Genomic DNA, 72,089 nt, shown 5'->3' with positions numbered 1-72,089 from the left:
AGCCGAAGAGACGTCCCGACAAAGAGCCCAACACACGTCCCGACGTAGAGCCCAACACACGTCCCGATGTAGAGCCCAACACACGTCCCGAAGTAGAGCTGAAAGTAAGCTAAATCCTGATGTCGAGCCCAACACACATCACCACGTAGAGCTGAAAGTAAGCTAAATCCTCATGTAGAGCCCAACACACATCCCGACGTAGAGCCCAACACAAGTCCCGACGTAGAGCTGAAAGGAAGCTAAATCTTGATGTAGAGCCCAACACACGTCCCGACGTAGAGCCCAACACACGTCCCGACGTAGAGCCCAACACACGTCCGGACATAGAGCCCAACACACGTCCCGACGTAGAGCCCAACACATGTCCCGACGTAGAGGTGAAAGTAAGCTAAACACTGATGTAGAGCCCAACACACGTCCCGACGTAGAGCCCAACACACGTCCCGACGTAGAGCTCAATATAAGCTAAACCTGATGTAGAGCCCAACACACGTCCCGACATAGAGCCCAACACACGTCCCGACGTAGAGCCCAACACACGTCCCGACGTAGAGCTGAAAACAAGCTAAATCCTGATGTCGAGCCCAACACACTTCCCGACGTAGAGCTGAAAGTAAGCTAAATCCTGATGTCGAGCCCAACACACTTCCCGACGTAGAGCTGAAAGTAAGCTAAATCCTGATGTAGAGCCCAACACACGTCCCGACGTACAGCTGAAAGTCAGCTAACTACAGACGTAGAACCCAACACACGTCCCGACGTAGGGCCCAACGCACGTCCCGACGTAGAGCCCAACGCACGTCCCGACGTAGAGCCCAACGCACGTCCCGACGTAGAGCCCAACGCACGTCCCGACGTAGAGCCGAAAGTAAGCTAAGTCCTGATGTAGAGCCCAACACACGTCCCGACGTAGAGCCCAACACACGTCCCGACGTAGAGCCCAACACACGTCCCGACGTAGAGCCCAATGCATGTCCCGACGTAGAGCCCAACACACGTCCCGACGTAGAGCTAAAAGTAAGCTAAATCCTGATGTAGAGCCCAACACACGTCCCGACGTAGAGCCCAACACACGTCCCGATGAAGAGCCCAACACACGTCCCGACATAGAGCTGAAAGTAAGCTAAATCCTGACGTAGAGACCAACACACGTCCCGACGCAGAGCCCAACACATGTCACGACGTAGAGCCCAACAGATGTCCCGACGTAGAGCCCGACAGACGTCCCGACGTAGAGCCCAACCCACGTCCCGACGCAGGGCCCGACACACGTCCCGACGTAGAGCCCAACCCACGTCCCGACGTAGAGCCCAACCCACGTCTCGACGTAGAGCCCATCACACGTCCCGACGTAGAGCCAACCGACGTCCCGACGTAGAGCCCAACACACGTCCCGACATAGAGCCCAACACACGTCCCGGGCCAGACTCCAACACAAGTCGCGACGTAGAGCCCAAAACACGTCCCGACGTAGAGCCCAGCACACGTCCCGACCTAGAGACCAGCACACGTCCCGACGTAGACACAAACTCACGTCCCGACGTAGAGCTGAAAGTAAGGTAAACCCTGATGTAGAGCCCAACATACGTCTCGACGTAGAGCCCAACACACGTCCCGACATAGAGCTGAAAGTAAGCTACATCCCGACGTAGAGCCGAATAGATGTCCCGACGAAGAGCCCAACACACGTCCCGACGTAGAGCCCAACACACGTCCTGAAGTAGAGCTGAAAGTAAGCTAAATCCTGATGTCGAGCCCAACACACGTCCCGACGTAGAGCCCAACACACGTCCCGACGTAGAGCCCAACACACGTCCCGACGTAGAGCCCAACACACGTCCGGACGTAGAGCCCAACACACGTCCCGACGTAGAGCCCAACACACGTCCCGACGTAGAGCTCAGTATAAGCTAAACCTGATGTAGAGCCCAACACACGTCCCGACGTAGAGCCCAACACACGTCCCGACGTAGAGCTGAAAACAAGCTAAATCCTGATGTCGAGCCCAACACACTTCCCGACGTAGAGGTGAAAGTAAGCTAAATCCTGATGTAGAGCCCAACACACGTCCCGACGTACAGCTGAAAGTCAGCTAACTACAGACGTAGAGCCCAACACACGTCTCGATGTAGAGCTGAACGTTAGCTAACTACAGACGTAGAACCCAACACACGTCCCGACGTAGGGCCCAACGCACGTCCCGACGTAGAGCCCAACGCACGTCCCGACGTAGAGCTGAAAGTAAGCTAAATCCTGATGTAGAGCCCAACACACGTCCCGACGTACAGCTGAAAGTCAGCTAACTACAGACGTAGAGCCCAACACACGTCTCGATGTAGAGCTGAACGTTAGCTAACTACAGACGTAGAACCCAACACACGTCCCGACGTAGAGCCCAACGCACGTCCCGACGTAGAGCCCAACGCACGTCCCGACGTAGAGCCGAAAGTAAGCTAAGTCCTGATGTAGAGCCCAACACACGTCCCGACGTAGAGCCCAACGCACGTCCCGACGTAGAGCCCAACGCACGTCCCGACGTAGAGCCGAAAGTAAGCTAAGTCCTGATGTAGAGCCCAACACACGTCCCGACGTAGAGCCCAACACACGTCCCGACGTAGAGCCCAACACACGTCCCGACGTAGAGCCCAACGCATGTCCCGACGTAGAGCCCAACACACGTCCCGACGTAGAGCTAAAAGTAAGCTAAATCCTGATGTAGAGCCCAACACACGTCCCGACGTAGAGCCCAACACACGTCCCGATGAAGAGCCCAACACACGTCCCGACATAGAGCTGAAAGTAAGCTAAATCCTGACGTAGAGACCAACACACGTCCCGACGCAGAGCCCAACACATGTCACGAAGTAGAGCCCAACAGATGTCCCGACGTAGAGCCCGACAGACGTCCCGACGTAGAGCCCAACCCACGTCCCGACGTAGGGCCCGACAGACGTCCCGACGTAGAGCCCAACCCACGTCCCGACGTAGAGCCCAACCCACGTCCCGACGTAGAGCCCATCACACGTCCCGATGTAGAGCCAACCGACGTCCCGACGTAGAGCCCAACACACGTCCCGACGTAGAGCCCAACACACGTCCCGACGTAGACACAAACTCACGTCCCGACGTATAGCTGAAAGTAAGATAAACCCTGATGTAGAGCCCAACATACATCTCGACGTAGAGCCCAACACACGTCGCGACGTAGAGCCCAACACACGTCCGGACATAGAGCCCAACACACGTCCCGACATAGAGCCCAACACACGTCCCGACATAGAGCTGAAAGTAAGCTACATCCCGACGTAGAGCCGAACAGATATCCCGACGAAGAGCCCAACACAAGTCCCGACGTAGAGCCCAACAGATGTCCCGAAGAAGAGCCCAACACACGTCCCGACGTAGAGCCCAACACACGTCCCGAAGTAGAGGTGAAAGTAAGCTAAACACTGATGTAGAGCCCAACACACGTCCCGACGTAGAGCCCAACACACGTCCGGACGTAGAGCCCAACACACGTCCCGACGTAGAGCCCAACACATGTCCCGACGTAGAGGTGAAAGTAAGCTAAACACTGATGTAGAGCCCAACACACGTCCCGACGTAGAGCCCAACACACGTCCCGACGTAGAGCTCAATATAAGCTAAACCTGATGTAGAGCCCAACACACGTCCCGACGTAGAGCCCAACCCACGTCCCGACGTAGAGCCCATCACACGTCCCGACGTAGAGCCACCCGACGTCCCGACGTAGAGCCCAACACACGTCCCGACGTAGAGCCCAACACACGTCCCGACGTAGACACAAACTCACGTCCCGACGTAGAGCTGAAAGTAAGATAAACCCTGATGTAGAGCCCAACATACGTCTCGACGTAGAGCCCAACACACGTCGCGACGTAGAGCCCAACACACGTCCGGACATAGAGCCCAACACACGTCCCGACATAGAGCCCAACACACGTCCCGACATAGAGCTGAAAGGAAGCTACATCCCGACGTAGAGCCGAACAGATGTCCCGACGAAGAGCCCAACACACGTCCCGACGTAGAGCCCAACACACGTCCCGAAGTAGAGCTGAAAGTAAGCTAAATCCTGATGTCGAGCCCAACACACGTCCCGACGTAGAGCCCAACACACGTCCGGACGTAGAGCCCAACACACGTCCCGACGTAGAGCCCAACACATGTCCCGACGTAGAGGTGAAAGTAAGCTAAACACTGAAGTAGAGCCCAACACACGTCCCGACGTAGAGCCCAACACACGTCCCGACGTAGAGCTCAATATAAGCTAAACCTGATGTAGAGCCCAACACACGTCCCGACGTAGAGCCCAACACACGTCCCGACGTAGAGCCCAACACACGTCCCGACGTAGAGCTGAAAACAAGCTAAATCCTGATGTCGAGCCCAACACACTTCCCGACGTAGAGCTGAAAGTAAGCTAAATCCTGATGTAGAGCCCAACACACGTCCCGACGTACAGCTGAAAGTCAGCTAACTACAGACGTAGAGCCCAACACACGTCTCGATGTAGAGCTGAACGTTAGCTAACTACAGACGTAGAACCCAACACACGTCCCGACGAAGGGCCCAACGCACGTCCCGACGTAGAGCCCAACGCACGTCCCGACGTAGAGCTGAAAGTAAGCTAAATCCTGATGTAGAGCCCAACACACGTCCCGACGTACAGCTGAAAGTCAGCTAACTACAGACGTAGAGCCCAACACACGTCTCGATGTAGAGCTGAACGTTAGCTAATTACAGACGTAGAACCCAACACACGTCCCGACGTAGATCCCAACGCACGTCCCGACGTAGAGCCCAATGCACGTCCCGACGTAGAGCCCAACGCACGTCCCGACGTAGAGCCGAAAGTAAGCTAAGTCCTGATGTAGAGCCCAACACACGTCCCGACGTAGAGCCCAACACAGGTCCCGACGTAGAGCCCAACACACGTCCCGACATGCAGCCCAACACGCGTCCCGACGTGGAGCCCAACACACGTCCCGACGTAGAGCCCAACACAGGTCCCCACGTAGAGCTGAAAGTACGCTAAATCCTGATGTCGAGCCCAAGACACGTCCCCTCGTAGAGCTGAAAGTAAGATAAATCCTGATCTAGTGCCCAAAACACGTCGCGACGCAGAGCCCAACACACGTCGCGACGTAGAGCCCAACACACGTCCCGACGTAGAGCTGAAAGTAACTAAATCCCGACGTAGAGCCCAACACACGTCCCGACATGCAGCCCAACACGCGTCCCGACGTGGAGCCCAACACACGTCCCGACGTAGAGCCCAACACACGTCCCCACGTAGAGCTGAAAGTACGCTAAATCCTGATGTCGAGCCCAACACACGTCCCCTCGTAGAGCTGAAAGTAAAATAAATCCTGATCTAGAGCCCAACACACGTCCCGACGTAGAGCCCAACACACGTCCCGAGGAAGACTCCAACACACGTCGCGATGTAGAGCCCAGCACACGTCCCGCGGTAGAGCCCAGCACACGTCCCGACGTAGAGCTGAAAGTAAGCTAAATCCTGACGTAGAGCCCAACGCACGTCCCGACATAGAGCCCAACGCACGTCCCGACGTAGAGCTGAAAGTAAGGTAAACCCTGATGTAGAGCCCAACACACGTCCCGACGTAGAGCCCAACGCACGTCCCGACGTAGAGCCCAACGCACGTCCCGACGTAGAGCTGAAAGTAAGCTAAATGCCGACTTAGAGGCCAACGCACGTCCCGACGTAGAGCTGAAAGTAAGCTAAATCCCGACGTAGAGCCCAACGCACGTCCCGACGTAGAGCCCAACTCACGTCCCGACGTAGAGCCCAACGCACGTCCCGACGTAGAGCTGAAAGTTAGCTAACTACAGACGTAGAGCCCAACGCACGTCCCGACGTAGAGCTGAAAGTTAGCTAACTACAGACGTAGAGCCCAACGCACGTCCCGACGTAGAGCCCAACGCACGTCCCGACGTAGAGCCCAACGCACGTCCCGACGTAGAGCCCAACACACGTCCCGACGCAGAGCCCAACACACGTCCCGACGCAGAGTCCAACGCACGTCGTGACGTAGAGCCCAACACAAGTCCCGACGTAGAGCCCAACACACGTCCCGACGTAGAGCTGAAAGTAACTAAATCCCGACGTAGAGCCCAACACACGTCCCGACGCAGAGCCCAACACACGTCCCGACATGCAGCCCAACACGTGTCCCGACGTGGAGCCCAACACACGTCCCGACGTAGAGCCCAACACACGTCCCGACATGCAGCCCAACACGCGTCCCGACGTGGAGCCCAACACACGTCCCGACGTAGAGCCCAACACAGGTCCCCACGTAGAGCTGAAAGTACGCTAAATCCTGATGTCGAGCCCAGGACACGTCCCCTCGTAGAGCTGAAAGTAAGATAAATCCTGATCTAGTACCCAAAACACGTCCCGACGTAGAGCCCAACACACGTCCCGACGCAGAGCCCAACACAAGTCGCGACGCAGAGCCCAACACACGTCGCGACGTACAGCCCAACACACGTCGCGACGTAGAGTCCAACACACGTCGCGACGTAGAGGCCAACACACTTCCCGACGTAGAGCTGAAAGTAACTAAAACCCGACGTAGAGCCCAACACACGTCCCGACATGCAGCCCAACACGCGTCCCGACGTGGAGCCCAACACACGTCCCGACGTAGAGCCCAACACACGTCCCGACATAGAGCTGAAAGTACGCTAAATCCTGATGTCGAGCCTAACACACGTCCCCTCGTAGAGCTGAAAGTAAAATAAATCCTGATCTAGAGCCCAACGCACGTCCCGACGTAGAGCTGAAAGTAAGCTAAATCCCGACGTAGAGCCCAACGCACGTACCGACGTAGAGCCCAACGCGCGTCCCGACGTAGAGCTGAAAGTTAGCTAACTACAGACGTAGAGCCCAACGCGCGTCCCGACGTAGAGCCCAACGCGTGTCCCGACGTAGAGGCCAACGCACGTCCCGACGTAGAGGCCAACGCACGTCCCGACGTAGAGCTGAAAGTAAGCTAAATCCCGACGTAGAGGCCAACGCACGTCCCGATGTAGAGCCCAACGCACGTCCTGACGTAGAGCTGAAAGTAACCTAAATCCCGACGTAGAGCCCAACGCACGTCCCGACGTAGAGCCCAACGCACGTCCCGACGTAGCGCCCAACGCACGTCCCGACGTAGAGCTGAAAGGTAGCTAACTACAGACGTAGAGCCCAACGCACGTCCCGACGTAGAGCAGAAAGTTAGCTAACTACAGACGTAGAGCCCAACGCACGTCCCGACGTAGAGCCCAACGCACGTCCCGACGTAGAGCTGAAAGTAAGCTAAATGCCGACTTAGAGGCCAACGCACGTCCCGACGTAGAGCTGAAAGTAAGCTAAATCCCGACGTAGAGCCCAACGCACGTCCCGACGTAGAGCCCAACTCACGTCCCGACGTAGAGCCCAACGCACGTCCCGACGTAGAGCTGAAAGTTAGCTAACTACAGACGTAGAGCCCAACGCACGTCCCGACGTAGAGCCCAACGCAGGTCCCGACGTAGAGCTGAAAGTTACCTATCTACAGACGTAGAGCCCAACGCACGTCCCGACGTAGAGCCCAACGCACGTCCCGACGTAGAGCCCAACGCACGTCCCGACGTAGAGCTGAAAGTAAGCTAAATCCCGACGTAGAGCCCAACGCGCGTCCCGACGTAGAGCTGAAAGTAAGCTAAATCCCGACGTAGAGGCCAACGCACGTCCCGACGTAGAGGCCAACACACGTCCCGACGTAGAGCTGAAAGTAAGCTAAATCCCGACGTAGAGGCCAACGCACGTCCCAATGTAGAGGCCAACGCACGTCCCGACGTAGAGCTGAAAGTAAGCTAAATCCCGACGTAGAGCCCAACGCACGTCCCGACGTAGAGCCCAACGCACGTCCCGACATAGAGCCCAACGCACGTCCCGACGTAGAGCTGAAAGTAAGCTAAATCCCGACGTAGCGCCCAACGCATTTCCCGAAGTACCGCCCAACGCACGTCCCGACGTAGCGCCCAACGCACGTCCCGACGTAGCGCCCAATGCACGTCCCGACGTAGAGCTGAAAGTAAGCTAAATCCCGACGTAGAGGCCAACGCACGTCCCGACGTAGAGCCCAACTCACGTCCCGACGTAGAGCCCAACGCACGTCCCGACGTAGAGCTGAAAGTTAGCTAACTACAGACGTAGAGCCCAACGCACCTCCCGACGTAGAGCCCAACGCACGTCCCGACGTAGAGCTGAAAGTTACCTATCTACAGACGTAGAGCCCAACGCACGTCCCAACGTAGAGCCCAACGCACGTCCCGACGTAGAGCCCAACGCACGTCCCGACGTAGAGCTGAAAGTAAGCTAAATCCCGACGTAGAGCCCAACGCGCGTCCCGACGTAGAGCTGAAAGTAAGCTAAATCCCGACGTAGAGGCCAACGCACGTCCCGACGTAGAGGCCAACGCACGTCCCGACGTAGAGCTGAAAGTAAGCTAAATCCCGACGTAGAGGCCAACGCACGTCCCAATGTAGAGGCCAACGCACGTCCCGACGTAGAGCTGAAAGTAAGCTAAATCCCGACGTAGCGCCAAACGCATTTCCCGAAGTACCGCCCAACGCACGTCCCGACGTAGCGCCCAACGCACGTCCCGACGTAGCGCCCAATGCACGTCCCGACGTAGAGCTGAAAGTAAGCTAAATCCCGACGTAGAGGCCAACGCACGTCCCGACGTAGAGGCCAACGCACGTCCCGACGTAGAGGCCAACGCACGTCTCGACGTAGAGCTGAAAGTAAGCTAAATCCCGACGTAGAGCCCAACGCACGTCCCGACGTAGAGCCCAACGGACGTCCCGACGTAGAGCCCAACGCACGTCCCGACGTAGAGCTGAAAGTTAGCTAACTACAGACGTAGAGCCCAACGCACGTCCCGACGTAGAGCAGAAAGTTAGCTAACTACAGACGTAGAGCCCAACGCATGTCCCGACGTGGAGCCCAACGCACGTTCCGACGTAGAGCCCAACGCACGTCCCGACGTAGAGCTGAAAGTAAGCTAAATCCCGACGTAGAGCCCAACGCACGTCCCGACGTAGAGCCCAACGCACGTCCCGACGTAGAGCCCAACGCACGTCCCGACATAGAGCCCAATGCACGTCCCGACGTAGAGCTGAAAGTTAGCTAACTACAGACGTAGAGCCCAACGCACGTCCCGACGTACAGCCCAACGCACGTCCCGACGTAGAGCTGAAAGTAAGCTAAATCCCGACGTAGAGCCCAACGCACGTCCTGACGTAGAGCCCAACGCACGTCCCGACGTAGAGCCCAACGCACGTCCCGACGTAGAGCTGAAAGTAAGCTAAATCCCGACGTAGAGCCCAACGCACGTCCCGATGTAGAGCCCAACGCACGTCCCGACATAGAGCCCACCGCACGTCCCGACGTAGAGCTGAAAGTTAGCTAACTACAGACGAAGAGCCCAACGCGCGTCCCGACGTAGATCCCAACACACGTCCCGACATGCAGCCCAACACGTGTCCCGACGTGGAGCCCAACACACGTCCCGATGTAGAGCCCAACACACGTCCCGACATGCAGCCCAACACGCGTCGCGACGTAGAGCCCAACGCGTGTCCCGACGTAGAGCCCAATGCACGTCCCGACGTAGAGGCCAACGCACGTCCCGACGTAGAGCTGAAAGTAAGCTAAATCCCGACGTAGAGGCCAACGCACGTCCCGACGTAGCGCCCAACGCACGTCCCGACGTAGAGACCAACGCACGTCCCGACGTAGAGCTGAAAGTAAGATAAATCCCGACGTAGAGCCCAAATCGTGTCCCGACGTAGAGCCCAACGCACGTCCTGACGTAGAGCGAAAGTAAGCTAAATCCCGACGTAGAGCCCAACGCACGTCCCGACGTAGAGGCCAACGCACGTCCCGACGTAGCGCCCAACGCACTTCCCGACGTAGAGGCCAACGCACGTCCCGACGTAGAGCTGAAAGTAACCTAAATCCCGACGTAGAGCCCAACGCACGTCCCGACGTAGAGCCCAACGCACGTCCCGACGTAGAGCCCAACGCACGTCCCGACGTAGCGCCCAACGCACCTCCCGACGTAGAGCTGAAAGTTAGCTAACTACAGACGTAGAGCCCAACGCACGTCCTGACGTAGAGCAGAAAGTTAGCTAACTACAGACGTGGAGCCCAACGCACGTCCCGACGTAGAACCCAACGCACGTCCCGACGTAGAGCCCAACGCACGTCCCGACGTACAGCCCAACGCACGTCCCGACGTAGAGCCCAACGCACGTCCCGACGTAGAGCTGAAAGGTAAATGCCGACGTAGAGGCCAACGCACGTCCCGACGTAGAGCTGAAAGTAAGCTAAATCCCGACGTAGAGCCCAATGCACGTCCCGACGTGGAGCCCAACTCACGTCCCGATGTAGAGCCCAACGCACGTCCCGACGTAGAGGTGAAAGTTAGCTAACTACAGACGTAGAGCCCAACGCACGTCCCGACGTAGAGCCCAACGCACGTCCCGACGTAGAGCTGAAAGCTAAATGCCGACGTAGAGGCCAACGCACGTCCGACGTAGAGCTGAAAGTAAGCTAAATCCCGACGTAGAGCCCAAAGCACGTCCCGACGTAGAGCCCAACGCACGTCCCGACGTAGAGCCCAACGCACGTCCCGACGTAGAGCAGAAAGTTAGCTAACTACAGACGTAGAGCCCAACGCACGTCCCGACGTAGAGCCCAACGCACGTCCCGACGTAGAGCTGAAAGTAAGCTAAATCCCGACGTAGAGCCCAACGCACGTCCCGACGTAGAGCCCAACGCACGTCCCGACGTAGAGCCCAACGCACGTCCCGACATAGAGCCCAACGCACGTCCCGACGTAGAGCTGAAAGTAACCTAAATCCCGACGTAGAGCCCAACGCGTGTCCCAACGTAGAGCCCAACGCACGTCCTGACGTAGAGCCCAACGCAGGTCCCGATGTAGAGCTGAAAGTAAGCTAAATCCCGACGTAGAGCCCAACGCACGTCCCGACGTAGAGGCCAACGCACGTCCCGACGTAGAGGCCAACGCACGTCCCGACGTAGCGCCCAACGCACGTCCCGACGTAGAGGCCAACGCACGTCCCGACGTAGAGCTGAAAGTTAGCTAACTACAGACGAAGAGCCCAACGCGTGTCCCGACGTAGAGCTGAAAGTTAGCTAACTACAGACGTGGAGCCCAACGCACGTCCCGACGTAGAACCCAACGCACGTCCCGACATAGAGCCCAACGCACGTCCCGACGTAGAGCCCAACGCACGTCCCGACGTAGAGCTGAAAGTAAGCTAAATCCCGACGTAGAGCCCAACGCACGTCCCGACGTAGAGCCCAACGCACGTCCCGACGTAGCGCCCAACGCACGTCCCGACATAGAGCCCAACGCACGTCCCGACGTAGAGGTGAAAGTTAGCTAACTACAGACGTAGAGCCCAACGCACGTCCCGACGTAGAGCTAAAATTAAGCTAAATCCCGACGTAGAGCCCAACGCACGTCCCGACGTAGAGCCCAACGCACGTCCCAACGTAGCGCCCAACGCACGTCCCGACATAGAGCCCAAAGCACGTCCCGACCTAGAGGTGAAATTTAGCTAACTACAGACGTAGAGCCCAACGCACGTCCCGACGTAGAGCTAAAATTAAGTTAAATCCCGACGTAGAGCCCAACGCACGTCCCGACGTAGAGCCCAACGCACGTCCCGACGTAGAGCTGAAAGTAAGCTAAATCCCGACGTAGAGCCCAACGCACGTACCGACGTAGAGCCCAACGCACGTGCCGACGTAGAGCTGAAAGTTAGCTAACTACAGACGTAGAGCACAATTCACGTCCCGACGTAGAGCTGAAAGTTAGCTAACTACAGACGTAGAGCCCAACGCACGTCCCGACGTAGAGCCCAACGCGTGTCCCGACGTAGAGCCCAACGCACGTCCCGACGTAGAGGCCAACGCACGTCCCGACGTAGAGCTGAAAGTAAGCTAAATCCCGACGTAGAGGCCAACGCACGTCGCGACGTAGAGGCCAACGCAAGTCCCGACGTAGCGCCCAACGCACGTCCCGGCGTAGAGGCCAACGCACGTCCTGACGTAGAGCTGAAAGTGACCTAAATCCCGACGTAGAGCCCAACGCACGTCCCGACGTAGAGCCCAACGCACGTCCCGACGTAGCGCCCAACGCACGTCCCGACGTAGAGCTGAAAGTTAGCTAACTACAGACGTAGAGCCCAACGCACGTCCCGACGTAGAGCAGAAAGTTAGCTAACTACAGACGTAGAGCCCAACGCACGTCCCGACGTAGAACCCAACGCACGTCCCGACGTAGAGCTGAAAGTAAGCTAAATGCCGACTTAGAGGCCAACGCACGTCCCGACGTAGAGCTGAAAGTAAGCTAAATCCCGACGTAGAGCCCAACGCACGTCCCGACGTAGAGCCCAACTCACGTCCCGACGTAGAGCCCAACGCACGTCCCGACGTAGAGCTGAAAGTAAGCTAAATCCCGACGTAGAGCCCAACGCACGTCCCGACGTAGAGCCCAACGCACGTCCCGACGTAGAGCTGAAAGTTAGCTAACTACAGACGTAGAGCCCAACGCACGTCCCGACGTAGAGCCCAACGCACGTCCCGACGTAGAGCCCAACGCACGTCCCGACGTAGAGCTGAAAGTAAGCTAAATCCCGACGTAGAGCCCAACGCGCGTCCCGACGTAGAGCTGAAAGTAAGCTAAATCCCGACGTAGAGGCCAACGCACGTCCCGACGTAGAGGCCAACGCACGTCCCGACGTAGAGCTGAAAGTAAGCTAAATCCCGACGTAGAGGCCAACGCACGTCCCAATGTAGAGGCCAACGCACGTCCCGACGTAGAGCTGAAAGTAAGCTAAATCCCGACGTAGAGCCCAACGCACGTCCCGACGTAGAGCCCAACGCACGTCCCGACATAGAGGCCAACGCACGTCCCGACGTAGAGCTGAAAGTAAGCTAAATCCCGACGTAACGCCCAACGCATTTCCCGAAGTACCGCCCAACGCACGTCCCGACGTAGCGCCCAACGCACGTCCCGACGTAGCGCCCAATGCACGTCCCGACGTAGAGCTGAAAGTAAGCTAAATCCCGACGTAGAGCCCAACGCATGTCCCGACGTAGAGCCCAACGCACGTCCCGACGTAGCGCCCAACGCACGTCCCGACGTAGAGCTGAAAGTTAGCTAACTACAGACGTAGAGCCCAACGCACGTCCCGATGTAGAGCTGAAAGTTAGCTAACTACAGACGTAGAGCCCAACGCACGTCCCGACGTAGAGCTGAAAGTAAGCTAAATCCCGACGTAGAGGCCAACGCACGTCCCGACGTAGAGGCCAACGCACGTCCCGATGTAGAGGCCAACGCACGTCCCGACGTAGAGGCCAACGCACGTCTCGACGTAGAGCTGAAAGTAAGCTAAATCCCGACGTAGAGCCCAACGCACGTCCCGACGTAGAGCCCAACGGACGTCCCGACGTAGAGCCCAACGCACGTCCCGACGTAGAGCTGAAAGTTAGCTAACTACAGACGTAGAGCCCAACGCACGTCCCGACGTAGAGCAGAAAGTTAGCTAACTACAGACGTAGAGCCCAACGCACGTCCCGACGTGGAGCCCAACGCACGTTCCGACGTAGAGCCCAACGCACGTCCCGACGTAGAGCCCAACGCACGTCCCGACGTAGAACCCAACGCACGTCCCGACGTAGAGCCCAACGCACGTCCCGACGTACAGCCCAACGCACGTCCCGACGTAGAGCCCAACGCACGTCCCGACGTAGAGCTGAAAGGTAAATGCCGACGTAGAGGCCAACGCACGTCCCGACGTAGAGCTGAAAGTAAGCTAAATCCCGACGTAGAGCCCAATGCACGTCCCGACGTGGAGCCCAACTCACGTCCCGATGTAGAGCCCAACGCACGTCCCGACGTAGAGGTGAAAGTTAGCTAACTACAGACGTAGAGCCCAACGCACGTCCCGACGTAGAGCCCAACGCACGTCCCGACGTAGAGCTGAAAGCTAAATGCCGACGTAGAGGCCAACGCACGTCCGACGTAGAGCTGAAAGTAAGCTAAATCCCGACGTAGAGCCCAACGCACGTCCCGACGTAGAGCCCAACGCACGTCCCGACGTAGAGCCCAACGCACGTCCCGACGTAGAGCAGAAAGTTAGCTAACTACAGACGTAGAGCCCAACGCACGTCCCGACGTAGAGCCCAACGCACGTCCCGACGTAGAGCTGAAAGTAAGCTAAATCCCGACGTAGAGCCCAACGCACGTCCCGACGTAGAGCCCAACGCACGTCCCGACGTAGAGCCCAACGCACGTCCCGACATAGAGCCCAACGCACGTCCCGACGTAGAGCTGAAAGTAACCTAAATCCCGACGTAGAGCCCAACGCGTGTCCCAACGTAGAGCCCAACGCACGTCCTGACGTAGAGCCCAACGCAGGTCCCGATGTAGAGCTGAAAGTAAGCTAAATCCCGACGTAGAGCCCAACGCACGTCCCGACGTAGAGGCCAACGCACGTCCCGACGTAGAGGCCAACGCACGTCCCGACGTAGCGCCCAACGCACGTCCCGACGTAGAGGCCAACGCACGTCCCGACGTAGAGCTGAAAGTTAGCTAACTACAGACGAAGAGCCCAACGCGTGTCCCGACGTAGAGCTGAAAGTTAGCTAACTACAGACGTGGAGCCCAACGCACGTCCCGACGTAGAACCCAACGCACGTCCCGACATAGAGCCCAACGCACGTCCCGACGTAGAGCCCAACGCACGTCCCGACGTAGAGCTGAAAGTAAGCTAAATCCCGACGTAGAGCCCAACGCACGTCCCGACGTAGAGCTGAAAGTTAGCTAACTACAGACGAAGAGCCCAACGCGTGTCCCGACGTAGAGCTGAAAGTTAGCTAACTACAGACGTGGAGCCCAACGCACGTCCCGACGTAGAACCCAACGCACGTCCCGACATAGAGCCCAACGCACGTCCCGACGTAGAGCCCAACGCACGTCCCGACGTAGAGCTGAAAGTAAGCTAAATCCCGACGTAGAGCCCAACGCACGTCCCGACGTAGAGCCCAACGCACGTCCCGACGTAGCGCCCAACGCACGTCCCGACATAGAGCCCAACGCACGTCCCGACGTAGAGGTGAAAGTTAGCTAACTACGGACGTAGAGCCCAACGCACGTCCCGACGTAGAGCTAAAATTAAGCTAAATCCCGACGTAGAGCCCAACGCACGTCCCGACGTAGAGCCCAACGCACGTCCCGACGTAGCGCCCAACGCACGTCCCGACATAGAGCCCAACGCACGTCCCGACGTAGAGCTGAAAGTTAGCTAACTACAGACGTAGAGCCCAACGCACGTCCCGACGTAGAGCTAAAATTAAGTTAAATCCCGACGTAGAGCCCAAAGCACGTCCCGACGTAGAGCCCAACGCACGTCCCGACGTAGAGCTGAAAGTAAGCTAAATCCCGACGTAGAGCCCAACGCACGTACCGACGTAGAGCCCAACGCACGTGCCGACGTAGAGCTGAAAGTTAGCTAACTACAGACGTAGAGCACAATTCACGTCCCGACGTAGAGCTGAAAGTTAGCTAACTACAGACGTAGAGCCCAACGCACGTCCCGACGTAGAGCCCAACGCGTGTCCCGACGTAGAGCCCAACGCACGTCCCGACGTAGAGGCCAACGCACGTCCCGACGTAGAGCTGAAAGTAAGCTAAATCCCGACGTAGAGGCCAACGCACGTCGCGACATAGAGGCCAACGCACGTCCCGACGTAGCGCCCAACGCACGTCCCGGCGTAGAGGCCAACGCACGTCCTGACGTAGAGCTGAAAGTGACCTAAATCCCGACGTAGAGCCCAACGCACGTCCCGACGTAGAGCCCAACGCACGTCCCGACGTAGCGCCCAACGCACGTCCCGACGTAGAGCTGAAAGTTAGCTAACTACAGACGTAGAGCCCAACGCACGTCCCGACGTAGAGCAGAAAGTTAGCTAACTACAGACGTAGAACCCAACGCACGTCCCGACGTAGAACCCAACGCACGTCCCGACGTAGAGCTGAAAGTAAGCTAAATGCCGACTTAGAGGCCAACGCACGTCCCGACGTAGAGCTGAAAGTAAGCTAAATCCCGACGTAGAGCCCAACGCACGTCCCGACGTAGAGCCCAACTCACGTCCCGACGTAGAGCCCAACGCACGTCCCGACGTAGAGCTGAAAGTAAGCTAAATCCCGACGTAGAGCCCAACGCACGTCCCGACGTAGAGCCCAACGCACGTCCCGACGTAGAGCTGAAAGTTAGCTAACTACAGACGTAGAGCCCAACGCACGTCCCGACGTAGAGCCCAACGCACGTCCCGACGTAGAGCCCAACGCACGTCCCGACGTAGAGCTGAAAGTAAGCTAAATCCCGACGTAGAGCCCAACGCGCGTCCCGACGTAGAGCTGAAAGTAAGCTAAATCCCGACGTAGAGGCCAACGCACGTCCCGACGTAGAGGCCAACGCACGTCCCGACGTAGAGCTGAAAGTAAGCTAAATCCCGACGTAGAGGCCAACGCACGTCCCAATGTAGAGGCCAACGCACGTCCCGACGTAGAGCTGAAAGTAAGCTAAATCCCGACGTAGAGCCCAACGCACGTCCCGACGTAGAGCCCAACGCACGTCCCGACATAGAGCCCAACGCACGTCCCGACGTAGAGCTGAAAGTAAGCTAAATCCCGACGTAGCGCCCAACGCATTTCCCGAAGTACCGCCCAACGCACGTCCCGACGTAGCGCCCAACGCACGTCCCGACGTAGCGCCCAATGCACGTCCCGACGTAGAGCTGAAAGTAAGCTAAATCCCGACGTAGAGGCCAACGCACGTCCCGACGTAGAGGCCAACGCACGTCCCGACGTAGAGCTGAAAGTAAGCTAAATCCCGACATAGAGCCCAACGCATGTCCCGACGTAGAGCCCAACGCACGTCCCGACGTAGCGCCCAACGCACGTCCCGACGTAGAGCTGAAAGTTAGCTAACTACAGACGTAGAGCCCAACGCACGTCCCGATGTAGAGCTGAAAGTTAGCTAACTACAGACGTAGAGCCCAACGCACGTCCCGACGTAGAGCCCAACGCACGTCCCGACGTAGAGCTGAAAGTAAGCTAAATCCCGACGTAGAGGCCAACGCACGTCCCGACGTAGAGGCCAACGCACGTCCCGATGTAGAGGCCAACGCACGTCCCGACGTAGAGGCCAACGCACGTCTCGACGTAGAGCTGAAAGTAAGCTAAATCCCGACGTAGAGCCCAACGCACGTCCCGACGTAGAGCCCAACGGACGTCCCGACGTAGAGCCCAACGCACGTCCCGACGTAGTGCTGAAAGTTAGCTAACTACAGACGTAGAGCCCAACGCACGTCCCGACGTAGAGCAGAAAGTTAGCTAACTACAGACGTAGAGCCCAACGCACGTCCCGACGTGGAGCCCAACGCACGTTCCGACGTAGAGCCCAACGCACGTCCCGACGTAGAGCTAAAATTAAGCTAAATCCCGACGTAGAGCCCAACGCACGTCCCGACGTAGAGCCCAACGCACGTCCCGACGTAGCGCCCAACGCACGTCCCGACATAGAGCCCAACGCACGTCCCGACGTAGAGCTGAAAGTTAGCTAACTACAGACGTAGAGCCCAACGCACGTCCCGACGTAGAGCTAAAATTAAGTTAAATCCCGACGTAGAGCCCAACGCACGTCCCGACGTAGAGCTGAAAGTAAGCTAAATCCCGACGTAGAGCCCAACGCACGTACCGACGTAGAGCCCAACGCACGTGCCGACGTAGAGCTGAAAGTTAGCTAACTACAGACGTAGAGCACAATTCACGTCCCGACGTAGAGCTGAAAGTTAGCTAACTACAGACGTAGAGCCCAACGCACGTCCCGACGTAGAGCCCAACGCGTGTCCCGACGTAGAGCCCAACGCACGTCCCGACGTAGAGGCCAACGCACGTCCCGACGTAGAGCTGAAAGTAAGCTAAATCCCGACGTAGAGGCCAACGCACGTCGCGACGTAGAGGCCAACGCACGTCCCGACGTAGCGCCCAACGCACGTCCCGGCGTAGAGGCCAACGCACGTCCTGACGTAGAGCTGAAAGTGACCTAAATCCCGACGTAGAGCCCAACGCACGTCCCGACGTAGAGCCCAACGCACGTCCCGACGTAGCGCCCAACGCACGTCCCGACGTAGAGCTGAAAGTTAGCTAACTACAGACGTAGAGCCCAACGCACGTCCCGACGTAGAGCAGAAAGTTAGCTAACTACAGACGTAGAGCCCAACGCACGTCCCGACGTAGAACCCAACGCACGTCCCGACGTAGAGCTGAAAGTAAGCTAAATGCCGACTTAGAGGCCAACGCACGTCCCGACGTAGAGCTGAAAGTAAGCTAAATCCCGACGTAGAGCCCAACGCACGTCCCGACGTAGAGCCCAACTCACGTCCCGACGTAGAGCCCAACGCACGTCCCGACGTAGAGCTGAAAGTAAGCTAAATCCCGACGTAGAGCCCAACGCACGTCCCGACGTAGAGCCCAACGCACGTCCCGACGTAGAGCCCAACGCACGTCCCGACGTAGAGCTGAAAGTTAGCTAACTACAGACGTAGAGCCCAACGCACGTCCCGACGTAGAGCCCAACGCACGTCCCGACGTAGAGCCCAACGCACGTCCCGACGTAGAGCTGAAAGTAAGCTAAATCCCGACGTAGAGCCCAACGCGCGTCCCGACGTAGAGCTGAAAGTAAGCTAAATCCCGACGTAGAGGCCAACGCACGTCCCGACGTAGAGGCCAACGCACGTCCCGACGTAGAGCTGAAAGTAAGCTAAATCCCGACGTAGAGGCCAACGCACGTCCCGACGTAGAGGCCAACGCACGTCCCGACGTAGAGCTGAAAGTAAGCTAAATCCCGACGTAGAGCCCAACGCACGTCCCGACGTAGAGCCCAACGCACGTCCCGACGTAGAGCCCAACTCACGTCCCGACGTAGCGCCCAACGCACGTCCCGACGTAGCGCCCAATGCACGTCCCGACGTAGAGCTGAAAGTAAGCTAAATCCCGACGTAGAGGCCAACGCACGTCCCGACGTAGAGGCCAACGCACGTCCCGACGTAGAGCTGAAAGTAAGCTAAATCCCGACGTAGAGCCCAACGCATGTCCCGACGTAGAGCCCAACGCACGTCCCGACGTAGCGCCCAACGCACGTCCCGACGTAGAGCTGAAAGTTAGCTAACTACAGACGTAGAGCCCAACGCACGTCCCGATGTAGAGCTGAAAGTTAGCTAACTACAGACGTAGAGCCCAACGCACGTCCCGACGTAGAGCCCAACGCACGTCCCGACGTAGAGCTGAAAGTAAGCTAAATCCCGACGTAGAGGCCAACGCACGTCCCGACGTAGAGGCCAACGCACGTCCCGATGTAGAGGCCAACGCACGTCCCGACGTAGAGGCCAACGCACGTCTCGACGTAGAGCTGAAAGTAAGCTAAATCCCGACGTAGAGCCCAACGCACGTCCCGACGTAGAGCCCAACGGACGTCCCGACGTAGAGCCCAACGCACGTCCCGACGTAGTGCTGAAAGTTAGCTAACTACAGACGTAGAGCCCAACGCACGTCCCGACGTAGAGCAGAAAGTTAGCTAACTACAGACGTAGAGCCCAACGCACGTCCCGACGTGGAGCCCAACGCACGTTCCGACGTAGAGCCCAACGCACGTCCCGACGTAGAGCTGAAAGTAAGCTAAATCCCGACGTAGAGGCCAACGCACGTCCCGACGTAGAGGCCAACGCACGTCCCGACGTAGAGGCCAACGCACGTCCCTACGTAGAGCTGAAAGTAAGCTAAATCCCGACGTAGAGCCCAACGCACGTCCCGACGTAGAGCCCAACGCACGTCCCGACGTAGAGCCCAACGCACGTTCCGACGTAGCGCCCAACGCACGTCCCGACGTAGAGCTGAAAGTTAGCTAACTACAGATGTAGAGCCCAACGCACGTCCCGACGTAGAACTGAAAGTTAGCTAACTACAGACGTAGAGCCCAACGCACGTCCCAACGTAGAGTTGAAAGTTAGCTAACTACAGACGTAGAGCCCAACGCACGTCCCGACGTAGAGCCCAACGCACGTCCCGACGTAGACCTGAAAGTTAGCTAAATCCCGACGTAGAGCCCAACGCACGTCCCGACGTAGAGCCCAACGCACGTCCCGACGTAGAGACTAACGCACGTCCCGACGTAGAGCTGAAAGTAAGCTAAATCCCGACGTAGAGCTCAACGCACGTCCCGACGTAGAACCCAACGCACATCCCGACGTAGAGCCCAACGCACATCCCAACGTAGAGCCCAATGCACGTCCCGACGTAGAGCTGAAAGTTAGCTAACTACAGACGAAGAGCCCAACGCGCGTCCCGACGTAGAGCTGAAAGTTAGCTAACTACAGACGTAGAGCCCAACGCGCGTCCCGACGTAGAGCCCAACGCGTGTCCCGACGTAGAGCCCAACGCACGTCCCGACGTAGAGCCCAACGCACGTCCCGACGTAGAGCTGAAAGTAAGCTAAATCCCGACGTAGAGCCCAACGCACGTCCCGACGTAGAGCCCAACGCACGTCCCGATGTAGAGGCCAACGCACGTCCCGACGTAGAGGCCAACGCACGTCTCGACGTAGAGCTGAAATTAAGCTAAATCCCGAGGTAGAGCCCAACGCACGTCCCGACTTAGAGCCCAACGCACGTCCCGACGTAGAGCCCAACGCACGTCCCGACGTAGCGCCCAACGCACGTCCCGACGTAGCGCTGAAAGTTACCTAACTACAGACGTAGAGCCCAACGCACGTCCCGACGTAGAGCTAAAATTAAGCTAAATCCCGACGTAGACCCCAACGCACGTCCCGACGTAGAGCCCAACGCACGTCCCGACGTAGCGCCCAACGCACGTCCCGACATAGAGCCCAACGCACGTCCCGACGTAGAGCTGAAAGTTAGCTAACTACAGACGTAGAGCCCAACGCACGTCCCGACGTAGAGCTAAAATTAAGTTAAATCCCGACGTAGAGCCCAACGCACGTCCCGACGTAGAGCCCAACGCACGTCCCGACGTAGAGCTGAAAGTAAGCTAAATCCCGACGTAGAGCCCAACGCACGTACCGACGTAGAGCCCAACGCACGTGCCGACGTAGAGCTGAAAGTTAGCTAACTACAGACGTAGAGCACAATTCACGTCCCGACGTAGAGCTGAAAGTTAGCTAACTACAGACGTAGAGCCCAACGCACGTCCCGACGTAGAGCCCAACGCGTGTCCCGACGTAGAGCCCAACGCACGTCCCGACGTAGAGGCCAACGCACGTCCCGACGTAGAGCTGAAAGTAAGCTAAATCCCGACGTAGAGGCCAACGCACGTCGCGACGTAGAGGCCAACGCACGTCCCGACGTAGCGCCCAACGCACGTCCCGGCGTAGAGGCCAACGCACGTCCTGACGTAGAGCTGAAAGTGACCTAAATCCCGACGTAGAGCCCAACGCACGTCCCGACGTAGAGCCCAACGCACGTCCCGACGTAGCGCCCAACGCACGTCCCGACGTAGAGCTGAAAGTTAGCTAACTACAGACGTAGAGCCCAACGCACGTCCCGACGTAGAGCAGAAAGTTAGCTAACTACAGACGTAGAGCCCAACGCACGTCCCGACGTAGAACCCAACGCACGTCCCGACGTAGAGCTGAAAGTAAGCTAAATGCCGACTTAGAGGCCAACGCACGTCCCGACGTAGAGCTGAAAGTAAGCTAAATCCCGACGTAGAGCCCAACGCACGTCCCGACGTAGAGCCCAACTCACGTCCCGACGTAGAGCCCAACGCACGTCCCGACGTAGAGCTGAAAGTAAGCTAAATCCCGACGTAGAGCCCAACGCACGTCCCGACGTAGAGCCCAACGCACGTCCCGACGTAGAGCTGAAAGTTAGCTAACTACAGACGTAGAGCCCAACGCACGTCCCGACGTAGAGCCCAACGCACGTCCCGACGTAGAGCCCAACGCACGTCCCGACGTAGAGCTGAAAGTAAGCTAAATCCCGACGTAGAGCCCAACGCGCGTCCCGACGTAGAGCTGAAAGTAAGCTAAATCCCGACGTAGAGGCCAACGCACGTCCCGACGTAGAGGCCAACGCACGTCCCGACGTAGAGCTGAAAGTAAGCTAAATCCCGACGTAGAGGCCAACGCACGTCCCAATGTAGAGGCCAACGCACGTCCCGACGTAGAGCTGAAAGTAAGCTAAATCCCGACGTAGAGCCCAACGCACGTCCCGACGTAGAGCCCAACGCACGTCCCGACATAGAGCCCAACGCACGTCCCGACGTAGAGCTGAAAGTAAGCTAAATCCCGACGTAGCGCCCAACGCATTTCCCGAAGTACCGCCCAACGCACGTCCCGACGTAGCGCCCAACGCACGTCCCGACGTAGCGCCCAATGCACGTCCCGACGTAGAGCTGAAAGTAAGCTAAATCCCGACGTAGAGGCCAACGCACGTCCCGACGTAGAGGCCAACGCACGTCCCGACGTAGAGCTGAAAGTAAGCTAAATCCCGACGTAGAGCCCAACGCATGTCCCGACGTAGAGCCCAACGCACGTCCCGACGTAGCGCCCAACGCACGTCCCGACGTAGAGCTGAAAGTTAGCTAACTACAGACGTAGAGCCCAACGCACGTCCCGATGTAGAGCTGAAAGTTAGCTAACTACAGACGTAGAGCCCAACGCACGTCCCGACGTAGAGCCCAACGCACGTCCCGACGTAGAGCTGAAAGTAAGCTAAATCCCGACGTAGAGGCCAACGCACGTCCCGACGTAGAGGCCAACGCACGTCCCGATGTAGAGGCCAACGCACGTCCCGACGTAGAGGCCAACGCACGTCTCGACGTAGAGCTGAAAGTAAGCTAAATCCCGACGTAGAGCCCAACGCACGTCCCGACGTAGAGCCCAACGGACGTCCCGACGTAGAGCCCAACGCACGTCCCGACGTAGTGCTGAAAGTTAGCTAACTACAGACGTAGAGCCCAACGCACGTCCCGACGTAGAGCAGAAAGTTAGCTAACTACAGACGTAGAGCCCAACGCACGTCCCGACGTGGAGCCCAACGCACGTTCCGACGTAGAGCCCAACGCACGTCCCGACGTAGAGCTGAAAGTAAGCTAAATCCCGACGTAGAGGCCAACGCACGTCCCGACGTAGAGGCCAACGCACGTCCCGACGTAGAGGCCAACGCACGTCCCGACGTAGAGCTGAAAGTAAGCTAAATCCCGACGTAGAGCCCAACGCACGTCCCGACGTAGAGCCCAACGCACGTCCCGACGTAGAGCCCAACGCACGTTCCGACGTAGCGCCCAACGCACGTCCCGACGTAGAGCTGAAAGTTAGCTAACTACAGATGTAGAGCCCAACGCACGTCCCGACGTAGAACTGAAAGTTAGCTAACTACAGACGTAGAGCCCAACGCACGTCCCAACGTAGAGTTGAAAGTTAGCTAACTACAGACGTAGAGCCCAACGCACGTCCCGACGTAGAGCCCAACGCACGTCCCGACGTAGACCTGAAAGTTAGCTAAATCCCGACGTAGAGCCCAACGCACGTCCCGACGTAGAGCCCAACGCACGTCCCGACGTAGAGACTAACGCACGTCCCGACGTAGAGCTGAAAGTAAGCTAAATCCCGACGTAGAGCTCAACGCACGTCCCGACGTAGAACCCAACGCACATCCCGACGTAGAGCCCAACGCACATCCCAACGTAGAGCCCAATGCACGTCCCGACGTAGAGCTGAAAGTTAGCTAACTACAGACGAAGAGCCCAACGCGCGTCCCGACGTAGAGCTGAAAGTTAGCTAACTACAGACGTAGAGCCCAACGCGCGTCCCGACGTAGAGCCCAACGCGTGTCCCGACGTAGAGCCCAACGCACGTCCCGACGTAGAGCCCAACGCACGTCCCGACGTAGAGCTGAAAGTAAGCTAAATCCCGACGTAGAGCCCAACGCACGTCCCGACGTAGAGCCCAACGCACGTCCCGATGTAGAGGCCAACGCACGTCCCGACGTAGAGGCCAACGCACGTCTCGACGTAGAGCTGAAATTAAGCTAAATCCCGAGGTAGAGCCCAACGCACGTCCCGACTTAGAGCCCAACGCACGTCCCGACGTAGAGCCCAACGCACGTCCCGACGTAGCGCCCAACGCACGTCCCGACGTAGAGCTGAAAGTTACCTAACTACAGACGTAGAGCCCAACGCACGTCCCGACGTAGAGCTGAAAGTTAGCTAACTACAGACGTAGAGCCCAACGCACGTCCCGACGTAGAGCCCAACGCACGTCCCGACGTAGAGCCCAACGCACGTCCCGACGTGGAGCTGAAAGTAAGCTAAATCCTGATGTAGAGCCCAACGCACGTCCCGACGTAGAGCCCAACGCACGTCCCGACATAGCGCCCAACGCACGTCCCGACGTAGAGCTGAAAGTTAGCTAACTACAGACGTAGAGCCCAACGCACGTCCCGACGTAGAGCCCAACGCACGTCCCGACGTAGCGCCCAATGCACGTCCCGACGTAGAGCTGAAAGTAAGCTAAATCCCGACGTAGAGCCCATCGCACGTCCCGACGTAGAGCCCAACGCACGTCCCGACGCAGAGCTGAAAGATAGGTAACTACAGACGAAGAGCCCAACGCGCGTCCCGACGTAGAGCTGAAAGTAACCTAAATCCCGACGTAGAGGCCAACGCACGTCCTGACGTAGAGCATAACGCACGTCCCGACGTAGAGCCCAACGCATGTCCCGACGTAGAGCCCAACGCACGTCCCGACGTAAAGCTGAAAGCTAAATTCCGACGTAGAGGCCAACGCACGTCCCGACGTAGAGCTGAAAGTAAGCTAAATCCCGACGTAGAGCCCAACGCACGTCCCGACGTGGAGCCCAACTCACGTCCCGACGTAGAGCCCAACGCACGTCCCGACCTAGAGGTGAAAGTTAGCTAACTACAGACGTAGAGCCCAACGCACGTCCTGACGTAGAGCCCAACGCACGTCCCGACGTAGAGCTGAAAGTAAGCTAAATCCCGACGTAGAGCCCAACGCACGTCCCGACGTAGAGCTGAAAGTAAGCTAAATCCCGACGTAGAGGCCAACGCACGTCCCGATGTAGAGGCCAACGCACGTCCCGACGTAGAGCTGAAAGTAAGCTAAATCCCGACGTAGAGGCCAACGCACGTCCCGACGTAGAGCTGAAAGTAAGCTAAATCCCAACGTAGAGCCCAACGCACGTCCCGACGTAGAGCCCAACGCACGTCCCGACATAGAGCCCAACGCACGTCCCGACGTAGAGCCCAACGCACGTCCCGACATAGCGCCCAACGCACGTCCCGAAGTAGAGCTGAAAGTTAGCTAACTACAGACGTAGAGCCCAACGCACGTCCCGACGTAGAACCCAACGCACGTCCCGACGTAGAACCCAACGCACGTCCCGACGTAGAGCCCAACGCACGTCCCGACGTAGAGCCCAACGCACGTCCCGACGTAGAGCTGAAAGTAAGCTAAATCCCGACGTAGAGCCCAACGCACGTCCCGACGTAGAGCCCAACGCACGTCCCGACGTAGAGCTGAAAGTTAGCTAACTACAGACGAAGAGCCCAACGCGCGTCCCGACGTAGAGCTGAAAGTTAGCTAACTACAGACGTAGAGCCCAACGCACGTCCCGACGTAGAGCCCAACGCACGTCCCGACATAGAGCCCAATGCACGTCCCGACGTAGAGCTGAAAGTTACCTAACTACAGACGTAGAGCCCAACGCACGTCCCGACGTACAGCCCAACGCACGTCCCGACGTAGAGCTGAAAGTAAGCTAAATCCCGACGTAGAGCCCAACGCACGTCCTGACGTAGAGCCCAACGCACGTCCCGACGTAGAGCCCAACGCACGTCCCGACGTAGAGCTGAAAGTAAGCTAAATCCCGACGTAGAGCCCAACGCACGTCCCGATGTAGAGCCCAACGCACGTCCCGACGTAGAGCCCAACGCACGTCCCGACGTAGAGCTGAAAGTAAGCTAAATCCCGACGTAGAGCCCAACGCACGTCCCGACATAGAGCCCAACGCACGTCCCGATGTAGAGGCCAACGCACGTCCCGACGTAGAGCCCAACGCACGTCCCGACGTAGAGCTGAAATTAAGCTAAATCCCGAGGTAGAGCCCAACGCACGTCCCGACTTAGAGCCCAAAGCACGTCCCGACGTAGAGCCCAACGCACGTCCCGACGTAGCGCCCAACGCACGTCCCGACGTAGAGCTGAAAGTTACCTAACTACAGACGTAGAGCCCAACGCACGTCCCGACGTAGAGCCCAACGCACGTCCCGAGGTAGAGCCCAACCCACGTCCCGACGTAGAGCTGAAAGTAAGCTAAATCCTGATGTAGAGCCCAACGCACGTCCCGACGTAGAGCCCAACGCACGTCCCGACATAGCGCCCAACGTACGTCCCGACGTAGAGCTGAAAGTTAGCTAACTACAGACGTAGAGCCCAACGCACGTCCCGACGTAGAACCCAACGCACGTCCCGACGTAGAGCCCAACGCACGTCCCGACGTAGCGCCCAATGCACGTCCCGACGTAGAGCTGAAAGTAAGCTAAATCCCGACGTAGATCCCAACGCACGTCCCGACGTAGAGCCCAACGCACGTCCCGACGTAGAGCTGAAAGATAGGTAACTACAGACGAAGAGCCCAACGCGCGTCCCGACGTAGAGCTGAAAGTAACCTAAATCCCGACGTAGAGCCCAACGCAAGTCCTGACGTAGAGCATAACGCACGTCCCGACGTAGAGCCCAACGCACGTCCCGACGTAGAGCCCAACGCACGTCCCGAGGTAGAGCTGAAAGCTAAATGCCGACGTAGAGGCCAACGCACGTCCCGACGTAGAGCTGAAAGTAATCTAAATCCCGACGTAGAGCCCAACGCACGTCCCGACGTAGAGCCCAACGCACGTCCCGACGTAGAGCCCAACGCACGTCCCGACGTACCGCCCAACGCACGTCCCGACGTAGAGCTGAAAGTTACCTATCTACAGAAATAGAGCCCAACGCACGTCCCGACGTAGAGCAGAAAGTTAGCTAACTACAGACGTAGAGCCCAACGCACGTCCCGACGTAGAACCCAACGCACGTCCCGACGTAGAGCCCAACGCACGTCCCGACGTAGAGCCCAACGCAAGTCCCGACGTAGAGCTGAAAGCTAAATGCCGACGTAGAGGCCAACGCACGTCCCGACGTAGAGCTGAAAGTAAGCTAAATCCCGACGTAGAGCCCAACGCACGTCCCGACGTGGAGCCCAACTCACGTCCCGACGTAGAGCCCAACGCACGTCCCGACGTAGAGCTGAAAGTTAGCTAACTACAGACGTAGAGCCCAACGCACGTCCCGACGTAGAGCCCAACGCACGTCCCGACGTAGAGCTGAAAGTAAGCTAAATCCCGACGTAGAGCCCAACGCACGATCCGACGTAGAGCTGAAAGTAAGCTAAATCCCGACGTAGAGGCCAACGCACGTCCCGATGTAGAGGCCAACGCACGTCCCGACGTAGAGCTGAAAGTAAGATAAATCCCGACGTAGAGGCCAACGCACGTCCCGACGCAGAGGCCAACGCACGTCCCGACGTAGAGCTGAAAGTAAGCTAAATCCCGACGTAGAGCCCAACGCACGTCCCGACGTAGAGCCCAACGCACGTCCCGACGTAGAGCTGAAAGTAAGGTAAATCATGACGTAGCGCCCAACGCACGTCCCGAAGTAGCGCCCAACGCACGTCCCGACGTAGCGCCCAACGCACGTCTCGATGTAGAGCTGAAAGTAAGCTAAATCCCGACGTAGAGCCCAACGCACGTCCCGACGTAGAGCCCAACGCACGTCCCGACGTAGAGCCCAACGCACGTTCCGACGTAGCGCCCAACGCACGTCCCGACGTAGAGCTGAAAGTTAGCTAACTACAGACGTAGAGCCCAACGCACGTCCCAACGTAGAGTTGAAAGTTAGCTAACTACAGACGTAGAGCCCAACGCACGTCCCGACGTAGAGCCCAACGCACGTCCCGACGTAGACCTGAAAGTAAGCTAAATCCCGACGTAGAGCCCAACGCACGTCCCGACGTAGAGCCCAACGCAAGTCCCGACGTAGAGCCTAACGCACGTCCCGACGTAGAGCTGAAAGTAAGCTAAATCCCGACGTAGAGCTCAACGCACGTCCCGACGTAGAACCCAACGCACGTCTCGACGTAGAGCCCAACGCATGTCCCAACGTAGAGCCCAACGCACGTCCCGACGTAGAGCTGAAAGTTAGCTAACTACAGACGAAGAGCCCAACGCGCGTCCCGACGCAGAGCTGAAAGTTAGCTAACTACAGACGTAGAGCCCAACGCGCGTCCCGACGTAGAGCCCAACGCGTGTCCCGACGCAGAGCCCAACGCACGTCCCGACGTAGAGCCCAACGCGTGTCCCGACGCAGAGCCCAACGCACGTCCCGACGTAGAGCCCAACGCACGTCCCGACGTAGAGCCCAACGCACGTCCCGATGTAGAGGCCAACGCACGTCCCGACGTAGAGGCCAACGCACGTCTCGACGTAGAGCTGAAAGTAAGCTAAATCCCGAGGTAGAGCCCAACGCACGTCCCGACTTAGAGCCCAACGCACGTCCCGACGTAGAGCCCAACGCACGTCCCGACGTAGCGCCCAACGCACGTCCCGACGTAGAGCTGAAAGTTACCTAACTACAGACGTAGAGCCCAACGCACGTCCCGACGTAGAGCAGAAAGTTAGCTAACTACAGACGTAGAGCCCAACGCACATCCCGACGTAGAGCCCAATGGACGTCCCGACGTAGAGCCCAACGCACGTCCCGACGTAGAGCTGAAAGTAAGCTAAATCCTGACGTAGAGCCCAACGCACGTCCCGACGTAGAGCCCAACGCACGTCCCGATATAGCGCCCAACGCACGTCCCGACGTAGAGCTGAAAGTTAGCTAACTACAGACGTAGAGCCCAACGCACGTCCCGACGTAGAGCAGAAAGTTAGCTAACTACAGACGTAGAGCCCAACGCACGTCCCGACGTAGAACCCAACGCACGTCCCGACGTAGATCCCAACGCACGTCCCGACGTAGCGCCCAATGCACGTCCCGACGTAGAGCTGAAAGTAAGCTAAATCCCGACGTAGAGCCCAACGCACGTCCCGACGTAGAGCACAACGCGCGTCCCGACGTAGAGCTGAAAGTTAGCTAACTACAGACGTAGAGCCCAACGCACGTCCCGACGTAGAACCCAACGCACGTCCCGACGTAGCGCCCAACGCACGTCCCGACGTAGAGCTGAAAGTTAGCTAACTACAGACGTAGAGCCCAACGCACGTCCCGACGTAGAGCCCAACGCACGTCCCGACGTAGAGCCCAACGCACGTCCCGACGTAGAGCTGAAAGCTAAATGCCGACGTAGAGGGCAACGGACGTCCCGACGTAGAGCTGAAAGTAAGCTAAATCCCGACGTAGAGCCCAACGCACGTCCCGACGTGGAGCCCAACTCACGTCCCGACGTAGAGCCCAACGCACGTCCCGACGTAGAGCTGAAAGTAAGCTAAATCCCGACGTAGAGTCCAACGCACGATCCGACGTAGAGCTGAAAGTAAGCTAAATCCCGACGTAGAGGCCAACGCACGTCCCGATGTAGAGGCCAACGCACATCCCGACGTAGAGCTGAAAGTAAGATAAATCCCGACGTAGAGGCCAACGCACGTCCCGACGTAGAGGCCAACGCACGTCCCGACGTAGAGCTGAAAGTAAGCTAAATCCCGACGTAGAGCCCAACGCACGTCCCGACGTAGAGCCCAACGCACGTCCCGACGTAGAGCCCAACGCACGTCCCGACGTAGAGCTGAAAGTAAGCTAAATCCCGACGTAGCGCCCAACGCACGTCCCGAAGTAGCGCCCAACGCACGTCCCGACGTAGCGCCCAACGCACGTCCCGACGTAGAGCTGAAAGTAAGCTAAATCCCGACGTAGAGGCCAACGCACGTCCCGACGTAGAGGCCAACGCACGTCCCGACGTAGAGGCTACGCACGTCCCGACGTAGAGGCCAACGCACGTCCCGACGTAGAGCTGAAAGTAAGCTAAATCCCGACGTAGAGCCCAACGCACGTCCCGACGTAGAGTCCAACGCACGTCCCGGTGTAGAGCCCAACGCACGTCCCGACGTAGAGCCCAACGCACGTTCCGACGTAGCGCCCAACGCACGTCCCGACGTAGAGCTGAAAGTTAGCTAACTACAGATGTAGAGCCCAACGCACGTCCCGACGTAGAGCTGAAAGTTAGCTAACTACAGACGTAGAGCCCAACGCACGTCCCGACGCAGAGCCCAACGCACGTCCCGACGTAGACCTGAAAGTAAGCTAAATCCCGACGTAGAGCCCAACGCACGTCCCGACGTAGAGCCCAACGCACGTCCCGACGTAGAGCCTAACGCGCGTCCCGACGTAGAGCTGAAAGTAAGCTAAATCCCGACGTAGAGCTCAACGCACGTCCCGACGTAGAACCCAACACACGTCCCGACGTAGAGCCCAACGCACGTCCCGACGTAGCGCCCAACGCACGTCCCGACGTAGAGCTGAAAGTTACCTAACTACAGACGTAGAGCCCAACGCACGTCCCGATGTAGAGCAGGAAGTTAGCTAACTACAGACGTAGAGCCCAACGCACGTCCCGACGTAGAGCTGAAAGTAAGCTAAATCCCGACGTAGAGCCCAACGCACGTCCCGACGTAGAGCCCAACGCACGTCCCGACATAGCGCCCAACGCACGTCCCGACGTAGAGCTGAAAGTTAGCTAACTACAGACGTAGAGCCCAACACACGTCCCGACGTAGAGCAGAAAGTTAGCTAACTACAGACGTAGAGCCCAACGCACGTCCCGACGTAGAACCCAACGCACGTCCCGACGTAGAGCCCAACGCACGTCCCGACGTAGCGCCCAATGCACGTCCCGACGTAGAGCTGAAAGTAAGCTAAATCCCGACGTAGAGCCCAACGCACGTCCCGACGTAGAGCCCAACGCACGTCGCGACGTAGAGCCCAACGCACGTCCCGACGTAGAGCTGAAAGTTAGCTAACTACAGACGAAGAGCCCAACGCGCGTCCCGACGTAGAGCTGAAAGTTAGCTAACTACAGACGTAGAGCCCAACGCGCGTCGCGACGTAGAGCCCAACGCGTGTCCCGACGTAGAGGCCAACGCACGTCCCGACGTAGAGCTGAAAGTAAGCTAAATCCCGACGTAGAGCCCAACGCACGTTCCGACGTAGCGCCCAACGCACGTCCCGACGTAGAGCTGAAAGTTAGCTAACTACAGACGTAGAGCCCAACGCACGTCCCAACGTAGAGTTGAAAGTTAGCTAACTACAGACGTAGAGCCCAACGCACGTCCCGACGTAGAGCCCAACGCACGTCCCGACGTAGACCTGAAAGTAAGCTAAATCCCGACGTAGAGCCCAACGCACGTCCCGACGTAGAGCCCAACGCACGTCCCGACGTAGAGCCTAACACACGTCCCGACGTAGAGCTGAAAGTAAGCTAAATCCCGACGTAGAGCTCAACGCACGTCCCGACGTAGAACCCAACGCACGTCTCGACGTAGAGCCCAACGCATGTCCCAACGTAGAGCCCAACGCACGTCCCGATGTAGAGCTGAAAGTTAGCTAACTACAGACGAAGAGCCCAACGCGCGTCCCGACGCAGAGCTGAAAGTTAGCTAACTACAGACTTAAAGCCCAACGCGCGTCCCGACGTAGAGCCCAACGCGTGTCCCGACGCAGAGCCAAACGCACGTCCCGACGTAGAGCCCAACGCACGTCCCGACGTAGAGCTGAAAGTAAGCTAAATCCCGACGTAGAGCCCAACGCACGTCCCGACGTAGAGCCCAACGCACGTCCCGATGTAGAGGCCAACGCACGTCCCGACGTAGAGGCCAACGCACGTCTCGACGTAGAGCTGAAAGTAAGCTAAATCCCGAGGTAGAGCCCAACGCACGTCCCGACTTAGAGCCCAACGCACGTCCCGACGTAGAGCCCAACGCACGTCCCGACGTAGCGCCCAACGCACGTCCCGACGTAGAGCTGAAAGTTACCTAACTACAGACGTAGAGCCCAACGCACGTCCCGACGTAGAGCAGAAAGTTAGCTAACTACAGACGTAGAGCCCAACGCACATCCCGACGTAGAGCCCAACGCACGTCCCGACGTAGAGCCCAACGCACGTCCCGACGTAGAGCTGAAAGTAAGCTAAATCCTGACGTAGAGCCCAACGCACGTCCCGACGTAGAGCCCAACGCACGTCCCGATATAGCGCCCAACGCACGTCCCGACGTAGAGCTGAAAGTTAGCTAACTACAGACGTAGAGCCCAACGCACGTCCCGACGTAGAGCAGAAAGTTAGCTAACTACAGACGTAGAGCCCAACGCACGTCCCGACGTAGAACCCAACGCACGTCCCGACGTAGATCCCAACGCACGTCCCGACGTAGCGCCCAATGCACGTCCCGACGTAGAGCTGAAAGTAAGCTAAATCCCGACGTCGAGCCCAACGCACGTCCCGACGTAGAGCACAACGCGCGTCCCGACGTAGAGCTGAAAGTTAGCTAACTACAGACGTAGAGCCCAACGCACGTGCCGACGTAGAACCCAACGCACGTCCCGACGTAGCGCCCAACGCACGTCCCGACGTAGAGCTGAAAGTTAGCTAACTACAGACGTAGAGCCCAACGCACGTCCCGACGTAGAGCCCAACGCACGTCCCGACGTAGAGCCCAACGCACGTCCCGACGTAGAGCCCAACGCACGTCCCGACGTAGAGCTGAAAGCTAAATGCCGACGTAGAGGCCAACGGATGTCCCGACGTAGAGCTGAAAGTAAGCTAAATCCCGACGTAGAGCCCAACGCACGTCCCGACGTGGAGCCCAACTCACGTCCCGACGTAGAGCCCAACGCACGTCCCGACGTAGAGCTGAAAGTAAGCTAAATCCCGACGTAGAGTCCAACGCACGATCCGACGTAGAGCTGAAAGTAAGCTAAATCCCGACGTAGAGGCCAACGCACGTCCCGATGTAGAGGCCAACGCACGTCCCGACGTAGAGCTGAAAGTAAGATAAATCCCGACGTAGAGGCCAACGCACGTCCCGACGTAGAGGCCAACGCAGGTCCCGACGTAGAGCTGAAAGTAAGCTAAATCCCGACGTAGAGCCCAACGCACGTCCCGACGTAGAGCCCAACGCACGTCCCGACGTAGAGCCCAACGCACGTCCCGACGTAGAGCTGAAAGTAAGCTAAATCCCGACGTAGCGCCCAACGCACGTCATGAAGTAGCGCCCAACGCACGTCCCGACGTAGAGCCCAACGCACGTCCCGACGTAGAGCTGAAAGTAAGCTAAATCCCGACGTAGAGGCCAACGCACGTCCCGACGTAGAGGCCAACGCACGTCCCGACGTAGAGGCTACGCACGTCCCGACGTAGAGGCCAACGCACGTCCCGACGTAGAGCTGAAAGTAAGCTAAATCCCGACGTAGAGCCCAATGCACGTCCCGACGTAGAGTCCAACGCACGTCCCGGTGTAGAGCCCAACGCACGTCCCGACGTAGAGCCCAACGCACGTTCCGACGTAGCGCCCAACGCACGTCCCGACGTAGAGCTGAAAGTTAGCTAACTACAGATGTAGAGCCCAACGCACGTCCCGATGTAGAGCTGAAAGTTAGCTAACTACAGACGTAGAGCCCAACGCACGTCCCAACGTAGAGTTGAAAGTTAGCTAACTACAGACGTAAAGCCCAACGCACGTCCCGACGCAGAGCCCAACGCACGTCCCGACGTAGACCTGAAAGTAAGCTAAATCCCGACGTAGAGCCCAACGCACGTCCCGACGTAGAGCCCAACGCACGTCCCGACGTAGAGCCTAACACGCGTCCCAAGTAGAGCTGAAAGTAAGCTAAATCCCGACGTAGAGCTCAACGCACGTCCCGACGTAGAACCCAACACACGTCCCGACGTAGAGCCCAACGCACGTCCCGACGTAGAGCCCAACGCACGTCCCGACGTAGAGCTGAAAGTTAGCTAACTACAGACGAACAGCCCAACGAGCGTCCCGACGTAGAGCTGAAAGTTAGCTAACTACAGACGTAGAGCCCAAAGCGCGTCCCGACGTAGAGCCCAACGCGTGTCCCGACGTAGAGCCCAACGCACGTCCCGACGTAGAGCCCAACGCACGTCCCGACGTAGAGCTGAAAGTAAGCTAAATCCCGACGTAGAGCCCAACGCACGTCCCGACGTAGAGCCCAACGCACGTCCCGATGTAGAGGCCAACGCACGTCCCGACGTAGAGGTCAACGCACGTCCCGACGTAGAGCTGAAAGTAAGCTAAATCCCGACGTAGAGCCCAACGCACGTCCCGACGTAGAGCCCAACGCACGTCCCGATGTAGAGCCCAACGCACGTCCCGACGTAGAGGCCAACGCACGTCCCGACGTAGAGGCCAACGCACGTCTCGACGTAGAGCTGAAAGTAAGCTAAATCCCGACGTAGAGCCCAACGCACGTCCCGACTTAGAGCCCAACGCACGTCCCGACGTAGAGCCCAACGCACGTCCCGACGTAGCGCCCAACGCACGTCCCGACGTAGAGCTGAAAGTTACCTAACTACAGACGTAGAGCCCAACGCACGTCCCGATGTAGAGCAGGAAGTTAGCTAACTACAGACGTAGAGCCCAACGCACGTCCCGACGTAGAGCCCAACACACGTCCCGACGTAGAGCCCAACGCACGTCCCGACGTAGAGCTGAAAGTAAGCTAAATCCCGACGTAGAGCCCAACGCACGTCCCGACGTAGAGCCCAACGCACGTCCCGACATAGCGCCCAACGCACGTCCCGACGTAGAGCTGAAAGTTAGCTAACTACAGACGTAGAGCCCAACGCACGTCCCGACGTAGAGCAGAAAGTTAGCTAACTACAGACGTAGAGCCCAACGCACGTCCCGACGTAGAACCCAACGCACGTCCTGACGTAGATCCCAACGCACGTCCCGACGTAGCGCCCAATGCACGTCCCGACGTAGAGCTGAAAGTAAGCTAAATCCCGACGTAGAGCCCAACGCACGTCCCGACGTAGAGCCCAACGCACGTCGCGACGTAGAGCCCAACGCACGTCCCGACGTAGAGCTGAAAGTTAGCTAACTACAGACGAAGAGCCCAACGCGCGTCCCGACGTAGAGCTGAAAGTTAGCTAACTACAGACGTAGAGCCCAACGCGCGTCGCGACGTAGAGCCCAACGCGTGTCCCGACGTAGAGGCCAACGCACGTCCTGACGTAGAGCTGAAAGTAAGCTAAATCCCGACGTAGAGGCCAACGCACGTCCCGACGTAGAGGCCAACGCACGTCCCGACGTAGAGCTGAAAGAAGCTAAATCCCGACGTGGAGCCCAACGCACGTCCCGACGTAGAGCCCAACGCACGTCCCGACATAGAGCCCAACGCACGTCCCGACGTAGAGCTGAAAGTAAGCTAAATCCCGACGTAGCGCCCAACGCACGTCATGAAGTAGCGCCCAACGCACGTCCCGACGTAGCGCCCAACGCACGTCCCGACGTAGAGCTGAAAGTAAGCTAAATCCCGACGTAGAGGCCAACGCACGTCCCGACGTAGAGGCCAACGCACGTCCCGACGTAGAGGCTACGCACGTCTTGACGTAGAGGCCAACGCACGTCCCGACGTAGAGCTGAAAGTAAGCTAAATCCCGACGTAGAGCCCAACGCACGTCCCGACGTAGAGTCCAACGCACGTCCCGGTGTAGAGCCCAACGCACGTCCCGACGTAGAGCCCAACGCACGTTCCGACGTAGCGCCCAACGCACGTCCCGACGTAGAGCTGAAAGTTAGCTAACTACAGATGTAGAGCCCAACGCACGTCCCGACGTAGAGCTGAAAGTTAGCTAACTACAGACGTAGAGCCCAACGCACGTCCCAACGTAGAGTTGAAAGTTAGCTAACTACAGACGTAGAGCCCAACGCACGTCCCGACGCAGAGCCCAACGCACGTCCCGACGTAGACCTGAAAGTAAGCTAAATCCCGACGTAGAGCCCAACGCACGTCCCGACGTAGAGCCCAACGCACGTCCCGACGTAGAGCCTAACGCGCGTCCCGACGTAGAGCTGAAAGTAAGCTAAATCCCGACGTAGAGGCCAAAGCACGTCCCGACGTAGAGCTGAAAGTAAGCTAAATCCCGACGTAGAGCCCAACGCACGTCCCGACGTAGAACCCAACACACGTCCCGACGTAGAGCCCAACGCACGTCCCGACGTAGAGCCCAACGCACGTCCCGACGTAGAGCTGAAAGTTAGCTAACTACAGACGAAGAGCCCAACGCGCGTCCCGACGTAGAGCTGAAAGTTAGCTAACTACAGACGTAGAGCCCAACGCGCGTCGCGACGTAGAGCCCAACGCGTGTCCCGACGTAGAGGCCAACGCACGTCCTGACGTAGAGCTGAAAGTAAGCTAAATCCCGACGTAGAGGCCAACGCACGTCCCGACGTAGAGGCCAACGCACGTCCCGACGTAGAGCTGAAAGAAGCTAAATCCCGACGTGGAGCCCAACGCACGTCCCGACGTAGAGCCCAACGCACGTCCCGACATAGAGCCCAACGCACGTCCCGACGTAGAGCTGAAAGTTAGCTAACTACAGACGTAGAGCCCAACGCACGTCCCAACGTAGAGTTGAAAGTTAGCTAACTACAGACGTAGAGCCCAACGCACGTCCCGACGTAGAGCCCAACGCACGTCCCGACGTAGACCTGAAAGTAAGCTAAATCCCGACGTAGAGCCCAACGCACGTCGCGACGTAGAGCCCAACGCACGTCCCGACGTAGAGCTGAAATTTAGCTAACTACAGACGAAGAGCCCAACGCGCGTCCCGACGTAGAGCAGAAAGTTAGCTAACTACAGACGTAGAGCCCAACGCACGTCCCAACGTAGAGCCCAACGCACGTCCCGACGTAGAGCCCAACGCACGTCCCGACGTAGAGCTGAAAGGAAGCTAAATCCCGACGTAGAGCCCAACGCACGTCCCGACGTAGAGCCCAACGCACATCCCGACGTAGAGCCCAACGCACGTCCCGACGTAGCGCCCAACGCACGTCCCGACGTAGAGCTGAAAGTTACCTAACTACAGACGTAGAGCCCAACGCACGTCCCGACGTAGAGCAGAAAGTTAGCTAACTACAGACGTAGAGCCCAACGCACGTCCCGACGTAGAGCCCAACGCACGTCCCGACGTAGAGCCCAACGCACGTCCCGACGTAGAGCTGAAAGTAAGCTAAATGCCGACGTAGAGGCCAACGCACGTCCCGACGTAGAGCTGAAAGGAAGCTAAATCCCGACGTAGAGCCCAACGCACGTCCCGACGTAGACCTGAAAGTAAGCTAAATCCCGACGTAGAGCCCAACGCACGTCCCGACGTAGAGGCCAACGCACGTCCCGACGTAGAGCCTAACGCACGTCCCGACGTAGAGCTGAAAGTAAGCTAAATCCCGACGTAGAGCTCAACGCACGTCCCGACGTAGAACCCAACGCACGTCCCGACGTAGAGCCCAACGCACATCCCGACGTAGAGCCCAACGCACGTCCCGACGTAGCGCCCAACGCACGTCCCGACGTAGAGCTGAAAGTTACCTAACTACAGACGTAGAGCCCAACGCACGTCCCGACGTAGAGCAGAAAGTTAGCTAACTACAGACGTAGAGCCCAACGCACTTCCCAACGTAGAGCCGAACGCACGTCCCGACGTAGAGCCCAACGCACGTCCCGACGTAGAGCTGAAAGGAAGCTAAATCCCGACGTAGAGCCCAACGCACGTCCCGACGTAGAGCCCAACGCACGTCCCGACGTAGAGCTGAAAGTTAGCTAACTACAGACGTACAGCCCAACGCACGTCCCGACGTAGAGCAGAAAGTTAGCTAAATACAGACGTAGAGCCCAACGCACGTCCCGACGTAGAACCCAACGCACGTCCCGACGTAGAGCCCAACGCACGTCCCGACGTAGAGCCCAACGCACGTCCCGACGTAGAGGTGAAAGTAAGCTAAATGCCGACGTAGAGGCCAACGCACGTCCCGACGTAGAGCTGAAAGTAAGCTAAATCCCGACGTAGAGGCCAACGCACGTCCCGACGTAGAGGCCAAAGCACGTCCTGACGTAGAGCTGAAAGTAAGCTAAATCCCGACGTAGAGCCCAACGCACGTCCCGACGTAGAGCCCAACGCACGTCCCGACGTAGAGCCCAACGCACGTCCCGACGTAGAGCCCAACGCACGTTCCGACGTACCGCCCAACGCACGTCCCGACGTAGAGCTGAAAGTTAGCTAACTACAGATGTAGAGCCCAACGCACGTCCCGACGTAGAGCTGAAAATTAGCTAACTACAGACGTAGAGCCCAACGCACGTCCCAACGTAGAGTTGAATGTTAGCTAACTACAGACGTAGAGCCCAACGCACGTCCCGAAGTAGAGCCCAACGCACGTCCCGACGTAGACCTGAAAGTAAGCTAAATCCCGACGTAGAGCCCAACGCACGTCCCGACGTAGAGCCCAACGCACGTCCCGACATAGAGCCTAACGCGCGTCCCGACGTAGAGCTGAAAGTAAGCTAAATCCCGACGTAGAGCTCAACGCACGTCCCGACGTAGAACCCAACGCACGTCCCGACGTAGAGCCCAACGCACGTCCTGACGTAGAGCCCAACGCGCGTCCCGACGTAGAGCTGAAAGTTACCTAACTACAGACGAAGAGCCCAACGCACGTCCCGACGTAGAGCCCAACGCACGTCCCGACGTAGAGCTGAAAGTAAGCTAAATCCCGACGTAGAGGCCAACGCACGTCCCGACGTAGAGGCCAACGCACGTCCCGATGTAGAGGCCAACGCACGTCCCGACGTAGAGGCCAACGAACGTCTCGACGTAGAGCTGAAAGTTAGCTAACTACAGACGTACAGCCCAACGCACGTCCCGACGTAGAGCAGAAAGTTAGCTAAATACAGACGTAGAGCCCAACGCACGTCCCGACGTAGAACCCAACGCACGTCCCGACGTAGAGCCCAACGCACGTCCCGACGTAGAGCCCAACGCACGTCCCGACGTAGAGCTGAAAGTAAGCTAAATGCCGACGTAGAGGCCAACGCACGTCCCGACGTAGAGCTGAAAGTAAGCTAAATCCCGACGTAGAGGCCAACGCACGTCCCGACGTAGAGGCCAACGCACGTCCCGACGTAGAGGCCAAAGCACGTCCTGACGTAGAGCTGAAAGTAAGCTAAATCCCGACGTAGAGGCCAACGCACGTCCCGACGTAGAGCCCAACGCACGTCCCGACGTAGAGCCCAACGCACGTCCCGACATAGAGCCCAACGCACGTTCCGACGTAGCGCCCAACGCACGTCCCGACGTAGAGCTGAAAGTTAGCTAACTACAGATGTAGAGCCCAACGCACGTCCCGACGTAGAGCTTAAAGTTAGCTAACTACAGACGTAGAGCCCAACGCACGTCCCAACGTAGAGTTGAATGTTAGCTAACTACAGACGTAGAGCCCAACGCACGTCCCGAAGTAGAGCCCAACGCACGTCCCGACGTAGACCTGAAAGTAAGCTAAATCCCGACGTAGAGCCCAACGCACGTCCCGACGTAGAGCCCAACGCACGTCCCGACGTAGAGCTGAAAGTAAGCTAAATCCCGACGTAGAGCTCAACGCACGTCCCGACGTAGAACCCAACGCACGTCCCGACGTAGAGCCCAACGCACGTCCCGACGTAGAGCCCAACGCACGTCCCGACGTAGAGCCGAAAGTTAGCTAACTACAGACGAAGAGCCCAACGCGCGTCCCGACGTAGAGCTGAAAGTTAGCTAACTACAGACGTAGAGCCCAACGCACGTCCGGACGTAGAGCCCAACGCACGTCCCGACGTAGAGCTGAAAGTAAGCTAAATCCCGACGTAGAGGCCAACGCACGTCCCGACGTAGAGGCCAACGCACGTCCCGATGTAGAGGCCAACGCACGTCCCGACGTAGAGGCCAACGCACGTCTCGACGTAGAGCTGAAAGTAAGCTAAATCCCGACGTAGAGCCCAACGCACGTCCCGACGTAGAGCCCAACGGACGTCCCGACGTAGAGCCCAACGCACGTCCCGACGTAGAGCTGAAAGTTAGCTAACTACAGACGAAGAGCCCAACGCGCGTCCCAACGTAGAGCTGAAAGTTAGCTAACTACAGACGTAGAGCCCAACGCGCGTCCCGACCTAGAGCCCAGCGCGTGTCCCGACGTAGAGCCCAACGCACGTCTCGACGTGGAGCTGAAAGTAAGCTAAATCCCGACGTAGAGCCCAACGCACGTCCCGACGTAGAGCCCAACGCACGTCCCGATGTAGAGGCCAACGCACGTCTCGACGTAGAGCTGAAAGTAAGCTAAATCCCGACGTAGAGCCCAACGCACGTCCCGACGTAGAGCCCAACGCACGTCCCGACGTAGAGCCCAACGCGCGTCCCGACGTAGAGCTGAAAGTTAGCTAACTACAGACGTAGAGCCCAACGCGCGTCCCGACGTAGAGCTGAAAGTTAGCTAACTACAGACGTAGAGCCCAACGCGCGTCGCGACGTAGAGCCCAACGCGTGTCCCGACGTAGAGGCCAACGCACGTCCCGACGTAGAGCTGAAAGTAACCTAAATCCCGACGTAGAGCCCAACGCACGTCCCGACGTAGAGCCCAAAGCACGTCCTGACGTAGAGCCCAACGCACGTCCCGACGTAGCGCCCAACACACGTCCCGACGTAGAGCTGAAAGTTACCTAACTACAGACGTATAGCCCAATGCACGTCCCGACGTAGAGCCCAACGCACGTCCCGACGTAGAGCGCAACGCACGTCCCGACGTAGAGCTGAAAGCTAAATGCTGACGTAGAGGCCAACGCACGTCCCGACGTAGAGCTGAAAGTAAGCTAAATCCCGACGTAGAGCCCAACGCACGTCCCGACGTAGAGCTGAAAGTTAGCTAAATACAGACGTAGAGCCCAACGCACGTCCCGACGTAGAGCCCAACGCATGTCCCGACGTAGAGCTGAAAGTAAGCTAAATCCCGACGTAGAGCCCAACGCACGTCCCGACGTAGAGCTGAAAGTAAGCTAAATCCCGACGTAGAGGCCAACGCACGTCCCGATGTAGAGGCCAACGCACGTCCCGACGTAGAGCTGAAAGTAAGCTAAATCCCAACGTAGAGCCCAACGCACGTCCCGACGTAGAGCTGAAAGTTAGCTAACTACAGACGTAGAGCCCAACGCGCGTCGCGACGTAGAGCCCAACGCGTGTCCCAACGTAGAGGCCAACGCACGTCCCGACGTAGAGCTGAAAGTAACCTAAATCCCGACGTAGATCCCAACGCACGTCCCGACGTAGAGCCCAAAGCACGTCCTGACGTAGAGCGCTACGCACGTCCCGACGTAGCGCCCAACACACGTCCCGACGTAGAGCTGAAAGTTACCTAACTACAGACGTAGAGCCCAACGCACGTCCCGACGTAGAGCCCAACGCACGTCCCGACGTAGAGCGCAACGCACGTCCCGACGTAGAGCTGAAAGCTAAATGCTGACGTAGAGGCCAACGCACGTCCCGACGTAGAGCTGAAAGTAAGCTAAATCCCAACGTAGAGCCCAACGCACGTCCCGACGTGGAGCCCAACTCACGTCGCGACGTAGAGCCCAACGCACGTCCCGACGTAGAGCTGAAAGTTAGCTAACTACAGACGTAGAGCCCAACGCACGTCCCGACGTAGAGCCCAACGCATGTCCCGACGTAGAGCTGAAAGTAAGCTAAATCCCGACGTAGAGCCCAACGCACGTCCCGACGTAGAGCTGAAAGTAAGCTAAATCCCGACGTAGAGGCCAACGCACGTCCCGATGTAGAGGCCAACGCACGTCCCGACGTAGAGCTGAAAGTAAGCTAAATCCCGACGTAGAGTCCAACGCACGTCCCGACGTAGAGCTGAAAGTTAGCTAACTACAGACGAAGAGCCCAACGCGCGTCCCGACGTAGAGCTGAAAGTTAGCTAACTACAGACGTAGAGCCCAACGTGCGTCCCGACGTAGAGCCCAGCGCGTGTCCCGACGTAGAGCCCAACGCACGTCTCGACGTGGAGCTGAAAGTAAGCTAAATCCCGACGTAGAGCCCAACGCACGTCCCGACGTAGAGCCCAACGCACGTCCCGATGTAGAGGCCAACGCACGTCTCGACGTAGAGCTGAAAGTAAGCTAAATCCCGACGTAGAGCCCAACGCACGTCCCGACGTAGAGCCCAACGCACGTCCCGACGTAGAGACCAACGCACGTCCCGACGTAGAGCTGAAAGTTAGCTAACTACAGACGAAGAGCCCCACGCGCGTCCCGACGTAGAGCTGAAAGTTAGCTAACTACAGACGTAGAGCCCAACGCGCGTCGCGACGTAGAGCCCAACGCGTGTCCCGAAGTAGAGGCCAACGCACGTCCCGACGTAGAGCTGAAAGTAACCTAAATCCCGACGTAGAGCCCAACGCACGTCCCGACGTAGAGCCCAAAGCACGTCCTGACGTAGAGCCCAACGCACGTCCCGACGTAGCGCCCAACACACGTCCCGACGTAGAGCTGAAAGTTACCTAACTACAGACGTACAGCCCAACGCACGTCCCGACGTAGAGCCCAACGCACGTCCCGACGTAGAGCGCAACGCACGTCCCGACGTAGAGCTGAAAGCTAAATGCTGACGTAGAGGCCAACGCACGTCCCGACGTAGAGCTGAAAGTAAGCTAAATCCCGACGTAGAGCCCAACGCACGTCCCGACGTGGAGCCCAACTCACGTCGCGACGTAGAGCCCAACGCACGTCCCGACGTAGAGCTGAAAGTTAGCTAACTACAGACGTAGAGCCCAACGCACGTCCCGACGTAGAGCCCAACGCATGTCCCGACGTAGAGCTGAAAGTAAGCTAAATCCCGACGTAGAGCCCAACGCACGTCCCGACGTAGAGCTGAAAGTAAGCTAAATCCCGACGTAGAGGCCAACGCACGTCCCGATGTAGAGGCCAACGCACGTCCCGACGTAGAGCTGAAAGTAAGCTAAATCCCGACGTAGAGGCCAACGCACGTCCCGACGTAGAGGCCAACGCACGTCCCGACGTAGAGCTGAAAGTAAGCTAAATCCCGACGTAGAGCACAACGCACGTCCCGACGTAGAGCCCAACGCACGTCCCGACATAGAGCCCAACGCACGTCCCGACGTAGAGCTGAAAGTAAGCTAAATCCCGACGTAGCGCCCAACGCACGTCCCGAAGTAGCGCCCAACGCACGTCCCGACGTAGCGCCCAACGCACGTCCCGATGTAGCGCCCAACGCACGTCCCGACGTAGAGCTGAAAGTAAGCTAAATCCCGACGTAGAGGCCAACGCACGTCCCGACGTAGAGGCCAACGCACATCCCGACGTAGAGGCCAACACACGTCCCGACGTAGAGCTGAAAGTAAGCTAAATCCCGACGTAGAGCCCAGCGCACGTCCCGACGTAGAGCCCAACGCACGTCCCGACGTAGAGCCCAACGCACGTCCCGACGTAGAGCTGAAAGTAAGCTACATCCCGACGTAGCGCCCAACGCACATCCCGAAGTACCACCCAACGCACGTCCCGACGTAGCGCCCAACGCACGTCCCGACGTAGCGCCCAATGCACGTCCCGACGTAGAGCTGAAAGTAAGCTAAATCCCGACGTAGAGGCCAACGCACGTCCCGACGTAGAGCCCAACGCACGTCCCGACGTAGAGCTGAAAGTTAGCTAACTACAGACGTAGAGCCCAACGCACGTCCCGACGTAGAGCCCAACGCACGTCCCGACGTAGAGCTGAAAGTAAGCAAAATCCCGACGTAGAGCCCAACGCACGTCCCGACGTAGAGCTGAAAGTAAGCTAAATCCCGACGTAGAGGCCAACGCACGTCCCGATGTAGAGGCCAACGCACGTCCAGACGTAGAGCTGAAAGTAAGCTAAATCCCGACGTAGAGGCCAACGCACGTCCCGACGTAGAGGCCAACGCACGTCCCGACGTAGAGCTGAAAGTAAGCTAAATCCCAACGTAGAGCCCAACGCACGTCCCGACGTAGAGCCCAACGCACGTCCCGACATAGAGCCCAACGCACGTCCCGACGTAGAGCTGAAAGTAAGCTAAATCCCGACGTAGCGCCCAACGCACGTCCCGACGTAGCGCCCAACGCACGTCCCGACGTAGCGCCCAACGCACGTCCCGACGTAGAGCTGAAAGTAAGCTAAATCCCGACGTAGAGGCCAACGCACGTCCCGACGTAGAGGCCAACGCACGTCCCGACGTAGAGGCCAACGCACGTCCCGACGTAGAGCTGAAAGTAAGCTAAATCCCGAGGTAGAGCCCAACGCACGTCCCGACGTAGAGCCCAACAAACGTCCCAACGTAGAGTTGAAAGTTAGCTAACTACAGACGTAGAGCCCAACGCACGTCCCGACGTAGAGCCCAACGCACGTCCCGACGTAGACCTGAAAGTAAGCTAAATCCCGACGTAGAGCCCAACGCACGTCCCGACGCAGAGCCCAACGCACGTCCCGACGTAGAGCCCAACGCACGTCCCGACGTAGACCTGAAAGTAAGCTAAATCCCGACGTAGAGCCCAACGCACGTCCCGACGTAGAGCCCAACGCACGTCCCGACGTAGCGCCCAACGCACGTCCCGACGTAGAGCTGAAAGTTAGCTAAATACAGACGTATAGCCCAACGCACGTCCCGACGTAGAGCCCAACGCACGTCCCGACGTAGAGCCCAACGCACGTCCCGACGTAGAGCTGAAAGTAAGCTAAATCTCGACGTAGAGCCCAACGGAGGTCCCGACGTAGAGCCCAACGCACGTCCCGACGTAGCCCCCAACGCACGTCCCGACGTAGAGCTGAAAGTTAGCTAACTACAGACGTAGAGCCCAACGCACGTCCCGACGTAGAGCAGAAAGTTAACTAACTAGAGACGTAGAGCCCAACGCACGTCCCAAAGTAGAACCCAATGCACGTTCCGACGTAGAGCCCAACGCACGTCCCGACGTAGAGCCCAACGCACTTCCCGACGTAGAGCCCAACGCACGTCACGACGTAGAGCTGAAAGTAAGCTAAATGCCGTCGTAGATGCCAACGCACGTCCCGAAGTAGAGCTGAAATAAAGCTAAATCCCGACGTAGAGCACAACGCACGTCCCGACGTAGAGCCCAACGCACGTCCCAACGTAGAGCCCAACGCACGTCCCGACGTAGAGCTGAAAGTTAGCTAACTACAGACGTAGAGCCCAACGCACGTCCCGACGTAGAGCCCAACGCACGTCCCGACGTAGAGCCCAACGCACGTCCCGACGTAGAGCTGAAAGTAAGCTAAATCCCGACGTAGAGCCCAACGCACGTCCCGACGTAGAGCTGAAAGTAAGCTAAATCCTGACGTAGAGGCCAACGCACGTCCCGAAGTAGAGGCCAACGCACGTCCCGACGTAGAGCTGAAAGTAAGCTAAATCCCGACGTAGAGCCCAACACACGTCCCGACGTAGAGCTGAAAGTAAGCTAAATCGCGAAGTAGAAGCCAACGCACGTCCCGACGTAGAGGCCAACGCACGTCCCGACGTAGAGCTGAAAGTAAGCTAAATCCCGACGTAGAGGCCAACGCACGTCCCGACGTAGAGGCCAACGCACGTCCCGACGTAGAGGCCAACGCACGTCCCGACGTAGAGCTGAAAGTAAGCTAAATCCCGACGTAGAGCCCAACGAACGTCCCGACGTAGAGCCGAACGCACGTCCCGACGTAGAGCTGAAAGTAAGCTAAATCCCGACGTAGCGCCCAACGCACGTCCCAAAGTAGCGCACAACGCACGTCCCAAAGTAGCGCCCAACGCACGTCCCGACGTAGAGCTGAAAGTAAGCTAAATCCCGACGTAGAGGCCAACGCACGTCCCGACGTAGAGGCCAACGCACGTCCCGATGTAGAGCTGAAAGTAAGCTAAATCCCGACGTAGAGCCCAACGCACGTCCCGACGTAGAGCCCAACGCACGTCCCGACGTAGAGCTGAAAGTTAGCTAAGTACAGACGTAGAGCCCAACGCACGTCCCGACGTAGAGCCCAACGCACGTCCCGACGCAGAGCCCAACGCAAGTCCCGACGTAGAGCTGAAAGGAAGCTAAATCCCGACGTAGAGCCCAACGCACGTCCCGACGTAGAGCCCAACGCACGTCCCGACGTAGATCTGAAAGTTAGCTAAATCCCGACGTAGAGCCCAACGCATATCCCGACGTAGAGCCCAACGCACGTCCCGACGTAGAGCGCAACGCACGTCCCGACGTAGAGCCCAACGCACATCCCGACGTAGAGCTGAAAGTTAGCTAACTACAGACGTAGAGTCCAACGCACGTCCCGATGTAGAGCCCAACGCACGTCCTGACGTAGAGCCCAACGCACGTCCCGACGTAGAGGTGAAAGTAAGCTAAATCCGGACGTAGAGCGCAACGCATGTCCCGACGTAGAGCCCAACGCTCGTCCCGACCTAGAGCCCAACGCACGTCCCGACGTAGAGCTGAAAGTAAGCTAAATCCCGACGTAGAGCCCAACGCACGTCCCGACGTAGAGCCCAACGCACGTCACGACGTAGAGCTGAAAGTAAGCTAAATCCCGACGTAGAGCCCAACGCACGTCCCGACGTAGAGCCCAACGCATGTCCCGACGTAGAGCTGAAAGTAAGCTAAATCCCGACGTAGAGCCCAACGCACGTCCCGACGTAGAGCCCAACGCACGTCCCGACGTAGCGCCCAACGCACGTCCCGACGTACAGCTGAAAGTAAGCTAAATCCCGACGTAGAGCCCAACGCACGTCCCGACGTAGAGCTGAAAGTTAGCTAAATCCCGACGTAGAGCCCAACGCACGTCCCGACGTAGAGCCCAACGCACGTCCCGACGAAGAGCCCAACGCACCTCCCGACGTAGAGCTGAAAGTTAGCTAACTACAGACATAGAGCCCAACGCACGTCCCGACGTAGAGCCCAACGCACGTCCCGACGTAGAGCTGAAAGTAAGCTAAATCCCGACGTAGAGCCCAACGCACGTCCCGACGTAGAGCTGAAAGTTAGCTAACTACAGACGTAGAGCCCAATGCACGTCCCGACGTAGAGCCCAACGCACGTCCCGAAGTAGAGCCGAACGCACGTCCCGACGTAGAGCCCAACGCACGTCCCGACGTAGAGCTGAAAGTAAGCTAAATCCCGACGTAGAGCCCAACGCACGTCCCGACGTAGAGCCCAACGCACGTCCCGACGTAGCGCCCAACGCACGTCCCGACGTAGAGCTGAAAGTTAGCTAACTACAGACGTAGAGCCCAACGCACGTCCCGACGTAGAGCAGAAAGTTAGCTAACTACAGACGTAGAGCCCAACGCGCGTCCCGACGTAGAGCCCAACGCACGTCCCGACGTAGAGCCCAACGCACGTCCCGACGTAGAGCCCAACGCACGTCCCGACATAGAGCCCAACGCACGTCCCGACGTAGAGCTGAAAGTTAGTTAACTACAGACGTAGAGCCCAACGCACGTCCCGACGTAGAGCCCAACGCACGTCCCGACGTACAGCCCAACGCACTCCCGACGTAGAGCCCAACGCACGGCCCGACGTAGAGCTGAAAGTAAGCTAAATCCTGACGTAGAACCCAACACACGTCCCGACGTAGAGCTGAAAGTAAGCTAAATCCCAACGTAGATGCCAACGCACGTCCCGACGTAGAGCCCAACGCACGTCCCGACGTAGAGCTGAAAGGAAGCTAAATCCCGACGTAGAGCCCAACGCACGTCCCGACGTAGAGCCCAACGCACGTCCCGACGTAGAGCCCAACGCACGTCCCGACGTAGAGCTGAAAGTTAGCAAACTACAGACGTAGAGCCCAACGCACGTCCCGACGTAGAGCAGAAAGTTAGCTAACTACAGACGTAGAGCCCAACGCGCGTCCCGACGTAGAGCCCAACGCACGTCCCGACGTAGAGCCCAACGCACGTCCCGACGTAGCGCCCAACGCACGTCCCGAAATAGCACCCAACGCACGTCCCGACGTAGAGCTGAAAGTAAGCTAAATCCCGACGTAGAGCCCAACGCACGTCCCGACGTAGATGCCAACGCACGTCCCGACGTAGAGGCCAACGCACGTCCCGACGTAGAGCTGAAAGTAAGCTAAATCCCGACGTAGAGCCCAAAGCACGTCCCGACGTAGAGCCCAACGCACGTCCCGACGTAGAGCCCAACGCACGTCCCGACATAGAGCCCAACGCACGTCCCGACGTAGACCTGAAAGTTAGCTAACTACAGACGTAGAGCCCAACGCACGTCCCGACGTAGAGCTGAAAGTTAGCTAACTACAGACGTAGAGCCCAACGCACGTCCCGACGTAGAGCCCAACGCACGTCCCGACGTAGAGCCCAACGCACGTCCCAACTTAGAGCCCAACGCACGTCCCGACGTAGAGCCCAACGCACGTCCCGACGTAGAGCTGAAACTAAGCTAAATCCCGACGTAGAGCCCAACGCACGTCCCGAAGTAGCGCCCAACGCACGTCCCGACGTAGCGCCCAACGCACGTCCCGACGTAGCGCCCAACGCACCTCCCGACTTAGAGCTGAAAATAAGCTAAATCCCGATGTAGAGGCCAACGCACGTCCCGACGTAGAGGCCAACGCACGTCCCGACGTAGAGCCCAACGCACGTCCCGACGTAGCGCCAAACGCACGTCACGACGTAGAGCTGAAAGTTAGCTAACTACAGACGTAGAGCCCAACGCACGTCCCGACGTAGAGCTGAAAGTAAGCTAAATCCCGATGTAGCGCCCAACGCACGTCCCGAAGTAGCGCTCAACGCACGTCCCGACGTAGCGCCCAACGCACGTCCCGACGTAGAGCTGAAAGTAAGCTAAATCCCGACGTAGAGCCCAACGCACGTCCCGACGCAGAGGCCAACGCACGTCCCGACGTAGAGGCCAACGCACGTCCCGACGTAGAGCTGAAAGTAAGCTAAATCCCGACGTAGAGCCCAACGCACGTCCCGACGTAGAGCCCAACGCACGTCCCGACGTAGAGCCGAACGCACGTCCCGACATAGCGCCCAACGCACGTCCCAACATAGAGCTGAAAGTTAGCTAACTACAGATTTAGAGCCCAACGCACGTCCCGACGTAGAGCTGAAATTTAGCTAACTACAGACGTAGAGCCCAACGCACGTCCCGACGTAGAGCTCAAAGTTAGCTAACTACAGACGTAGAGCCCAATGCACGTCCCGACGTAGAGCCCAACGCACGTCCCGACGTAGTGTCCAACGCACGTCCCGACGTATATCCCAACGTACGTCCCGACGTAGAGCCCAACGCACGTCCCGACGTAGACCTGAAAGTAAGCTAAATCCCGAGGTAGACCCCAACGCACGTCCCGACGTAGAGCCCAACGCACGTCCCGACGTAGAGCCCAACGCACGTCCCGACGTAGATCCCAACGCACGTCCCGACGTAGAGCTGAAAGTTAGCTAACTACAGACGAAGAGCCCAACGCGCGTCCCGACGTAGAGCTGAAAGTTAGCTAACTACAGACGTAGAGCCCATCGCGCGTCCCGACGTAGAGCCCAACGCGTGTCCCGACGTAGAGCCCAACGCACGTCCCAACGTAGAGCTGAAAGTAAGCTAAATCCCGACGTAGAGGCCAACGCACGTCCCGACGTAGAGGCCAACGCACGTCCCGACGTAGAGCCCAACGCACGTCCCGACATAGAGCCCAACGCACGTCCCGACGTAGAGGCCAACGCACGTCCCGACGTAGAGCCCAACGCACATCCCGACGTAGAGCTGAAAGTAACCTAAATCCCGACGTAGAGCCCAACGCACGTCCCGACGTAGAGCCCAACGCACGTCCCGACGTAGATCCCAACGCACGTCCCGACGTAGAGCTGAAAGTTAGCTAACTACAGACGAAGAGCCCAGCGCGCGTCCCGACGTAGAGCTGAAAGTTAGCTAACTACAGACGTAGAGCCCAACGCACGTCCCGACGTAGAGCCCAACGCACGTCCCGACGTAGAGCCCAACGCACGTCCCGACGTAGAGCTGAAAGTAAGCTAAATCCCGAAGTAGCGCCCAACGCACGTCCCGAAGTAGCGCCCAACGCACGTCCCGACGTAGCGCCCAACGCACGTCCCGACGTAGAGCTGAAAGTAAGCTAAATCCCGACGTAGCGCCCAACGCACGTCCCGACGTAGAGGCCAACGCACGTCCCGACGTAGAGGACAACGCACGTCCCGACGTAGAGGCCAACGCACGTCCCGACGTAGAGGCCAACGCACGTCCCGACGTAGAGCTGAAAGTAAGCTAAATCCCGACGTAGAGCCCAACGCACGTCCCGACGTAGAGCCCAACGCACGTCCCGACGTAGCGCCCAACGCACGTCCTGACATAGAGCTGAAATTTAGCTAACTACAGACGTAGAGCCCAACGCACGTCCCGACGTAGAGCTGAAAGTTAGCTAACTACAGACGTAGAGCCCAACGCACGTCCCGACGTAGAGCCCAACGCACGTCCCGACGTAGAGCCCAACGCACGTCCCGACGTAGAGCTGAAAGTAAGCTAAATGCCGACGCAGAGGCCAACGCACGTCCCAACGTAGAGCTGAAAGTAAGCTAAATCCCGACGTAGAGCCCAACGCACGTCCCGACGTAGAGCCCAACGCACGTCCCGACGTAGAGCTGAAAGTTAGCTATATCCCGACGTAGAGCCCAACGCACGTCCCGACGTAGAGGCCAACGCACGTCCCGACGTAGAGGCCAACGCACGTCCCGACGTAGAGCTGAAAGTAAGCTAAATCCCGACGTAGAGGCCAACGCACGTCCCGACGTAGAGCTGAAAGTTAGCTAACTACAGACGTAGAGCCCAACGCACGTCCACACGTAGAGCCCAACGCACGTCCCGACGTAGAGCCCAACGCACGTCCCGACGTAGAGCTGAAAGTAAGATAAATCCCGACGTAGAGGCCAACGCTCGTCCCAACGTAGAGCTGAAAGTAAGCTAAATCCCGACGTAGAGCCCAACGCACGTCCCGACGTAGAGCCCAACGCAAGTCCCGACGTAGAGCTGAAAGCTAAATGCCGACGTAGAGGCCAACGCACGTCCCGACGTAGAGCTGAAAGTAAGCTAAATCCCGACGTAGAGCCCAACTCACATCCCGACGTGGAGCCCAACTCACGTCCCGACGTAGAGCCCAACGCACGTCCCGACGTAGAGCTGAAAGTTAGCTAACTACAGACGTAGAGCCCAACGCACGTCCCGACGTAGAGCCCAACGCACGTCCCGACGTAGAGCTGAAAGTAAGCTAAATCCCGACGTAGAGGCCAACGCACGTCCCAACGTAGAGGCCAGCGCACGTCCCGACGTAGAGCCCAACGCACGTTCCGACGTAGAGCCCAACGCACGTCCCGACGTAGAGCTGAAAGTAAGCTAAATCCCGACGTAGCGCCCAACGCACGTCCCGACGTAGCGCCCAACGCACGTCCCGACGTAGAGCTGAAAATTAGCTAACTACACACGTAGAGCCCAACGCACGTCCCGACGTAGAGCTGAAAGTTAGCTAACTACAGACGAAGAGCCCAACGCACGTCCCGACGTAGAGCTGAAAGTTAGCTAACTACAGACGAAGAGCCCAACGCGCGTCCCGACGTAGACCTGAAAGTAAGCTAAATCCCGACGTAGAGCCCAACGCACGTCTCGACGTAGAGGCCAACGCACGTCCTGACGTAGAGCTGAAAGTAAGCTAAATCGCGACGTAGAGCCCATCGCACGTCCCGACGTAGAGCCCAACGCACGTCCCGACGTAGCGCCCAACGCACGTCCCGACGTAGAGCTGAAAGTTAGCTAACTACAGACGTAGAGCCCAACGCAGGTCCCGACGTAGAGCAGAAAGTTAGCTAACTACAGACGTAGAGCCCAACGCGGGTCCCGACGTAGAGCCCAACGCACGTCCCGACGTAGAGCCCAACGCACGTCCCGACGTAGAGCCCAACGCACGTCCCGACGTAGAGCCCAACGCACGTCTCGACGTAGAGCTGAAAGTTAGCTAACTACAGACGTAGAGCCCAACGCACGTCCCGACGTACAGCCCAACGCACGTCCCGACGTACAGCCCAACGCACTCCCGACGTAGAGCCCAACGCACGTCCCGAAGAAGAGCTGAAAGTAAGCTAAATCCTGACGTAGAGCCCAACACACGTCCCGACGTAGAGCTGAAAGTAAGCTAAATCCCGACGTAGAGGCCAACGCTCGTCCCGACGAAGAGCTGAAAGTAAGCTAAATCCCGACGTAGAGCCCAACGCACGTCCCGACGTAGAGCCCAACACACGTCCCGACGTAGAGCCCAACGCACGTCCCGACGTAGCGCCCAACGCACGTCCCGACGTAGAGCTGAAAGTAAGCTTAATCCCGACGTAGAGCCCAACGCACGTCCCGACGTAGAGCCCAACGCACGTCCCGACGTAGAGCCCAACGCACGTCCCAACGTAGAGCTGAAAGTAAGCTAAATCCCGACGTAGAGCCCAACGCACGTCCCGACGTAGAGCCCAACGCACGTCCCGACGTAGAGCTGAAAGTTAGCTAAATCCCGACGTAGAGCCCAACGCACGTCCCGACGTAGAGCCCAACGCACGTCCCGACGTAGAGCCCAACGCACGTCCCGACGTAGAGCTGAAAGTTAGCTAACTACAGACATAGAGCCCAACGCACGTCCCGACGTAGAGCCCAACGCACGTCCCGACGTAGAGCCCAACGCACGTCCCGACGTAGAGCTTAAAGTAAGCTAAATCCCGACGTAGAGCCCAACGCACGTCCCGACGTAGAGCTGAAAGTTAGCTAACTACAGACGTAGAGCCGAACGCACGTCCCGACGTAGAGCTGAAAGTAAGCTAAATCCCGACGTAGAGGCCAACGCTCGTCCCGACGAAGAGCTGAAAGTAAGCTAAATCCCGACGTAGAGCCCAACGCACGTCCCGACGTAGAGCCCAACACACGTCCCGACGTAGAGCCCAACGCACGTCCCGACGTAGCGCCCAACGCACGTCCCGACGTAGAGCTGAAAGTAAGCTAAATCCCGACGTAGAGCCCAACGCACGTCCCGACGTAGAGCCCAACGCACGTCCCGACGTAGAGCCCAACGCACGTCCCAACGTAGAGCTGAAAGTAAGCTAAATCCCGACGTAGAGCCCAACGCACGTCCCGACGTAGAGCCCAACGCACGTCCCGACGTAGAGCTGAAAGTTAGCTAAATCCCGACGTAGAGCCCAACGCACGTCCCGACGTAGAGCCCAACGCACGTCCCGACGTAGAGCCCAACGCACGTCCCGACGTAGAGCTGAAAGTTAGCTAACTACAGAAATACAGCCCAACGCACGTCCCGACGTAGAGCCCAACGCACGTCCCGACGTAGAGCCCAACGCACGTCCCGACGTAGATCTTAAAGTAAGCTAAATCCCGACGTAGAGCCCAACGCACGTCCCGACGTAGAGCTGAAAGTTAGCTAACTACAGACGTAGAGCCCAACGCACGTCCCGACGTAGAGCCCAACGCACGTCCCGACGTAGAGCCCAACACACGTCCCGACGTAGAGCCCAACGCACGTCCCGACGTAGAGCTGAAAGTTAGCTAAATCCCGACGTAGAGCCCAACGCACGTCCCGACGTAGAGCCGAACGCACGTCCCGACGTAGAACCCAACGCACGTCCCGACGTAGAGCTGAAAGTAAGCTAAATCCCGACGTAGAGCCCAACGCACGTCCCGACGTAGAGCCCAACGCACGTCCCGACGTAGCGCCCAACGCACGTCCCGACGTAGAGCTGAAAGTTAGCTAACTACAGACGTAGAGCCCAACGCACGTCCCGACGTAGAGCAGAAAGTTAGCTAACTACAGACGTAGAGCCCAACGCGCGTCCCGACGTAGAGCCCAACGCACGTCCTGACGTAGAGCCCAACGCACGTCCCGACGTAGAGCCCAACGCACGTCCCGACGTATAGCCCAACGCACGTCCCGACTTAGAGCCCAACGCACGTCCCGACGTAGAGCTGAAAGTTAGTTAACTACAGACGTAGAGCCCAACGCACGTCCCGACGTAGAGCCCAACGCAGGTCCCGACGTACAGCCCAACGCACTCCCGACGTAGAGCCCAACGCACGTCCCGACGTAGAGCTGAAAGTAAGCTAAATCCTGACGTAGAACCCAACACACGTCCCGACGTAGAGGTGAAAGTAAGCTAAATCCCAACGTAGATGCCAACGCACGTCCCGACGTAGAGGCCAACGCTCGTCCCGACGTAGAGCCCAACGCACGTCCCGACGTAGAGCCCAACGCACGTCCCGACGTAGAGCTGAAAGTAAGCTAAATCCCGACGTAGAGCCCAACGCACGTCCCGACGTAGAGCTGAAAGTTAGCTAACTACAGACCTAGAGCCCAATGCACGTCCCGACGTAAAGCCCAACGCACGTCCCGACGTAGAGCCCAACGCACGTCCCGACGTAGGGCCCAACGCACGTCCCGACGTAGAGCTGAAAGTAAGCTAAATCCCGACGTAGAGCCCAACACACGTCCCGACGTAGAGCCCAACGCACGTCCCGACGTAGAGCTGAAAGTTAGCTAAATCCCGACGTAAAGCCCAACGCACGTCCCGAAGTAGAGCCGAACGCACGTCCCGACGTAGAGCCCAACGCACGTCCCGACGTAGAGCTGAAAGTAAGCTAAATCCCGACGTAGAGCCCAACGCACGTCCCGACGTAGAGCCCAACGCACGTCCCGACGTAGCGCCCAACGCACGTCCCGACGTAGAGCTGAAAGTTAGCTAACTACAGACGTAGAGCCCAACGCACGTCCCGACGTAGAGCAGAAAGTTAGCTAACTACAGACGTAGAGCCCAACGCGCGTCCCGACGTAGAGCCCAACGCACGTCCCGACGTAGAGCCCAACGCACGTCCCGACGTACAGCCCAACGCACTCCCGACGTAGAGCCCAACGCACGGCCCGACGTAGAGCTGAAAGTAAGCTAAATCCTGACGTAGAACCCAACACACGTCCCGACGTAGTGCTGAAAGTAAGCTAAATCCCAACGTAGATGCCAACGCACGTCCCGACGTAGAGCCCAACGCACGTCCCGACGTAGAGCTGAAAGGAAGCTAAATCCCGACGTAGAGCCCAACGCACGTCCCGACGTAGAGCCCAACGCACGTCCCGACGTAGCGCCCAACGCACGTCCCGACGTAGAGCTGAAAGTTAGCAAAATACAGACGTAGAGCCCAACGCACGTCCCGACGTAGAGCTGAAAGTTAGTTAACTACAGACGTAGAGCCCAACGCACGTCCCGACGTAGAGCCCAACGCACGTCCCGACGTACAGCCCAACGCACTCCCGACGTAGAGCCCAACGCACGTCCCGACGTAGAGCTGAAAGTAAGCTAAATCCTGACGTAGAACCCAACACACGTCCCGACGTAGAGCTGAAAGTAAGCTAAATCCCAACGTAGATGCCAACGCACGTCCCGACGTAGAGGCCAACGCTCGTCCCGACGAAGAGCTGAAAGTAAGCTAAATCCCGACGTAGAGGCCAACGCACGTCCCGACGTAGAGGCCAACGCACGTCCCGACGTAGAGCTGAAAGTAAGCTAAATCCCGACGTAGAGCCCAACGCACGTCCCGTCGTAGAGCCCAACGCACGTCCCGATGTAGAGCCCAAGGCACGTCCCGATGTAGCGCCCAACGCACGTCCCGAAATAGCACCCAACGCACGTCCCGACGTAGAGCTGAAAGTAAGCTAAATCCCGACGTAGAGGCCAACGCACGTCCCGACGTAGAGGCCAACGCACGTCCCGACTTAGAGGCCAACGCACGTCCCGACATAGAGGCCAACGCACGTCCCGACGTAGAGGCCAACGCACGTCCCGACGTAGAGCCCAACGCACGTCCCGACGTAGAGCCCAACGCACGTCCCGACGTAGAGCCCAACGCACGTCCCGACTTAGAGCCCAACGCACGTCCCGACGTAGAGCTGAAAGTAAGCTAAATCCCGACGTAGAGCCCAACGCACGTCCCGACGTAGAGCCCAACGCATGTCCCGCCGTAGAGCTGAAAGTAAGCTAAATCCCGACGTAGAGCCCAACGCACGTCCCGACGTAGAGCCCAACGCACATCCCGACGTAGCGCGCAACGCACGTCCCGACGTACAGCTGAAAGTAAGCTAAATCCCGACGTAGAGCCCAACGCACGTCCCGACGTAGAGCCCAACGCACGTCCCGACGTAGAGCTGAAAGTTAGCTAAATCCCGACGTAGAGCCCAACGCACGTCCCGACGTAGAGCCCAACGCACGTCCCGACGAAGAGCCCAACGCACCTCCCGACGTAGAGCTGAAAGTTAGCTAACTACAGACATAGAGCCCAACGCACGTCCCGACGTAGAGCCCAACGCACGTCCCGACGTAGAGCCCAACGCACGTCCCGACGTAGAGCTGAAAGTAAGCTAAATCCCGACGTAGAGCCCAACGCACGTCCCGACGTAGAGCTGAAAGTTAGCTAACTACAGACGTAGAGCCCAATGCACGTCCCGACGTAGAGCCCAACGCACGTCCCGACGTAGAGCCCAACGCACGTCCCGACGTAGGGCCCAACGCACGTCCCGACGTAGAGCTGAAAGTAAGCTAAATCCCGACGTAGAGCCCAACACACGTCCCGACGTAGAGCCCAACGCACGTCCCGACGTAGAGCTGAAAGTTAGCTAAATCCCGACGTAAAGCCCAACGCACGTCCCGAAGTAGAGCCGAACGCACGTCCCGACGTAGAGCCCAACGCACGTCCCGACGTAGAGCTGAAAGTAAGCTAAATCCCGACGTAGAGCCCAACGCACGTCCCGACGTAGAGCCCAACGCACGTCCCGACGTAGCGCCCAACGCACGTCCCGACGTAGAGCTGAAAGTTAGCTAACTACAGACGTAGAGCCCAACGCACGTCCCGACGTAGAGCAGAAAGTTAGCTAACTACAGACGTAGAGCCCAACGCGCGTCCCGACGTAGAGCCCAACGCACGTCCCGACGTAGAGCCCAACGCACGTCCCGACGTAGAGCCCAACGCACGTCCCGACATAGAGCCCAACGCACGTCCCGACGTAGAGCTGAAAGTTAGTTAACTACAGACGTAGAGCCCAACGCACGTCCCGACGTAGAGCCCAACGCACGTCCCGACGTACAGCCCAACGCACTCCCGACGTAGAGCCCAACGCACGGCCCGACGTAGAGCTGAAAGTAAGCTAAATCCTGACGTAGAACCCAACACACGTCCCGACGTAGTGCTGAAAGTAAGCTAAATCCCAACGTAGATGCCAACGCACGTCCCGACGTAGAGCCCAACGCACGTCCCGACGTAGAGCTGAAAGGAAGCTAAATCCCGACGTAGAGCCCAACGCACGTCCCGACGTAGAGCCCAACGCACGTCCCGACGTAGCGCCCAACGCACGTCCCGACGTAGAGCTGAAAGTTAGCAAACTACAGACGTAGAGCCCAACGCACGTCCCGACGTAGAGCAGAAAGTTAGCTAACTACAGACGTAAGCCCAACGCGCGTCCCGACGTAGAGCCCAACGCACGTCCCGACGTACAGCCCAACGCACTCCCGACGTAGAGCCCAACGCACGTCCCTACGTAGAGCTGAAAGTAAGCTAAATCCTGACATAGAACCCAACACACGTCCCGACGAAGAGCTGAAAGTAAGCTAAATCCCGAAGTAGAGGCCAACGCACGTCCCGACGTAGAGGCCAACGCACGTCCCGACGTAGAGCTGAAAGTAAGCTAAATCCCGACGTAGAGCCCAACGCACGTCCCGTCGTAGAGCCCAACGCACGTCCCGATGTAGAGCCCAACGCACGTCCCGACGTAGCGCCCAACGCACGTCCCGAAATAGCACCCAACGCACGTCCCGACGTAGAGCTGAAAGTAAGCTAAATCCCGACGTAGAGCCCAACGCACGTCCCGACGTAGAGGCCAACGCACGTCCCGACATAGAGGCCAACGCACGTCCCGACATAGAGGCCAACGCACGTCCCGACGTAGAGCTGAAAGTAAGCTAAATCCCGACGTAGAGCCCAAAGCACGTCCCGACGTAGAGCCCAACGCACCTCCCGACGTAGAGCTGAAAGTTAGCTAACTACAGACGTAGAGCCCAACGCACGTCCCGACGTAGAGCTGAAAGTTAGCTAACTACAGACGTAGAGCCCAACGCACGTCCCGACGTAGAGCCCAACACACGTCCCGACGTAGAGCCCAACACACGTCCCGACGTAGAGCCCAACACACGTCCCGACGTAGAGCCCAACGCACGTCCCAACTTAGAGCCCAACGCACGTCCCGACGTAGAGTCCAACGCACGTCCCGACGTAGAGCTGAAAGTAAGCTAAATCCCGACGTAGAGGCCAACGCACGTCCCAACGTAGAGCTGAAAGTAAGCTAAATCCCGACGTAGAGCCCAACGCACTTCCCGACGTAGAGCCCAACACACGTCCCGACGTAGAGCTGACAGTTAGCTAAATCCCGACGTAGAGCCCAACGCACGTCCCGACGTAGAGCCCAACGCACGTCCCGACGTAGAGCCCAACGCATGTCCCGACGTAGAGCTGAAAGTAAGCTAAATCCCGACGTAGAGCCCAATGCACGTCCCGACGTAGAGCTGAAAGTTAGCTAACTACAGACGTAGAGCCCAACGCACGTCCCGACGTAGAGCCCAACGCACGTCCCGACGTAGAGCCCAACGCACGTCCCGACGTAGAGCCCAACGCACGTCCCGACGTAGAGCTGAAAGTAAGCTAAATCCCGACGTAGAGGCCAACGCACGTCCCAACGTAGAGCTGAAAGTAAGCTAAATCCCGACGTAGAGCCCAACGCACGTCCCGACGTAGAGCCCAACGCACGTCCCGACGTAGAGCTGAAAGTTAGCTAAATCCCGACGTAGAGCCCAACGCACGTCCCGACGTAGAGCCCAACGCACGTCCCGACGTTGAGCCCAACGCACGTCCCGACGTAGAGCTGAAAGTAAGCTAAATCCCGACGTAGCGCCCAACGCACGTCCCGACGTAGCGCCCAACGCACGTCCCGACGTAGAGCTGAAAGTTAGCTAACTACAGACGTAGAGCCCAACGCACGTCCCGACGTAGAGCTGAAAGTTAGCTAACTACAGACGAAGAGCCCAACGCGCGTCAAGACGTAGAGCTGAAAGTTAGCTAACTACAGACGAAGAACCCAACGCGTGTCCCGACGTAGACCTGAAAGTAAGCTAAATCCCGACGTAGAGGCCAACGCACGTCCCGCCGTAGAGGCCAACGCACGTCCCGACGTAGAGCCCAACGCACGTCCCGACGTACAGCCCAACGCACGTCCCGACGTAGAGCTGAAAGTAAGCTAAATCCTGACGTAGAGCCCAACACACGTCCCGACGTAGAGCTGAAAGTAAGCTAAATCCCAACGTAGATGCCAACGCACGTCCCGACGTAGAGGCCAACGCTCGTCCCGAAGAAGAGCTGAAAGTAAGCTAAATCCCGACGTAGAGGCCAACGCACGTCCCGACGTAGAGGCCAACGCACGTCCCGACGTAGAGCTGAAAGTAAGCTAAATCCCGACGTAGAGCCCAACGCACGTCCCGACGTAGAGCCCAACGCACGTCCCGACGTAGAGCCCAACTCACGTCCCGACGTAGCGCCCAACGCACGTCCCGAAATAGCGCCCAACGCACGTCCCGACGTAGAGCTGAAAGTAAGCTAAATCCCGACGTAGAGGCCAACGCACGTCCCGACGTAGAGGCCAACGCACGTCCCGAATTAGAGGCCAACGCACGTCCCGACATAGAGGACAACGCACGTCCCGACGTAGAGCCGAACGCACATCCCGACATAGCGCCCAACGCACGTCCCGACGTAGAGCTGAATGTTAGCTAACTACAGACGTAGAGCCCAACGCACGTCCCGACGTAGAGCTGAAAGTTAGCTAACTACAGACGTAGAGCCCAACGCACGTCCCGACGTAGAGCCCAACGCACGTCCCGACGTAGAGCCCAACGCACGTCCCGACGTAGAGCCCAACGCACGTCCCGACGTCGAGCTGAAAGTAAGCTAAATCCCGACGTAGAGGCCAACGCACGTCCCAACGTAGAGCTGAAAGTAAGCTAAATCCCGACGTAGAGCCCAACGCACGTCCCGACGTAGAGCCCAACGCACGTCCCGACGTAGAGCTGACAGTTAGCTAAATCCCGACGTAGAGCCCAACGCACGTCCCGACGTAGAGCCCAACGCACGTCCCGACGTAGAGCCCAACGCACGTCCCGACGTAGAGCTGAAAGTAAGCTAAATGCCGACGTAGAGCCCAACGCACGTCCCGACGTAGAGCCCAACGCACGTCCCGACACAGAGCCCAACGCACGTCCCGACGTAGACCTGAAAGTTAGCTAACTACAGACGTAGAGCCCAACGCACGTCCCGACGTAGAGCCCAACGCACGTCCCGACGTAGAGCCCAACGCACGTCCCGACGTACAGCCCAACGCACGTCCCGACGTAGAGCTGAAAGTAAGCTAAATCCTGACGTAGAGCCCAACGCGCGTCCCGACGTAGAGCTGAAAGTAAGCTAAATCCCGACGTAGATGCCAACGCACGTCCCGACGTAGAGACCAACGCTCGTCCCGAAGAAGAGCTGAAAGTAAGCTAAATCCCGACGTAGAGGTCAACGCACGTCCCGACGTAGAGGCCAACGCACGTCCCGACGTAGAGCTGAAAGTAAGCTAAATCCCGACGTAGAGCCCAACGCACGTCCCGACGTAGAGCCCAACGCACGTCCCGACGTAGCGCCCAACGCACGTCCCGAAATAGCGCCCAACGCACGTCCCGACGTAGAGCTGAAAGTTAGCTAACTACAGACGAAGAGCCCAACGCACGTCCCGACGTAGAGGCCAACGCACGTCCCGACATAGAGGACAACGCACGTCCCGACGTAGAGGCCAACGCACGTCCCGACGTAGAGCTGAAATTAAGCTAAATGCCGACGTAGAGCCCAACGCACGTCCCGAAGTAGAGCCCAACGCACGTCCCGACGTAGAGCCGAACGCACGTCCCGACATAGCGCCCAACGCACGTCCCGACATAGCGCCCAACGCACGTCCCGACGTAGAGCTGAATGTTAGCTAACTACAGACGTAGAGCCCAACGCACGTCCCGACGTAGAGCTGAAAGTTAGCTAACTACAGACGTAGAGCCCAACGCACGTCCCGACGTAGAGCCCAACGCACGTCCCGACGTAGAGCCCAACGAACGTCCCGACGTAGAGCTGAAAGTAAGCTAAATCCCGACGTAGCGCCCAACGCACGTCCCGAAGTAGCGCCCAACGCACGTCCCGACGTAGCGCCCAACGCACGTCCCGATGTAGAGCTGAAAGTAAGCTAAATCCCGACGTAGAGGCCAACGCACGTCCCGACGTAGAGCCCAACGCACGTCCCGACTTAGAGGCCAACGCACGTCCCGACGTAGAGGACAACGCACGTCCCGACATAGCGCCCAACGCACGTCCCGACGTAGAGCTGAAAGTAAGCTAAATCCCGACGTAGAGCCCAACGCACGTCCCGACGTAGAGCCCAACGCAAATCCCGACGTAGCGCCCAACGCACGTCCCGACGTAGAGCTGAAAGTTAGCTAACTACAGACGTAGAGCCCAACGCACGTCCCGACGTAGAGCTGAAAGTTAGCTAACTACAGACGTAGAGCCCAACGCACGTCCCGACGTAGAGCTGAAAGTTAGCTAACTACAGACGTAGAGCCCAACGCACGTCCCGACGTAGAGCCCAACGCACGTCCCGACGTAGAGCCCAACGCACGTCCCGACGTAGAGCTGAAAGTAAGCTAAATCCCGACGTAGAGGCTAACGCACGTCCCAACATAGAGCTGAAAGTAAGCTAAATCCCGACGTAGAGCCCTACGCACATCCCGACGTAGAGATGAAAGTAAGCTAAATCCCGACGTAGAGCCCAACGCACGTCCCGACGTAGAGGCCAACGCACTTCCCGATGTAGAGCTGAAGGTTAGCTAACTACAGACGTAGAGCCCAACGCACGTCCCGACGTAGAGCCCAACGCACGTCCCGACGTAGAGCCCAACGCACGTCCCGACGTAGAGCCCAACGCACGTCCCGACGTAGAGCTGAAAGTAAGCTAAATCCCAACGTAGAGCCCAACGCACGTCCCGACGTAGAGCTGAAAGTAAGCTAAATCCCGACGTAGAGCCCAACGCACGTCCCGACGTAGAGGCCAACGCACGTCCCGACGTAGAGCCCAACGCGCGTCCCGACGTAGAACCCAACGCGCGTCCCGACGTGGAGCTGAAAGTAAGATAAATCCCGACGTAGAGGCCAACGCACGTCCCGACGTAGAGCCCAACGCACGTCCCAACGTAGAGCCCAACGCACATCCCGACGTAGAGCCCAACGCACATCCCGACGTAGAGCCCAACGCACGTCCCGACGTAGAGCTGAAAGTTAGCTAACTACAGACGAAGAGCCCAACGCGCGTCCCGACGTAGAGCTGAAAGTTAGCTAACTACAGACGTACAGCCCAACGCGCGTCCCGACGTAGAGCCCAACGCACATCCCGACGTAGAGCCCAACGCACGTCCCGACGTAGAGCCCAACGCACGTCCCGACTTAGAGGCCAACGCACGTCCCGACGTAGAGCTGAAAGTAAGCTAAATCCCGACGTAGAGGCCAACGCACGTCCCGACGTAGAGGCCAACGCACGTCCCGACGTAGAGCTGAAAGTAAGCTAAATCCCGACGTAGAGGCCAACGCACGTCCCGCCGTAGAGGCCAACGCACGTCCCAACGTAGAGCCCAACGCACGTCCCAACGTAGAGCCCAACGCACGTCCCGAAGTAGATGACAACGCACGTCCCGACGTACAGCCCAAAGCACATCCCGACGCAGAGCTGAAAGTAAGCTAAATCCCGACGTAGAGCCCAACACACGTCTCGACGTAGAGCCCAACGCACGTCCCGACGTAGCGCCCAACGCACGTCCCGACGTAGAGCTGAAAGTTAGCTAACTACAGACGTAGAGCCCAACGCACGTCCCGACGTAGAGCTGAAAGTTAGCTAACTACAGACGTAGAGCCCAACGCACGTCCCGACGTAGAGCTGAAAGTTAGCTAACTACAGACGTAGAGCCCAACGCACGTCCCGACGTAGAGCCCAACGCACGTCCCGACGTAGAGCCCAACGCACGTCCCGACGTAGAGCCCAACGCACGTCCCGACGAAGAGCTGAATGTAAGCTAAATCCCTACGTAGAGGCCAACGCACGTCCCGACGTAGAGCTGAAAGTATGCTAAATCCCGACGTAGAGGCCAACGCACGTCCCGACGTAGAGCTGAAAGTAAGCTAAATCCCAACGTAGAGCCCAACGCACGTCCCGACGTAGAGCCCAACGCACGTCCCAACGTAGAGCCCAACGCACGTCCCGACGTAGAGCTAAAAGTTGGCTAACTACAGACGTAGAGCCCAACGCACGTCCCGACGTAGAGCCCAACGCACGTCCCGACGTAGAGCCCAACGCACGTCCAGACGTAGAGCCCAACGCACGTCCCGATGTTGAGCTGAAGGTTAGCTAACTACAGACGTAGAGGCCAACGCACGTCCCGACGTAGTGGCCAACGCACGTCCCAACGTAGAGCTGAAAGTTAGCTAAATCCCAACGTAGAGGCCAAGGCACGTCCCGACGTAGAGGCCAACGCACGTCCCAACGTAGAGCTGAAAGTAAGCTAAATCCCGACGTAGAGGCCAACGCACGTCCCGACGTAGAGGCCAACGCACGTCCCGACGTAGAGCTGAAAGTTAGCTAACTACAGACGTAGAGCCCAACGCACGTCCCGACGTAGATCCCAACGCACGTCCCGACGTAGCGCCCAACGCACGTCCCGACGTAGAGCTGAAAGTTAGCTAACTACAGACGTAGAGCCGAACGCACGTCCCGACGTAGAGCTGAAAGTTAGCTAACTACAGACGTAGAGCCCAACGCACGTCCCGACGTAGAGCCCAACGCACGTCCCGACGTAGAGCCCAACGCGCGTCCCGACTTAGAGCCCAACGCGCGTCCCGACGTGGAGCTGAATGTAAGCTAAATCCGGACGTAGAGCCCAACGCACGTCCCGACGTAGAGCCCAACGCACGTCCCGACGTAGAGCTGAAAGTAAGCTAAATCCCGACGTAGAGCCCAACGCACGTCCCGACGTAGTGCCCAACGCGCGTCCCGACGTAGAGCTGAAAGTTAGCTAACTACAGACGTACAGCCCAACGCGCGTCCCGATGTAGAGCCCAACGCACGTCCCGACGTAGAGCCCAACGCACGTCCCGACGTAGAGCTGAAAGTTGGCTAACTACAGACGTAGAGCCCAACGCACGTCCCGACGTAGAGTCCAACGCACGTCCCGATGTAGAGCTGAAGGTTAGCTAACTACAGACGTAGAGCCCAACGCACGTCCCGACGTAGAGCCCAACGCACGTCCCGACGTAGAGCCCAACGCACGTCCCGACGTAGAGCCCAACGCACGTCCCGACGTAGAGATGAAAGTAAGCTAAATCCCAACGTAGAGCCCAACGCACGTCCCGACGTAGAGCTGAAAGTAAGCTAAATCCCGACGTAGAGCCCAACGCACGTCCCGACGTAGAGGCCAACGCACGTCCCGACGTAGAGCCCAAAGCACGTCCCGACGTAGAGCTGAAAGTAAGCTAAATCCCGACGTAGAGCCCAACGCACGTCCCAACGTAGAGCCCAACGCACGTCCCAACGTAGAGCCCAACGCACGTCCCGACGTAGCGCCCAACGCACGTCCCGACGTAGCGCCCAACGCACGTCCCGACGTAGAGCTGAAAGTTAGCTAACTACAGACGTAGAGCACAACGCACGTCCCGACGTAGAGCTGAAAGTTAGCTAACTACAGACGTAGAGCCCAATGCACGTCCCGACGTACAGCTGAAAGCTAGCTAACTACAGACGTAGAGGCCAACGCACGTCCCGACGTAGATCCCAACGCACGTCCCGACGTAGCGCCCAACGCACGTCCCGACGTAGAGCTGAAAGTTATTTAACTACAGACGTAGAGCCCAACACACGTCTCGACGTAGAGCTGAAAGTTAGCTAACTACAGACGTAGAGCCCAACGCACGTCCCGACGTAGAGCCCAACGCACGTCCCGACGTAGCGCCCAACGCACGTCCCGACGTAGCGCCCAACGCACGTCCCGACGTAGAGCTGAAAGTTAGCTAACTACAGACGTAGAGCCCAACGCACGTCCCGACGTAGAGCTGAAAGTTGGCTAACTACAGACGTAGAGCCCAACGCACGTCCCGACGTAGAGCCCAACGCACGTCCCGATGTAGAGCTGAAGGTTAGCTAACTACAGATGTAGAGCCCAACGCACGTCCCGACGTAGAGCCCAACGCACGTCCCGACGTAGAGCCCAACGCACGTCCCGACGTAGAGCCCAACGCACGTCCCGACGTAGAGCCCAACGCACGTCCCGACGTAGAGCTGAAAGTAAGCTAAATCCCAACGTAGAGCCCAACGCACGTCCCGACGTAGAGCTGAAAGTAAGCTAAATCCCGACGTAGAGGCCAACGCACGTCCCGACGTAGAGGCCAAGGCATGTCCCGACGTAGAGCCCAACGCACGTCCCGACGTAGCGCCCAACGCACGTCCCGACGTAGAGCTGAAAGTTAGCTAACTACAGACGTAGAGCCGAACGCACGTCCCGACGTAGAGCTGAAAGTTAGCTAACTACAGACGTAGAGCCCAACGCACGTCCCGACGTAGAGCCCAACGCGCGTCCCGACGTAGAGCCCAACGCGCGTCCCGACGTAGAGCCCAACGCGCGTCCCGACGTAGAGCCCAACGCGCGTCCCGACGTGGAGCTGAATGTAAGCTAAATCCGGACGTAGAGGCCAACGCACGTCCCGACGTAGAGCCCAACGCACGTCCCGACGTAGAGCCCAACGCACGTCCCGACGTAGAGCTGAAAGTAAGCTAAATCCCGACGTAGAGCCCAACGCACGTCCCGACGTAGTGCCCAACGCACGTCCCGACGTAGAGCCCAACGCACGTCCCGACGTAGAGCTGAAAGTTAGCTAACTACAGACGAAGAGCCCAACGTGCGTCCCGACGTAGAGCAGAAAGTTAGCTAACTACAGACGTACAGCCCAAGGCGCGTCCCGACGTAGAGCCCAACGCACGTCCCGATGTAGAGCCCAACGCACGTCCCGATGTAGAGCTGAAGGTTAGCTAACTACAGACGTAGAGCCCAACGCACGTCCCGACGTAGAGCCCAACGCACGTCCCGACGTATAGCTGAAAGTAAGCTAAATCCCGATGTAGCGCCCAACGCACGTCCCGACGTAGCGCCCAATGCACGTCCCGACGTAGAGCCCAACGCACGTCCCGACGTAGAGCCCAACGCACGTCCCGACGTAGAGCTGAAAGTTAGCTAACTACAGACGTAGAGGCCAACGCACGTCCCGACGTAGAGCTGAAAGTTAGCTAACTACAGACGTAGAGCCCAACGCACGTCCCGACGTAGAGGCCAACGCACGTCCCGACGTAGAGCCCAAAGCACGTCCCGACGTAGAGCTGAAAGTAAGCTAAATCCCGACGTAGAGCCCAACGCACGTCCCAACGTAGAGCCCAACGCACGTCCCGACGTAGCGCCCAACGCACGTCCCGACGTAGAGCTGAAAGTTAGCTAACTACAGACGTAGAGCACAACGCACGTCCCGACGTAGAGCTGAAAGTTAGCTAACTACAGACGTAGAGCCCAATGCACGCCCCGACGTAGAGCCCAACGCACGTCCCGACGTAGCGCCCAACGCACGTCCCGACGTAGAACTGAAAGTTAGCTAACTACAGACGTAGAGCCCAACGCACGTCCCGACGTAGAGCCCAACGCACGTCCCGACGTAGAGCCCAACGCACGTCCCTACGTAGAGCCCAACGCGCGTCCCGACGTGGAGCTGAATGTAAGCTAAATCCGGACGTAGAGGCCAACGCACGTCCCGACGTAGAGCCCAACGCACGTCCCGACGTAGAGCCCAACGCATGTCCCGACGTAGCGCCCAACGCACGTCCCGACGTAGAGCGGAAAGTTAGCTAACTACAGACGTAGAGCCGAACGCACGTCCCGACGTAGAGCTGAAAGTTAGCTAACTACAGACGTAGAGCCCAACGCACGTCCCGACGTAGAGCCCAACGCACGTCCCGACGTAGAGCCCAACGCGCGTCCCGACGTAGAGCCCAAGGCGCGTCCCGACTTAGAGCCCAACGCACGTCCCGACGTAGAGCTGAAAGTAAGCTAAATCCGGACGTAGAGGCCAACGCACGTCCCGACGTAGAGCCCAACGCACGTCCCGACGTAGAGCCCAACGCATGTCCCGACGTAGAGCTGAAAGTTGGCTAACTACAGACGTAGAGCCCAACGCACGTCCCGACGTAGAGCCCAACGCACGTCCCGATGTAGAGCTGAAGGTTAGCTAACTACAGATGTAGAGCCCAACGCACGTCCCGACGTAGAGCCCAACGCACGTCCCGACGTAGAGCCCAACGCACGTCCCGACGTAGAGCCCAACGCACGTCCCGACGTAGAGCCCAACGCACGTCCCGACGTAGAGCTGAAAGTAAGCTAAATCCCAACGTAGAGCCCAACGCACGTCCCGACGTAGAGCTGAAAGTAAGCTAAATCCCGACGTAGAGGCCAACGCACGTCCCGACGTAGAGGCCAAGGCATGTCCCGACGTAGAGCCCAACGCACGTCCCGACGTAGCGCCCAACGCACGTCCCGACGTAGAGCTGAAAGTTAGCTAACTACAGACGTAGAGCCGAACGCACGTCCCGACGTAGAGCTGAAAGTTAGCTAACTACAGACGTAGAGCCCAACGCACGTCCCGACGTAGAGCCCAACGCGCGTCCCGACGTAGAGCCCAACGCGCGTCCCGACGTAGAGCCCAACGCGCGTCCCGACGTGGAGCTGAATGTAAGCTAAATCCGGACGTAGAGGCCAACGCACGTCCCGACGTAGAGCCCAACGCACGTCCCGACGTAGAGCCCAACGCACGTCCCGACGTAGAGCTGAAAGTAAGCTAAATCCCGACGTAGAGCCCAACGCACGTCCCGACGTAGTGCCCAACGCACGTCCCGACGTAGAGCCCAACGCACGTCCCGACGTAGAGCTGAAAGTTAGCTAACTACAGACGAAGAGCCCAACGTGCGTCCCGACGTAGAGCAGAAAGTTAGCTAACTACAGACGTACAGCCCAAGGCGCGTCCCGACGTAGAGCCCAACGCACGTCCCGACGTAGAGCCCAACGCACGTCCCGATGTAGAGCTGAAGGTTAGCTAACTACAGACGTAGAGCCCAACGCACGTCCCGACGTAGAGCCCAACGCACGTCCCGACGTAGAGCCCAACGCACGTCCCGACGTATAGCTGAAAGTAAGCTAAATCCCGATGTAGCGCCCAACGCACGTCCCGACGTAGCGCCCAATGCACGTCCCGACGTAGAGCCCAACGCACGTCCCGACGTAGAGCCCAACGCACGTCCCGACGTAGAGCTGAAAGTTAGCTAACTACAGACGTAGAGGCCAACGCACGTCCCGACGTAGAGCTGAAAGTTAGCTAACTACAGACGTAGAGCCCAACGCACGTCCCGACGTAGAGGCCAACGCACGTCCCGACGTAGAGCCCAAAGCACGTCCCGACGTAGAGCTGAAAGTAAGCTAAATCCCGACGTAGAGCCCAACGCACGTCCCAACGTAGAGCCCAACGCACGTCCCGACGTAGCGCCCAACGCACGTCCCGACGTAGAGCTGAAAGTTAGCTAACTACAGACGTAGAGCACAACGCACGTCCCGACGTAGAGCTGAAAGTTAGCTAACTACAGACGTAGAGCCCAATGCACGCCCCGACGTAGAGCCCAACGCACGTCCCGACGTAGAGCCCAACGCACGTCCCGACGTAGAGCTGAAAGTTAGCTAACTACAGACGTAGAGCCGAACGCACGTCCCGACGTAGAGCTGAAAGTTAGCTAACTACAGACGTAGAGCCCAACGCACGTCCCGACGTAGAGCCCAACGCACGTCCCGACGTAGAGCCCAACGCACGTCCCTACGTAGAGCCCAACGCGCGTCCCGACGTGGAGCTGAATGTAAGCTAAATCCGGACGTAGAGGCCAACGCACGTCCCGACGTAGAGCCCAACGCACGTCCCGACGTAGAGCCCAACGCACGTCCCGACGTAGCGCCCAACGCACGTCCCGACGTAGAGCGGAAAGTTAGCTAACTACAGACGTAGAGCCGAACGCACGTCCCGACGTAGAGCTGAAAGTTAGCTAACTACAGACGTAGAGCCCAACGCACGTCCCGACGTAGAGCCCAACGCACGTCCCGACGTAGAGCCCAACGCGCGTCCCGACGTAGAGCCCAACGCGCGTCCCGACTTAGAGCCCAACGCACGTCCCGACGTAGAGCTGAAAGTAAGCTAAATCCCGACGTAGAGCCCAACGCACGTCCCGACGTAGAGCCCAACGCACGTCCCGACGTAGAGCCCAACGCATGTCCCGACGTAGAGCTGAAAGTAAGCTAAATCCCGACGTAGAGCCCAACGCACGTCCCGACGTAGTGCCCAACGCACGTCCCGACGTAGAGCCCAACGCACGTCCCGACGTAGAGCTGAAAGTTAGCTAACTACAGACGAAGAGCCCAACGCGCGTCCCGACGTAGAGCTGAAAGTTAGCTAACTACAGACGTACAGCCCAACGCGCGTCCCGACGTAGAGCCCAACGCACGTCCCGACGTAGAGCCCAACGCACGTCCCGACGTAGAGCTTAAAGTTGGCTAACTACAGACGTAGAGCCCAACGCACGTCCCGACGTAGAGCCCAACGCACGTCCCGATGTAGAGCTGAAGGTTAGCTAACTACAGACGTAGAGCCCAACGCACGTCCCGACGTAGAGCCCAACGCACGTCCCGACGTAGAGCCCAACGCACGTCCCGACGTAGAGCTGAAAGTTAGCTAACTACAGACGAAGAGCCCAACGTGCGTCCCGACGTAGAGCAGAAAGTTAGCTAACTACAGACGTACAGCCCAAGGCGCGTCCCGACGTAGAGCCCAACGCACGTCCCGACGTAGAGCCCAACGCACGTCCCGATGTAGAGCTGAAGGTTAGCTAACTACAGACGTAGAGCCCAACGCACGTCCCGACGTAGAGCCCAACGCACGTCCCGACGTAGAGCCCAACGCACGTCCCGACGTATAGCTGAAAGTAAGCTAAATCCCGATGTAGCGCCCAACGCACGTCCCGACGTAGCGCCCAATGCACGTCCCGACGTAGAGCCCAACGCACGTCCCGACGTAGAGCCCAACGCACGTCCCGACGTAGAGCTGAAAGTTAGCTAACTACAGACGTAGAGGCCAACGCACGTCCCGACGTAGAGCTGAAATTTAGCTAACTACAGACGTAGAGCCCAACGCACGTCCCGACGTAGAGGCCAACGCACGTCCCGACGTAGAGCCCAAAGCACGTCCCGACGTAGAGCTGAAAGTAAGCTAAATCCCGACGTAGAGCCCAACGCACGTCCCAACGTAGAGCCCAACGCACGTCCCGACGTAGCGCCCAACGCACGTCCCGACGTAGAGCTGAAAGTTAGCTAACTACAGACGTAGAGCACAACGCACGTCCCGACGTAGAGCTGAAAGTTAGCTAACTACAGACGTAGAGCCCAATGCACGTCCCGACGTAGAGCCCAACGCACGTCCCGACGTAGCGCCCAACGCACGTCCCGACGTAGAGCTGAAAGTTAGCTAACTACAGACGTAGAGCTGAACGCACGTCCCGACGTAGAGCTGAAAGTTAGCTAACTACAGACGTAGAGCCCAACGCACGTCCCGACGTAGAGCCCAACGCACGTCCCGACGTAGAGCCCAACGCACGTCCCTACGTAGAGCCCAACGCGCGTCCCGACGTGGAGCTGAATGTAAGCTAAATCCGGACGTAGAGGCCAACGCACGTCCCGACGTAGAGCCCAACGCACGTCCCGACGTAGAGCCCAACGCACGTCCCGACGTAGCGCCCAACGCACGTCCCGAAGTAGAGCGGAAAGTTAGCTAACTACAGACGTAGAGCCGAACGCACGTCCCGACGTAGAGCTGAAAGTTAGCTAACTACAGGCGTAGAGCCCAACGCACGTCCCGACGTAGAGCCCAACGCGCGTCCCGACGTAGAGCCCAACGCGCGTCCCGACGTAGAGCCCAACGCGCGTCCCGACTTAGAGCCCAACGCACGTCCCGACGTAGAGCTGAAAGTAAGCTAAATCCGGACGTAGAGGCCAACGCACGTCCCGACGTAGAGCCCAACGCACGTCCCGACGTAGAGCCCAACGCATGTCCCGACGTAGAGCTGAAAGTAAGCTAAATCCCGACGTAGAGCCCAACGCACGTCCCGACGTAGTGCCCAACGCACGTCCCGACGTAGAGCCCAACGCACGTCCCGACGTAGAGCTGAAAGTTAGCTAACTACAGACGAAGAGCCCAACGCGCGTCCCGACGTAGAGCTGAAAGTTAGCTAACTACAGACGTACAGCCCAACGCGCGTCCCGACGTAGAGCCCAACGCACGTCCCGACGTAGAGCCCAACGCACGTCCCGACGTAGAGCTGAAAGTAAGCTAAATCCCAACGTAGAGCCCAACGCACGTCCCGACGTAGAGCTGAAAGTA

This window comes from Leptosomus discolor, unplaced genomic scaffold (assembly GCF_034619465.1).
Source record: "Leptosomus discolor isolate bLepDis1 unplaced genomic scaffold, bLepDis1.hap2 HAP2_SCAFFOLD_27, whole genome shotgun sequence".
NCBI lineage: Eukaryota > Metazoa > Chordata > Aves > Leptosomiformes > Leptosomidae > Leptosomus > Leptosomus discolor.
This window is presented reverse-complemented; position numbering follows the sequence as displayed.